General features: G+C 37.9%; 2 protein-coding genes across 10 annotated transcripts; both read left to right on the forward strand.

Annotated features, from left to right (window-relative positions):
* The first annotated feature begins 6,777 nt into the window (after nucleotides 1–6,777).
* Nucleotides 6,778–37,508, forward strand: NAP1L1 (nucleosome assembly protein 1 like 1). Of its 9 annotated transcripts, XM_076007157.1 has the most exons (16): nucleotides 7,060–7,229; nucleotides 11,253–11,341; nucleotides 15,146–15,183; nucleotides 19,982–20,067; nucleotides 21,468–21,570; nucleotides 27,858–27,999; nucleotides 28,257–28,337; nucleotides 29,174–29,302; nucleotides 30,256–30,327; nucleotides 31,151–31,290; nucleotides 31,718–31,863; nucleotides 31,959–31,978; nucleotides 34,207–34,329; nucleotides 34,920–34,949; nucleotides 35,456–35,506; nucleotides 36,582–37,508. In XM_076007157.1, exons 2-16 carry the CDS (start codon nucleotides 11,294–11,296, stop codon nucleotides 36,615–36,617), a joined length of 1,245 nt encoding a protein of 414 aa, XP_075863272.1. In that variant the 5' UTR covers nucleotides 7,060–7,229; nucleotides 11,253–11,293; the 3' UTR covers nucleotides 36,618–37,508. The 9 variants fall into 9 exon arrangements, with proteins under 9 accessions (XP_020143561.1, XP_012605830.1, XP_012605832.1 ...); XM_012750376.3 differs by lacking the exons at nucleotides 7,060–7,229; nucleotides 11,253–11,341 and adding an exon at nucleotides 6,782–6,942; XM_076007158.1 differs by lacking the exon at nucleotides 11,253–11,341.
* A 178-nt stretch (nucleotides 37,509–37,686) lies between these two features.
* Nucleotides 37,687–59,883, forward strand: PHLDA1 (pleckstrin homology like domain family A member 1). The gene is made up of 2 exons (XM_012750370.2): nucleotides 37,687–52,907; nucleotides 53,305–59,883. The coding sequence occupies exon 1, from the start codon at nucleotides 51,718–51,720 to the stop codon at nucleotides 52,879–52,881; it is 1,164 nt and encodes a 387-aa protein (XP_012605824.2). The 5' UTR covers nucleotides 37,687–51,717; the 3' UTR covers nucleotides 52,882–52,907; nucleotides 53,305–59,883.
* The last annotated feature ends 12,206 nt before the right edge of the window (nucleotides 59,884–72,089 follow it).

Raw genomic sequence — 72,089 nt, forward strand, 5'->3', positions numbered from 1 at the left:
TGGCAATTAGGAATAAAGTCACTATAAATATTTACATCCAAAGGTGTGTGTGTGTGTGTTCATACACAAGTTTTCTTTTTTGTTCTTTTGTTCTTTTGTTTTTTGAGACAGAGTCTCGCTCTGTTGCTTAGGCTAGAGTGCCGTGGGGTCAGCCTAGCTCACAGCAGCTTCAAACTCTTGGGCTCAAGCAATCCTTCTGCCTCAGCCCCCTGAGTAGCTGGGACTATAGGCATGTGCCACCATGCCTGGCTAATTATATATATATATATATATATATAAAATTTTTTTTTAGTTGTCCAGCTAATTTCTATTTTTTTTTTAGTAGATACAAGGTCTCGTTCTTGCTCAGGCTGGTCTCTCCTGAGTTCAAATGATCCACCCGCCTCAACTTCTCAGAGTGCTAGCATTACAGGCGTGAGCCACCACATCCAGCCCATGCATAAGTTTTCAATTCATTTGGGTACATACTTAGTAGTAAGATTCCTGCATCATATGGTGAATATATATTAAACTTTCTAAGAAACTGTCAAACTGTCTTCTAAAGTGACTAGACTATTTTGCATTCCCACCAGCAATGAATTAAAGTTCCTGTTGTTTTATGTCTTTATCAGCATTTTGTACCATTATTTTTATTTATTTATTTATTTTGAGATATGGTCTCACTCTGTTGCTCATGCTAGAATGAAGTGATGTCATTAAAGCTCACTGCAATTGCAAACTCCTGGGCTCAAGCAATCTTCTCACCTTGTCCTCCCAAGGTGCTAAGATTGCAAATGTGAGCCACTGTGCCAGTCCTAGATATTTTTAAATTTGAGCAATTCTAACAGGTGTTTAAAGGTATCTCATTGTGGTTTTATTTTGCAAGTACTGCATTTTAAAGAGACATCAATATTGCCATATTACATTCAATGTTCTTCCTCGTAATACTCCATGATGTGCATCCACTACATTTCACTTCAATTCTCTTGATAATGGATACTCTGATTGTCTTCAAATTATACTATGTAACTTGTTTTCTTTATTCATTATTATTTCAAAGATATCTATTAGGTTGGTGCAAAATAATTATGGTTTTAGCATTGTTGAAATTTACCATTAGATATTGGAATGCATTCTTAAATAAATGTGGTTATGCTATACATCATTTTAATGTATATTTATCGCTGATTTTTGCTAATGACTTATTACTTGCTGTTTATTTTATATTTATTTTAGACTATGGAAATGATGTTAGACAAAAAGCAAATTGAAGTGATTTTCTTCTTTGAATTCAAAATGGGTCATAAAGCAGTGGAGACAACTAGCAACATCAATGCATTTGGCCCAGGAACAGCTAATGAACGTACAGTGCAGTGGTGGTTCAAGAAGTTTTTCAAGGAGACGGGAGCCTTGAAGATGAGGAGTGCAGTGGCCAACCATTAGAAGTTAACAGTGGGCAGGGTGCGGTGGCTCACACCTGTAATCCTAGCACTCTGGGAGGCCAAGGCGTGAGGATTGCTCAAGGTCAGGAGTTTGAAACCAGCCTGAGCAAGAGTGAGACCCCGTCTCTATTAAAAAATAGAAAGAATTTGATTGGCCAACTAAAAATATATAGAAAAAATTAGCTGGGCATGGTGGCACTTGCCTGTAGTCCCAGCTACTCGGGAGGCGGAAGCAGGAGGATCTCTTGAGCCAAGGAGTCTGAGGTTGCTGTGAGCCAGGCTGACGCCACAGCACTCTAGCTGATGCAACAGAGTGAGACTGTCTAAAAAAAAAAAAAAAAAATTGTCATTTTGAAGTGTCATTGTCTTTTCTTGTATGCAACAATGAAACATTTCTCAATCAGATTACGATGTGCCACAAAAAGTGGATTTTATACAACAACCTGTGATGACTAACTCAGTGGTTGGATTGAGAAGAAGCTCCAAAGCACATCCCAAAGCCAAACTTGCACCAAAAAAAGGTCTTGGTCACTGTTTGGTGGCCTGCTGCCAGTCTGATCCACTACAGCTTTCTGAATCTCAGCAAAACCATTACATCTGAGAAGTATGCTCAGCAAATCCATTAGATGCACCAAAAAGTGCAACACCTGCAGCCAGCACTGGTCAACAGAAAGGACCCAACTCTTCTCCACGACAATGCCTGACTGCATGTTGCATAGTTAATGCTTTAAAAGTTGAGTGAATTGGGCTACTCAGTTTTGCCTCATCCACCATATTCATCTGACTTATCGCCAACTAACTACCACTTCTTCAAGCATCTGACAACTTTTTGCAGGGAAGAATGTTTCCACAACCAGCAGGATGCAGAAAATGCTTTCCAAGAATTTGTGGACTCCCAAAGCATGCATTTTTATGCAACAGGAATAAACAAATGTATTTTTCATTGGCAAAAATGTGTTGACTGTAATGGTTCCTACTTTGATTAATAAAGATGTGTTTGAGCCTAGTTATAGTGATTTAAAATTCTCGGTCCAAAACCGCAATTACTTTCACACCAACCTAATATCTGTCTATCTATCTATCTATCTATTTTTTCAGACAGGCTCTGACTCTGTCTCAAAGTAACCTCACTGCAACCTTAAACTCCTGGGCTCAGGTGATGAGAGATTCATCAATCTCCTGCCTCAGGCTCCCAAGTAGTTGGGACTATAGGTGTATGCTACCAAACCTGGCTAATTTTTTCTATTTTTACTAGAGTTAGGGTCTCACTCTTGCTCAGGTGAGCTCTTGACCTCTGGCCATACTCCTGCCCTGGCCTCCTAGAGTGCTAGGATTATAGGTGTGAGCCACCATTCTGGCCAGACATATATTTTAGAGCAATAACTTTGACAGATCAGCGCAGAATAAAAGACTGATACTAAGAAGACCAATTGTGAGGCTATTGCAAATGATTCAGGTAAGAAATACTGAAGGTCCACACAAAGGCATGACCTATTTTCTACCTAAGTGGTCTATCTGTGAGAAACAAGAAAGATAAAATAAAATCTGGAAATGCAGAACCATATTTGGTATGTAAAAAACAAAAAAATAACCCCAACTATAATAAAAAGGCAATAAGGGATCCTTGTGGTAATACAACTGTATCTTGACTGTGGTTATAGATATACAAACCCATACATGATAAATTGTATAAAACCAAATACACAAGCACACACAGATGGTTCTAAGTGAAACTGGGGAAATCAAATAAGATTATGGATTTTTGTTGCCAGTTTAATAAACTGGATAAAGTTTACACAGATCTCTTTGTATTATTTCATATAATTCCATGTGACTCTATAATTATTACAAAAAAATTTCAGTTAAATGATAGCAAAATAAAGATATTTTTAAACTAAAAAAAACCCCATTATTCATTTTTGGATGTAAAGGGAGAAATTTAAGACATCTTGTTCTTAATTCTCCATTGGAATCTGATTAATTTTACATTGCATTTATAAATTAATTGGGAAAAATGGGAAAAAACCAATAGATCTAAAACTAAGATGGTTATTTAAATGTATCTTGTGTAGTTTCTAGATAATAATTATTATTGGTTCTCTTAGATGTTTTACCTATAGATTAATTGAGAGGGGAGTAAATAAATATTTATTGTATACGTAAAATGCAAGTCATTGCTCTGGGGCCTTACATACATTTCTCTATTTCCTGATAATAAAGAGACAGGTTTTATTAGAATTACTAATACATTTTTCAAATAGGAAGCCGAAGGGTTGGAATGGGTAAGTACTTTTTCAAGGTCACTGAGTGTTTTGGGGAACAGCTTATATGCCTATCTGATTTTAAAGCCTGTGCTTTTCTCTGTTACTTAGGGACTGAAATACAGACATAAGCACGTTTAAGATACCATCTCTGTCATTGACTTGTTTTGTTGATCTCTACAGTGTCCGTAATGAAGTATTTAGAAATGTTGAATATAATACTTTTCTGGTATCGGTGTGGATTATTTCAGTTCAGAAAAACATGGTTTAAAATTTGTGACTAGATAGCTTTTCATAAAACTGTTTCACAAAACAGTGCCAGGTACTATCAGAATACTTCACAGGAATTCCTTCAACCTTAAATAAAACAAAAACAAAACCAACACCTTAGGAAGAGGTTGATAATGGTTAATTTTATTGAGTGTTTACTATGTGTTGGGCACCACCTTAAGCAATTTACATGTGTTATTTAAAATTTCACAACAACTGTATGAGGAATGTACATTTATTGTGCATTTTACAGATGTGGAAACTGAAACTTGGGGTAGTTAAGTGACTTATCCAAAGTTACATAGTTATTAAGTGTTAGAATAGGGACAAAACTTTAGCTGTATGACTCCAATGCCATATTTTAAGCCTGTAGGCTACAATGGTATAAAAATCTACAAAATAAAAATCTAGTACTAATGGGGGATGAAGAAAAAAGGAGCATCAATTTTGGAATATGTGTTACCCGAGTGAGCACAAAAAAAGGAGCTTCAACGGAAAGTTTGGCATGGGCCAAGAACAGTGACCAGGGCCACCACTTATTATAATTAAATTAGATGAGTTAATTACATTGTGTGATTTTTGGGGGCATAAGAGAGATCAATATGAAAAGCTCAAAGGTATTTTCAGGTCAGTTGCCTTCTACTCATTTTTTTATTTTATTTTCTTTATAGCTTTTCACTTATCCATACTGGAAATTGTTTCCTTACTTGTTTATTACCATTTGTTTCACCTCAATAGAATATAAGTTTAATAAAATCAAGAACCTTGTCTTTCTTGTTCAATGCTATATTTCCAGTATTTCAAGTCATGCCTGAATATAAATATTTGTTGAATGAATGCATAATCATTTATGATTAGCTTTTCCTAGACTTCAATGTCAAAGATTTAGATTTACAAACCGTGGTTCAAAAGACCATATTACAAAGGCATGCATTATTAGCAATTTTTCATTGTTTAGTTTCTCAGATTGGCTAGGATACACTGAAAGGAGAAGAACAAGCTGGAGAAAAGGGGAAAAGAGCATATAAACTAGTAACAAGCCCTTAATTATGGTAGTGGGAGATTGATTGAACCTAAGAAATTCAGAAACTTATGGCCATGAACTGCCTGAAATTGATGAGGCTCTCTAAGTAAGATAAAAACCATTATGAAGGCTATCTCAATTTTATCTCAGTTCTACTACCATAAAGGTTTATGGAAAGGAGGTGATAGTTATTTAGCTTGTTTTTAATATGCTAATTACCTTGCATGGTGCATAGCTTTGATTATAATGCAACACTCTTGAAGAGGCAGTGCCAAGTTTATGTACATATTGAGCACTTGTCTGCCTTGTTTGTGTACAGCAGGTTCTTCCTGAAGAGCATTATTTAATTTATTTATTTTACTATTTATTGTATACACATAGTATATATAAAATAAATATATATGTACAGTATATATAAAATAGATATATATGTATTTTCACTATGTTGCCTGGGCTGGACTTGAACTTCTGGGCTCAAGCGTCCTCCCATCTCTGCCTCCCCAGTAGCTGGAACTACAGGCACAAGCCACCCCTCCACCAGCCATTATTGATGCTATTATAATCCTTGTTAGCATTACATCGTTGTTGAGTAGGGCACATAAAAAGAAAGAAGGTTGAGAAAAACAAAACAATCACATATGAAAAACCAAAATGAATGAGTAACTGAGATGTCTTTAGTGTCTAGTTGGAAAGGCAATTAATTTCAATCAGGTTGGGGAGTGCCTAGGAAAAAACCGGAATCCTCTAAAGTGGAAGAGACAGTTGCTAAACTTGAGGATTACAATAGAGGACTTCAGGCAGTTTGCAGTTTCAAGAAATACAACATTTAGAGAAGAGGTTGTCAAACTTTTTGGTCTCGGGACCCCTGTATTCTCTTAAAAATTGAGGACTCCCAAGAACTTTTATGTGCGTTACAGATACTTATATTTATCATATTCGAAATTAAAACAGAATTTTTGAGTAGTTACTACTTTATTTAAAAACAATAAAGCAGTCAAATGTTTACATAAAATAGCTTCTTAAATGAAAAATAACTAATTCCTTTGTGCCAATCGAGTTTTTGCAAATCTCTTTTAACGTCTGGTTTAATAGCAGATGACTGGATTCTCTTATCTGCTTCTATTTTCAGTCTGTTTCCTTATCACATGTCATGTAGCCTCCGGAAAACTCTGCTGTACACTTGTGAGAGAATGAGAATTCAAAAAGCAAAGTCTTTGTATTATAATATTATGAAAATAGTTTTGACTTTCTCCTTGAAACGGTCTGGGGACCCTGGGACCACATTTTGAGGACGACTGTTTTAAGAGTTAATGTTAGTCAATTCAGCATCAATTGAAAAGTAGCCATGAGTTTTCGCAAGCCTGAAGATTTAACAGGATTTACTTTTTCAGAAAGATGAAACAATGGACACAGCGTGTCCTCATTATAAAGCATCCACAGACTGCAGAAGCATGCTCTTTTCATCAAAAAGCTAAAGCAGAAATGAGGGACTGCACATCAGGTAAAAGGACGGAGGGTAGGGATGAGAAGCATTCCCGAAAGGTGTGGAGACCCGTGACTTAGGAGAAGCAGAACCTGCAGCAGACACTGCGAGGTGGTCACGAGGAAAGCACTGTTGTTCTTAGGCGGGGAGGGAAAATGGTTACCGGGGGAGTTGCCGGAATGAGGCCCCAGCACGGATGGGAACTAAAGAACGCTCGACGCGTAGGACGCGGCGAACCCGGGACCGGGCGACCGGCCCCCGCCCTCGGCTCCGCCCGCGCAACGCCGACGGGGCGAGGCGGGCCTGCAGCGAGGCCCGCGGGTCAGGCCTTTCTCCACAACTGATGGGGTTGAGATTGCCTTTCCAGCGCAGCCGGGAGAAAAGAGATGGCTGCGTGCGTAGTAGGGGGAGGAAGATAGACACTGGCGGGAACCGGAGGAGCCGAGGCGCAGCACCGGGGTAGCCGGGAGGGAGAAGCCCTAGGTAAGGGTTTGGAGGTCGCCTGGGAAGAAGGACGGTTCTGTTGCTACGCAACGCAGCCTGGGCCCGCCTCCCGCTCGCGTTGCTAGGAGACGACGAGGCCAGGGGGAGGGCGGCGGAGCGGGCCCTACGTGCTGACGCTAATTGTATATGAGCGCGAGCGGCGGGCTCTCGGGTCTTTTTTAGCGCCATCTGCTCGCGGCGCCGCCTCCTGCTCCTCCCGCTGCCGCTGCTGCCCTGAGTCACTGCCTGCGCAGCTCCGGCCGCCTGGCTCCCCGTACTATCCGCCGGTAACGGATGGGGGCCTGGAAGGGAAGGGGGAACGAGGAGTTGGCCTGGCTGCCGACGCGAGTCGGAAGGACAGAGGGACGGAGGGATGGAGGGACCGGGAACCCTGAGGCGGGGCCGCTGGTCGCCCGGGGCCTCCTGGGTCGTCCTGTGAGGCCGTCGCCGTCCGCGGAGTCCCGATCTCACGGCCTGAGAGGGGCCCTGGGGTCGGCCAGCGCTTGTTTCCCGACGGCTGAGGCGCCGCGGTGGCCGGCGCGGCCTCAAGGGCCTGAGGTTACCTAAGCCCCACCGTCTTCTCCGGGCGGACGGGAGGGAGCGAGGCCGCGGCGACGCCCGGGTCCTCGGGGAGTCGGTGGCCGCTTATTGAGGGGCCATCAGGCGCCGGGAGCGTAGGCCAGGCCCGAGTGTGGAGCCCGCCACCTCTTCGACGCCCCTGCTTCTCCCTCAAAAATAACCCCCGGAGGGAGGCCGCTGGGGGATGGAAAGAACGGCGGAGGCTGCAAATTCCGACGGGAGGGGAGGGGCTGTGGAGGGACGAGGCTCCGGCGGGGAGGGGGCGGGGGAGGCCGCGAGGCTCCGGGGCTCTCCGCCCACTGGGGGCGGCGGCCACTCTGGGAGGGGAACCCCCTCGGTGGCTTCCCTCGACACGTGGTAATGGGCTTGCGTGGCCGCCGCCTGGGCCTGGCTGGAGGACCCCTTCTTGGGGTCTGTCCTTACTTTCCTGAAAGTTTTAGAGATGCTGGCATGTGGAAAGGACTAGTGAGCTCATAAGCCTGGCCCCTGGGTTCCAAACTTTCCTGCTTCTCTTTGGTCTTAATCTTTTTATTGGTACCAGAGGGCAACATGAATGTTAGCTGGTAGATGATGGGAAAGGCTTCCACTGCTTGGATTTTAAGGAATTAACGCATGTGAAGCGTTTATGTTAGCTGTTATTAGCTAACAGGATTGTTTTATGTATCCCAAATACAGCTAGAACTTAGATAGATGTTTTGACTAGTGTTTTTTATTGGAGGGGGGGGAAATGGATCCTAATTGATCTATAGACTTCTAAATGGTTTTAAGATGAACATAAAAACTTTGGCCTGACTTTAAGGGCTTTGTTCTAGACTTTCCATTGCTTACTTAAAAATTAGTTTCTTTATTGATGTTCCCAGAATAAGATACTTAAGTAGCTGTTTTCATTTTAAGGTGAGTGGGGATGGGATGGAAGAAAGAAGTATGGGGTTGAATGAGGTGTTAATATAAACTTAGCCGAGTTTGTAGCCTGCTGCCTTGTCAATGCTACTTACTCAAAAATCTCTGGAACAGCAGTCAGGGGAGGCTGGGACAGAATTCTGTCTGGGAGGACTAGGCATGCATAGCACAAAAATAATGAACCAGGAACAGGATGTCTTCAAGGTAGACTATCACTGGTCTGATCAGTTCTGAAATGACGACACCTTAAAATCCACAGCTTACACACACTGCGTGCCTGGTCTGGAGAGCTATAAATTAAAAATTACCATTCTTGAAAATAGGTGGATTCAAAACATCCTTTGAAACTGGTATCTGGGTCCTATTGTCAGCTTAAATTCTTTCGTTCTTATTTAGGAAGTAATACACATTCCCTTTGGCTAAGAGAAAAACCATCCATAATGGTGTAGCTTACTTAAAACTGAAGGGAGGTAAATGAGGTTTACAGTGATCTTCAGGGACTCTTGTGCCTCAAGTTTGTGGGAAGTTGCCCGAGTTCAAATAATGGCCCAAACCTAAACTGTGTAGTTTAGTTTTAAGAAGACTGGTCCTTTGGAGAATATATGGAACTAAACATGGCAGGTAGACTTGGACATCTATCATTATAAGACCTTGACTTTCAGAGATGCTCTTTCCAAGCCAATATTGTTTATGTTAATTTAATAAATAGAAACTTAATAGTTTTCACCATAGCATCTTAAAATCTTTGTAAATTTTATCTGCTCAAAGTACCTATTTTTATATTAGGGCCATTAATTGACAGGATTTTTTAGCTAATACTAAATGTGACAAATGACTGCTCTTGTTCTTTAATGAGATTTCTGGAAAAATACCTGTACCAGAACTAACTCCAAAATGCTGTTCCTCATTTTATTGTTCAGCTTGCCTCTATTGGCTCCAGTGACTGATTTGATTCTAAACTCCCCAAAATATGTTCAAAACAGAGGGTTTTTTTTAATAGAAGGGGCTTAAAGAGACAGAATCAGTTTGACTTCAAGGTCTGAAGATGTCAAAATAAAATACAGTACTTTGCTTACTTTGTTAATTTTTTGCTTGGTTACAACTTTGGAATATTATGAAGGGATTAGAGATAATGAAACCTAAGTGAATACTAATGATCAATTTATTCAGAACCTCAAGTTTAATCAAACCTGTAATTGTGTTCTTAGTTTATTCTTTGAGTAAATGTCTTAACACCTATTTATATCGTGCAAAACAGGCACATTGGTTACCTATATGTAAAATGTTATGATGAGTGCTATGAAGAAAAAAGGTACAGGGTAAAGGGAAGGGGGAGCATAATAGTAGGTAAAGAATGTTATAAATTATAACTGGGAGCTGGTTTTAATTATATTAAATTCCATTTCAAACTAGTTTCATTTGAATAAGTTCCTTCCTTGTTGAGCAGAGTAGGGATTAGAAGGTGAGAGCTGATGCTTTGTACCTATCCTTGTAAGTTGTTTAGCATATTGAAAGTGAACCATTAGAGCACATTACTGGGCTTGCCATAGAAAGTGGCTTCTATACTTCGGGTTACCAACTCTGCTTTTTACTGCTACATATTTGGATACATTTTTACTCTTTCAGAATTTTTGTACATTTTGAATTTTATTGAGAGAAGGGGGCTATAATTTTGAAGAGCTTTTGAATTATTTTCTAAAGAGTGTACAAAAGAGCACAACAGCAATACATAAGTCAACAGTTAATGAGTGATTATTCAGGCATTATTTTAAATTCTTCTATGTGTATTATTTAATGCTCTCAGAGGTGGGTAATGTCAACATTTTAACAAGGGAACAGGTATAGTGGTTATCCAGGCTTACATAACTGAGCAGTGATAAACTTATGAGGTAATTTTTGTACTGGTTTCTAAAGGATGTTCTGGTGACTTAAACTGCTACAAGTGAACATGTGTGTTAGTCCATTTTCTGTTGCTTATAACAATACCCGAAACTGGGTAACTTATAAAGGAATTTCTTAAGTTCTGGAGGCTGAAAAGTCCAAGGCCCTTGTTGCTGGGGACTAGGGTGTCACATGAGGAGGCAGAGCCCTTATGATACAATCACCTTAAAGGCCCCACCTGCAAATACTGTCACATTGGGGATTAAATTTCAACATGAGTTTAGGAGGGGACAAATACTCAAACTATAGCAGCATCAAATTCAAAAGCACTGTATCTTGGATTCCACTGTGCTCCAGGGAAAAGCTACAACACTTAACAGTCATGAAGTCTTCCAACATGGAATTTGTTTCCATATACAGTGTGTGGGTTAATGGTTGGGGATATTTTCTGAGACATGGCATCATTAGGCGATTGATTTTGTTGTGCAAACATCACAGACCGAGTGTACTTACACAAACCTAGATAGTTTAGCCTTCTATTTACCTAGGTATGTACCTAGGCTATATGGTGTAGCCTATTGTACCCTGAGGATATAGCACTTTGGGGTCCTGCATAATTTGGGAGTGTTGCTGTAAAGATTCCTCACCTTGGACTGGCCAGGGATTTTGATTTTACTACAAGATGGTTAAAAACAAAGTTTATGTTTGCTGGTAATTGGCAGTTGCCCTCAGGGCAGAACTGCCTGCCTTCTGTTTCCTGTTTTGCCTTTAATTTTGGACTAGTAGTAATTCCTTACTATCTTGTTAGCATTTCAATGCTTTTAAGATTTTAACAAATATTTCACTCTGTACTTTTAATAATTTTCCATTGGTAGAGTTGATAGACATAATCTAGCTTGTCAGTATCAGACAAGGAATCTTTTTAATTTAACTTTTATTTTTAATTTTAGATTTACAGAAAAGTTGTAGAGATTGTTCAGCGAGTTGCCATATGTTCCTTACTCAGTTTCTCCTAATGTTGACATCTTGCATTACAATGGTATGTTTGTCAAAAATAATATTAACCATCATCCAGTTAATTATTTTGCCAGAACCTTGATCCCACATTTAAGGATAATTTAAAATGTACTATACGTAAACATAGCTTATGTTTATTGAGTACTTACTAGGTATCAAACATTGGTTAAGTTTTTTATATGGATTTATTCCTTGAATCTTAAGTGTAATCCAGTGAGGGAAAAATTTTTTTCTACTTCTTATAGATGTTGAAATGGGGTCAGAAGTTTTTTACCTGAGTTAGATTGTTATAAAGCTGATGTCAACCCAAGTAATGTGACTATAAAATTGGGCCTAGTGTACAACCAGGAAGTCCAATTTGGCCAAAATGGGCAGGTTGTAGTAGGCATCACTGGGGATGCTGTACTGATCTCTCTTTGAGTCTCTTTAATAAAGACAAATAATTTCTTTTTAAGAGTTTCAACTACAGGGCTAGGTGCAGTGGCTCAAGCCTGTAATCCCAGCACTTTGGGAGGCTGACGTAGGAGGATCACTTGAGTCCAGGAGTTCAAGACCAGCCTGGGCAATATAGCAAGACCCTGTCTCTGCGAGAAAAAAATTTAGTCAGGCGAGGTGGTGCATTCCTGTATTCTCAGCTACTCCAGAGGCTGAGGCAAGAGGATTGCTTGAGCCCAGGAGTTCAAGTAAGCTATGATTGTGCCACTGCACTCTGGTCTGGGCAACAGCAAAAAAAAAGTTGAGACTCTAAATATAACACTACAGAATGGACATTGAGGATAGCAGTGTAACCATTCTTCTGTGAACATGTTAAAATGTTACAAGAACAAAAATTTGAATTCCAAGGTTTTGTATCTCTGTCACCTAGGCCAGAATGCAGTGGCCTGATCATAGCTCACTGTAACCTTGGACTTTTGGGCTCAAGCCTTAGCCTCTGGAGTAGCTGAGACTATAGATGCCCACTTCCACACCTGGCTAATTTTTAAAATTTTTTTTATAGAAATGGGATCTGTGTTGCCCAGGCTAGTCTTGAGCTCTTGGCCTCCCATTTGCTGGGCTGCCCAGCAAATTCCAAATTTTGGAATTAGCCTGGGCAACACAGATCCCATTTCTATAAAAAAAGTTTTAAAAATTAGCCAGGTATGGAAGTGGGCATCTATAGTCTCAGCTACTCCAATTGTTATGTCTTGCATAACGACATTTTTGGTCAACAGTGGACCATATATAGGATGATGGTTCTATAAGATTATAATGCCACATTTTTACTTTACCTTCTCTATATGTTTAGATACACAAATACTTAACCATTGTGTTATAATTGTCTACCGCATTCTGTAATATGCTGTGTAGGTTTGTAGCCTAGAGCAATAGGCTATACCAAGGTGTAGCCAAGGTGTAGTAGGTTATACTATCTAGGTTTGTGTAAGCACACTCTATAATGTTTGCACAGTGATGAAATTGCGTAATGAAACATTTCTCATAATGTATCCTGATTGGTAACCCATGCATAAATGTAATGCAGAATGAAAAACAAGTTCTCATTTCTCCACAGTCTCTTCTATAGGAAACTACTGTTAGATTTCTGATGTGTCTTTCCAGAAAGAGTATACATATTCAAATGTGTTTTACCATTCATCCTATACCTTGCTTTGGTGTTCTTTCTGTATCAACTTAGAGATCTACTTCATTTTTGACAACAAAGCATTCCATTGTATGCACGTTGCATAATAGTACTAAGTTCATAACACAAGCTTTGTGTACTTCCCTGAAGAAGAAAACAGTGCCATGATTGGTAAAAGCAGGTATAATTCTGTAATCATGGATCTTGTCTGGTCAGTTGAGAGATACAGACCTTAGGTCACACTAATTTTTAATTACAGACTGAGATATGTTATGATAGAAAAAAATAGAGCTTTATAGGAGTGTATATGACCAGGAAATCTTATTTAACTGGAATGTACAGGTTAGAGAAAGCATCTCTGAAGAAGTAAAACTTTGAGCTGAGAGCCAAAAGAGGTGCAAGACTTGTTCACTATGGGAACATGAAAAGCAAAGGCCTTAGATTCTTTACAAAGTTTTTTATGGTAGATTCTCATAAGTAACTAAGGCTGGAGATAGATGTATTTAAGGCTTTTGATATTCCTGGAGATTCCTTTGATATTTCTGGAGAGCCAGATTGCTCTCCAGAAATTTACCAGTTTATAGGAACACTGGCCAGATATAAGAACAATTTTCCCTGTATTAAAAGGACAGCCTTGATGATTTGACAGACAAACTGGAACCCCACTTGCATTTCTTTGATAAGTAAGATTCAATATTTTTCTTATTTTTAAATTAGTATTCATAATTATTTGCTAAGCATTTTGTAAATGCTGGCTAATTACTCAGCATCTCTAGAGAAATTCAGTATTAGTAGGAATTGTTTAAAACAGATAAAATATTACTTACAAATAGACTAGTATATATTAGGAAGAAATACTTTCTTTATAATTTGTCTAAAGAGTAGACATTCGATCAGTGATACTTCCCCCAAATATTAACATTTGACTGATAATATCAATCTTTTCTATTCTTACCTTTTGTTAGGTAATAGGGATATTAAATATGTTGATATGAGAGTAATCACATCTTGTAGGATTTTATGTGTTAAATATGTACTAAGATTGTCATTTTTTAAAAGATAATTTTAATGTGGGATTGTATTTTAACCTGTATTTTTCTCATAATCTGTAGATTATTTACGGCATTCAGCTGTTTTTCTGCCTAAATATTGACATTCACCTTAAGTTTTGCTTTTCTTTTTCTTTTTGAGACAGTCTTGTTATGTCACCTGGGCTAGAGTGCTGTGGTGTGCCATGCCATGCCATGGCATCAGCCTAGCTCATGGCAACCTCAAAACTCCTAACCTTAAACTATCCTCCCACCTCAGCCTCCCAGAGTGCTAGGATTACAGGTGTGAGTCACTGCACCTGGCCTAAGTTTTCTTTTTCTAAAAGCAGTATTCTCTAAGTTAATAACTAATCTTTTTGTGGGAAGGAATTTAGGATATGCTCTGATCAGACATAACAATACATTTATTCTGGTCTTGTAACCAAAAGTTTTGACAATGTGCCAGTTTATCTGGGAGAGGATAGTGGGATGTTGGTGGTTATCAGTGATGTGACAAAGAGGTACAGGTACATTTGAAGAGACAAGGAAGACCTACTTGCTACTGGTTGGGACCCAGAGCTTCCATACTGTCATGAAATAGTTTAAATGGCTGATATTTGATGCAGGGATTATTATTAAACCTTTTTAAAACAAATCTCCAGGGGGCATAATAAGTCCAAGTAGGCAGCAGGTTTGTTTTTTTTTAAACATGAATTTGATAAAAAATGAATATTGTTATGAAGGGGTTTATTCTTATAAACCTAAGTATCCTAAAATTTTAAGCAAAAACTGATCATTCATGATTGTTAAAAGAATTTGAATAAAAATCCTTTTTTGTGCTGTTCCTTTCCTATAATTATAGCAGATATTGGATTCTGTACCAGTGGTGCTATTATGATAGTCCTAATACAATAGATTTGAAAAACCTAGTCGTAACTTGCTTGTTTTAATCAGTAAGTACTCTTTGAAAAAATTATTTTTCATGACTTAAGAAAGTCTTTGTATGTTCTGTGAGTTTTTCTAATTTTTAACACTGATGCTGTTTTAAAGGGAATATACATCTCTACCTGGGATAGTTTTTAACATGGTATTGATTTGAAGGGTTTTGTCTCTAAAATGTTTTTACAGGTTTTAAATAAATAATAATACTTTTTTTTAACAGTGATATTTTTCTCCATAGGTATTTGGAGATCTTAACAACATGGCAGACATTGACAAGTAAGTGGCAGATAGTTGGTTCTTTTTCAGAGATTTGACATCACTTTGTACTATTTATGTAATTAAGTCTTAAACAGCTGTATAGATTTGGTATTATGAAAATGTATGATAATAACTAATACTTAGTACCTATTAATATGTTGGGTACAGTGTATCCAAAGTAAAATATATATAATTATTGTCATAAATATAGTAAATCATTTGTCAGTTTTTATTCTTAGGAAAGTGCTAAGCACAATAGTGAATCATTTTTACCATGTATGTATTTTCCGAAGATTTTACTGCTTACGTTGTAATGAATTATACGTAGTATATGTATAAGATGTGTATAAAATGTGTATGTAGAGTGTAAACAATATTAAGACACTTGTGTACAAGTTAAAAGTAGAACATTACTATCAGAAGCCCTATGTGCCCAATCTTAGTTGCATCTTCCACCTTTCCTCTCTGGAGGTGTAAGCACTATCTTGGCTTTTGTCTTTAGAATTTTACCACCTATAAATTCTCAGTATCTGAATAGCAGTCACAAACTTAAATGTGTAAAGCAGTAGTATGGCTGTTAGTAGAAGGCTGCAAGATAGAATAATAAAAAGGAAAAGAGGCTATCTGGATCATAGTCTGGCTTCAGCTTTCCTAAATCTTTATAAGGACCTATTCTGGAGAAGTCATTGAGCTAGGTCATGCATCCTGGGAAACATACTAATTAAGTCGCCATGTGACGGGGTTATTGTGTGGGTGGATGTTTTGCAGAAATACAGTCAGAATGGGATTAGCTTGCACAATATTTGTTGCTTGTAATTTTACAGTAGCCTGTGTTAAAATAAAATTGGGAGTGAGAAGGATGATATGATTATCCACAGCTGTGGTAGGCATCAGGGCATGAAGGTAGGAGGGCAGGAAACTTCAGCACAAGGTCAACACATACAAGTACTACTGTCTTCTTTAGGTTTCCATTTGTTTCTCCTCTCTTGGGTTTGCTGTTTGCTATATCCTACGTTGTTTATACTCTTGGTTCTTCAGTACCTTCTTGTAAGAGTACAAGTGAAGTAAATTATTTTGAGATGTGGAATGACTGAAAAATGACTCTGCTTGATAGTGTGGGTATAGAATTCAAAGGTGGGAATTATTTTCCTTTGGAATTTTGAAGTCATCACTCTGTTGTCACCTTGCTTCCAGTGTTGCTGTGTTGAAGTTCCAAAGTCATTATAATTCTTTATCATTTCTGTGTGATAATTTCTTTTTAATATACAGTATATCTATTTCTGAAAGCTACTCTGGCTTCAGAGTTCTGAAATTTTCACATTTTGTCTGTCTTATCTCTTATGTTAGACATTCATTGGTAGACCTTTTCAGTCAAGCAATTCAGTGGCTTTCGAAGGGAATATTCTTGACTTAATTTTTTGGATTACTTAGTTTCTGTTTTTCTAGAGCTCCCCCTGTTAGATATTCTATGTTAGATTCATCTTCTAATTTTCTTTTGTCTTATTATTAATCTTTGTTTTTTTTTTTTTTTTTTGCTCTTCTTTCTGCCCTGAGCTGAAGAATCTTATCTTTCAACTCTTCTATTGAGCTTTAAAATTTCTGTTGTTTTAGTTTCTAAGAGCTCCTTTGTTTACTGTTCCTGTTTTTTATTGCATCCTCTTCTTGTTTCTTTGATTGTAATGTCTTTTCTCTGGATATTTCTTCCTCTCATATAGCCTATTTGCTCTTAAATTTTCTTTTCCTTGTTTGTGTTTTAGTCTCTGCAAAAGGCTTTCCTCAAGTATGAGGCAATACTTGGTTGCCTGATCATTAAGATTGGCTTGGGTGGGAGTAAGGGTAGTTGAGGGATGTTTAATAAAAGTCTATTGGAAAATTTGAGCGTTAGAGGGGGAGGCTTATTAATTTGGGATTTTAGTTTAGAGTCATCAGAGTGGGTATTTGTTATAAGAACCCCCAGTGTCAGAATGGTGTTTTTTCCTAGGTTGGTAGATTCTCTAGTGAACAGTATCTGGCTAAAGATGTGGTTTTCAGTATTGTGGAAGCCAGACTGGAAGAAGGTAGCTAGGGAGAGGTCTCTGCATTCAGCATTGGCGTATGTACATAGCCTGTCCTGTATCTTTGATACTCTTAAATGTCTGTGGTCCCCTAGTCAAAGTTCTGAGTTTTACCCTTTCCAGAGAAGAAACTGCCATATTTTTGGTAGGGTTGGGGAAGAGATCTAAAGATTTAACTGCTTATCAGTTTTTACTTAGTCCTTCCTATTTTAGCTACATTCACACCCTAGCCCTAGTTTTATAAGTGTACCTGGTGCTACCAGTTCTTATCCTTTTATTAAAGACTCTGTATTTGGGCTAGTTCTCAACTTTCGCCACTGCTAACATAGATTTTGCTTCTTAATGAAGTTGATTATCACTTGTCTGTTTTCCAGCTTTGACAATTTTGCTGCTCTTATCTCCTTGCCCTTTAGTGTTTGCCTGTTCAAAAACTCCTTTATTATAATTTTAGTGGGGATTTTAGAAAGATTAAGATCAGGTGAGTTTATGTAATCTGCCATCTTAGCCTTGGAATCTTCATTTTGTTTTAAACTTTTTTTAAATAGAAAATCTACTCCATAGACAGTAGAGGCGAATCCTCTCTGCAGAAGAGAACTGGCCTAAACTTTTTTTTTTAAAGAATAAATTGGTTGTGACAGTTTGATTTCCCCCTCCCCTATTATTTAATTTTGGATGCTTGTTAGCCCTGGGAAGGTGGAAGAAAGAGGGGATTCTTGTTTTTTAAACTGGAGTCAGTAAATTCTCTCTCTCTAAATGGCTTGACAGTAAAAATTTTAGGCATTTTGGGTTACATAAAGTTACTGTTGTAACTACAGTCAGCCCCCCACATCTATGGATTCCTCATCCATGAGTTCCACATCTGTGAATTCAGCCAACTGCAGATTGAAAATATTTGAAAAAAGCAATGAAAAATAATATAATAAGTACAAATTAAAAATACAGCATTATAACTATATGGCATTTACATTGTATTAGGTATTGTAAGTAATCTAGAGATGATCTGAAGTATGTGGGAGGATATACACAACTTGAATACAGATACTACACTGAGCATCCAAGGACTTTGGTATCCTCAGGATTTCCTATAACCAGTCCCCCATGGGTATTTGCTCCTGTATGAACATTAGTATTTGTCTGTACATGAAAATTAATTTTTTAAATGCTGTTTAGACACAAGCAACTAAATCTCTAGTCCAATTTTTTTTTTTTTTTTTTTGAGACAGAGTCTCACTTTGTTGCCCAGGCTAGAGTGAGTGCCGTGGCATCAGCCTAGCTCACAGCAACCTCAAACTCATGGGCTCAAGTGATCCTCCTGCCTCAACCTCCCGAGTAGCTTGGACTACAAGCATGTGCCACCATGCCCGGCTAATTTTTTTTTTCTATATATATTAGTTGGCCAATATTAATTACTTTCTATTTATAGTAGAGACGGGGTCTTGCTCTTGCTCAGACTGGTTTCAAACTCTTGACCTTGAGCAATCTGCCTGCCTCGGCCTCCCAGAGTGCTGTTTTTTTTTTTTTTTCAGCAAAATAAACAGTGTATCTAATCCAATTGTTAATGTAAAATAACTAGAGGGAATTGTGTGATGACCCTATATATTGACTTAAGTACCTTTATCTCTCCCCCTCCCCCTTTCCTGTGCAGTGGCATTTTAGCTCACTGTAACTTCAAACTCCTGGGCTCAAGTGATCCTCCTGACTCAGCTTCCTGAGTAGCTGGGATTATAAGCCTGTGCCACCATGCCTGGCTAGTGTTTATATTGTTTATGGAGATGGGGTCTCAAACTCTTGAGCTCAGCGATCCTTGCACCTCAGCCTCCAATAGTGCTAGGATTACAGGCATGAGCCACTGCATCTGACCTATCCCCCTTTTTAATGCTAGATGTAATCTCATGTTTAACAATGAGATTTTTTTTGTAATTCTTTAAGATGAGATGGGAAGGATGCTATCTTACTACTTTTTACCTTCTCTGTCAATGGTACTATCTTTCTGGCTTTCCTCTTAAGTAAGAAGTAGGCTCAGAGGTTTTCTCCTTAACTTTTCTTCCATATCTCCACTGTGAAGTACAGAAAAGTGAGGAAAGTCCAAAGATAGTGCAGCCTGATATTGTTGCTCAACAGCTATCGGGGATCTGGGATCTTTCTGTTTTTCCTAACTCCTTTATCCTTAGCTGGTGACTTCCATTCTCTAGGATGACCTGGTCCATTTTTGTTGCTGGAGCACTAGCTAGCACTATATGGGAGGGAAGGAAAGATTAAGATCAAAATAGCTTCCCAGCTGTCTACCATTTTATAAGGATACTTCCTCAAAGTTCTATATTCTGCTTTTTTATCTTACTGCCAAAGCATAGGATATAGCCGGATCTAGCTAGAAGGTAGACAAGGAAATGTAGACTTTTAGTTTGGTGTATTGCTATCCCATATAAAATGAGGATGCTTTTACTAAGAGGGAAGAATGCAGTCAATGGAAATTAGGTAGAAAGCACATACTTCCTGATGTCACATTCCCCCAAAACTTACCAAACCAAATTTTTAAAGCTTGAAAATAACTTTATATTTGACCAGTTGCTTTTAATGAAGGTTTAAGTACTTGCAATTTGTACTTGTTTACATAGGAGTTAGAAGACTGAGTTACCTTTTGAATTTCCTATTTCATATCTTTGAAAAAGGCATACTAATTTAGAAAGTGAATTTAAGTTTTTCTATAACTTTTTTTGGTTATTGGTACATTTGAACCTTGGTGTGATACTATGATATTGTAGCAAAGAACAGTGTGAACTTGATCAAGATTTGGATGATGTTGAAGAAGTAGAAGAAGAAGAAACTGGTGAAGAAACAAAAATCAAAGGTATTATTTTAAATTACTTCAGGAGCCAGAGGCTGCTGGCATGTGTCTTTTAGAGGGTAGTGATAAGTACCATTTCCCTTTTTTTGGACCCTTGTTCATTGTCCGCTTTATCCACTGGTCCATACCTCCAATTTAGTTCTAGTATGTGTGTGTGTCTCTGTGTGGGAGAGAGAGTCACTACTGGTGAAGTGACATGGTGTAGCTGTGTCAGCCAGCTAGCTACCCATGAGTTTTGTCTGAATTGTTGTCTGAATTTTTGCCTGAAATGTTACAGGTGGTGGTGGGGTTATTTTTGGTGGTGCTTCTAAACAGTATGTTTAGTGTTTAATATATAGAAAAACATGTAGTATGTCTGTCTTTTAAAAAATCCACTCCCTCAATCCACCAACCAAACAAACCAAAAACCCTTTATCTGTTAAATATTGACAAAAATCATTCAAAATTTAGCAGATAATTTTTAAAAGGATAGTGGTGGTGGAGTATTGTACTATTTAGGTTATGCCCTGTAGATCTGGGCCAAGAATATTAAGGTACCAGAAGACTTATTGTTTTTAAGCCAGTTCCATTAATTGTGAAAAGGCTTCTGAACTTGTAGCTTCAGCTTTTATTTTGCAACATTTTATTAATAGATACAGGGCTGTATCCTCAGTGACCAATATTGATATTTCTAAATGCATGTTGGTTATCATAGCTGTATATCATCCTAATTGAATTAATATCAGAAGTAAATTGACCCTTAAAAACATAATTTGGAAAATTAATAGCAATTTTTATAACTGTATTGATGAAGAGAAGATAGTAACATAATTTGTTTTGTATAACTCTAGATTATGTTTAGATTGAGTATACTTTTTAAAGGCCATTAATAACCAAGTTTTGTTTGGCCTCAGTTAACCACCTGTGACCATCTCATCTATTAACATTATTCATATACTCAGAAATTACACTACACAAGCATTAAACACAAACATTCAGGTCACTGATTTCATCTTTCTCCCAGGCTTAAACTTATCATTATATTTACAGTTTTCTGGTATGTATTATGTATTATCTGCCTTCAAAAGACTGTGAAGAGTCATAGATAGGCATCTGGATGAAGCTTTGAGCTTCCCAAAATGCAAGGTGGGTGAACACGAGATACTAGGAAGAGAAAGGATATTGTTCATAGTGATTGTGATAGTGACCTTGAGAAATGCAGTACTTTTACAAGATCATTAGGAATCTGAACTATTCCTCGACATTGGGTTTTCCAAGAGTGTATTTTCTTTAGTTTGCCCATCTCTACTCATATATACCAGCAATTTATAGGCCAGTTAGGAACATGAGATTGGATTGTCCTATTAAAAAAGCATAATACATTTTCATAAAATCCTTCTTTTGATGCCCTTTTTTTTTTAAAGCGCGTCAGCTGACTGTTCAGATGATGCAAAATCCTCAGATTCTTGCAGCCCTTCAAGAAAGACTTGATGGTCTGGTAGAAACACCAACAGGATACATTGAAAGGTACAAGTTCTTCTTTTCCATAGCCCTTATTTATCTTTCTATAATCAACATTGCAGGTGTATCTATTTTTAAGACCATCTAGGATTTATATACATAGTAGTGGAAACCTGATGTCTGTTAGCATCTAAAATAGGATTATTGGAAGTTTAAAATTTTCTTAATAGCACCTGTTTACATTGGTCTTTTAAAGTTTATTTTAGTTCAAGTCATAGGAAGTGTACTGATCTTAACCATTTCTGTGATTTGTTTAGAGGTTTGTTAGAAATGCACAAAATCAGAAGAAATACAGATTTCTTATTTAATTCATGGGTGATGTAAATCATTAATAGCCTTATTCAGCTTACACAATTTTTTAAACTTAGTTTCATGATTTTAAGATCCATTTGGGTTGCCGTCTATATGTATCTAGTTAGTAGCTTCTAAATGTTGCCTACTTCTCTGTAGTGTGTTTTCACTGTGTTCTATTATCTGCCTTTCCTTTGATGGACTCTTATCTTTGTTAATGTAAATTCTGTAGTGATGGATATCCTTGTATGTCCTCTTAAGGAATGTATAAGAATTTCTTTGGGGAATGTACTTAGCAGTGGGATTACTATTTATAGGATGTGCAAGCAATAAGCACTCTTAGTGTGATTTCCAGAAATACTGTATCCAGTGCATGAAGGTTGCTTTATCTTTGTGTCTCTGCCAACAATTGGCATCACCCAGCTTTGTAGGTTTTTTTTTTTTTTCATTTTTAAACCAATCTAAGACATATGGGCTCATTTTGTTTTATTTGTATTTTTTAAATTTCTAATGAGTTTTGAGGTTCTGTTTATAATGTTTGTGAGCCTTTTAGGTTGCCCATTTGTACCATTCTTACTGATGTTATCTTTTTAAAAAATATTTTGCAGAAGTCCTTAGGTATTCTAGATGGCAATTCCCTTACCAATTTTAGACATTGTAAATAATATATTGTGTCATTTCCTATTTTGTCCATTGAGTCCTTTGGTAAACAGAAAGTCTTAATTTTTATTTTAGTAAAATATTTTGTCCTGTGGCTGTGCTTTTGAAGCTTAAGAAGTTCTTCCTAGTTCTTTCTATATTTCCTATTGCCTAGTTTTATCTTTCATATTTAGGTCTTTAAACCCTCTAGAGTCTACATTTGTATTTGGTGTAGGTAACCATCCAGTTCTCTTTTCTCTCCCTCTTCATTTCTTAGCTAGTTTTTACAACACTCTTCACTAAACAATTCATTCTTTTCCCATTTATTTGTGTGCCACTTTATTGCATTATCAAGTTCTTAGAAACACCTGTGTTTGTCTTTGAGCTGTACTCTTTTGTTTCATTGATCTTTTTGTCTCTTCTTTTGTCATTGTCACACTTAATTACTATGACTTTATAGTATGTCTGTATTTGGCAAGGCAAGTTGCTTCTGTTCATGCCTCCCCAATGCCCTCAAACTATGATCTTAAGGTTGACCTAACCATAGGTAGACCTTTATCCCACATATTTGAGAGTTAAGTTTATCAGGTTTTCAACAAACAAAAGAACAAAAAAAAAAAACCCTAAATTTTGATAAGAATTATACTGAATTTTTAGATTAACAGAGAATTATACCTTTAATATTGTTTCATCCATATACTTGTATTTATTCAGATCACATTCTGTGTCTTTTATTATAGTTTCATCATTTTCTTCATTTGTTAATCTATTAGTTAATTTCTTTATATTTTAGTTGTGTTGCTATTATGAATAGTATCTTCTTTTTTATTGTGTTTTCTGGTTCCCTGATGTGTAGAGGAGTACTTTTGACCTTTTTTAAAAGTTGATCTTGAATCCAGTAACCTTGCTAAATTTATTGTAGTAATTTGACTCCTCCCCCCAAGATCTTCTCAGCAAATAATGGCAATTTTAGCTCTAATCTTCCACATTACACCATATACTTATTTTTCTTTATAACATTGGCCAGGACTTGCACTTGTTACATTATGGTACTGTGTTAAACATTAGCATTAAAAATGAACATCTCTGTCTTATTTCCATTAGTATTGGGAATGAATATATAACCTTTCTGTTAAATTCTGTGCCTTTTTTTTTTTTTTTGAGACAGTCTTGCTCTGTCCTCTGCTAGAGTGCTGTGGTGTCAGCTTAGCTCACAGCAACCTCAAACTCCTGGACTCAGGCAGTCCTCCTGCCTCAGCCTCCCAAGTAGCTGGGACTACAGGCACATGCCACCATTCCAGGCTGATTTTTCCTATTTTTTAGTGGAGACAAGGTCTCGCTCTTACGCTGGTCTGGAACTCCTGCGCTCAAGCCAGCCTCCCACCTTGACCTCTGAGAGTGCTAGGATTATAGGCGTGAGCCACTGCAACTGGCCAAGTTCTGTGCCTATTTACTATTTTTAAATCTGACTTTTTTTTCTGTATTGATTAAGATGCTCTTTTGTACTTTTTTCCTATTAAGCAAATATTAAGTAAATGTTTTGGAAATACGTATTTTGGATATCAAACTAGCCTTGCATTCCTGGAATAAACTTAATCAGGATATGTTATTGTTACACAATTGAGTTCAGTAGTTAATATTTTAGGTCTTTATTCATTAGTGAAATGAGCTTGTGTGTGCATATGTATGTGTGCAGGTATGTATATATGTATGTACATAAATATACTTTCAAGGTATGGTATACTTAACTAGTTTTGGAGTTAAGGTTTTAACTGCTGTATGAAATGAATTGGGCTGCTTTTACTTTTTCCCTCTTTTTTCTGCAGCACGTTGTATAAGGTAGGAATTAACTGTTTCTTGAATGGTTGGTAGAACTCTGCTAAAAGTTTACTTGGTTCTTTGGAGTTTTGGAACTAGAGGTCCTGGGGAGTTTTGAGCTATAGATTTTGTTTGTTTGTTTAAGCATACTTATTGGTCTATTCAAGTTGTGTCAGTTTTGCAGTTTTATATGTTTTATGTTCTAAACTTGCATGCATTTTAAGTCTTAGATTGATCATAGTTCATGATTTTTTTAAAAATCTGATTTTTTTCTTTTATATTGTTTTTTATATCCTAAGTTTTACTAGTTGTCTTGGATCTTATTAATGTTTCTTGATTTTGCTTTTGATTTTGTTTCTCCACATTCTTTGTTGTTGCTCACTGATTTCTGGCTTATCATTTCCTCTTTACTTAGGTTTATTCCATTTCTTTTTCCAATTAAAATAGAATGTTTAGTTCATTTGATTTTTATTTTTTAATCTGTGTCCTTAATACTCTTGTTATTATAAATGTTGTGTATGTATTGTGTGTGAAGATCTAGATACTGAAATTAATAGCTTAAGCTTACTAATTGTATTAATTCAGGCTCTTTTTATTTCTGCTAATTGATTGATTGTCTGCTTGATTGCTTGCTTGTCTGGGAAAGGAATCTTAAAAATCTCCGATTAGGTTCTCCCTATATTTCTATCAGTTGTGGATTGATAGATTTTGAAGCCATATCATTAGGTATATGATGTTTGTGACGTATGTACCTTGTTCTCGTTCCATTTTACTGATAGGTATGTAATGTCTTATTTTGTATTTTATCCGGTTTTTTGGGCATAAATTCTATTTGCCTGATACTATAATACACATCCCAGCTTTTTTTTTTTTTTTTAAACTGGTATGTCTTTTTCCATCTTTGTATCATTCGTTAATATGAATGTTGGCTTCTTTATTAATAAATTCAGCTTCTTTACATTTCTTGAATGTTGTATTGTTTTTGGACTTACTGCTGCCATCTTTCTCTGTTTTTAAATTTATTTTACTTTGGCTCTTTTTTTAGTCCTTTTCTGCTTTGCATTGGATAGATCAAGTTGCCTTCTTGTTCCAAAGTTAATGCATTATGTTTGTTGTTATTGTGGTAGTGGCATATAACCTAATACCTAAGTTTATTTACTTCTATTGATTTCTTTAATTTGCTAATATCTAATCTGTATTGTTTATAAATGTACTTACTCTTGTCCTCTCTATTTCCTTCAAGGCAACAGTGAAATTTACAAAGATATTTGATCACACCTATACTTTTTAATTCTATAATCTCCTAGATTTGTGGGGTTTTTTTTCTTTTTCAAAAGTTGGTTTTAATAATTTAATGAGTATCTTTGGCATACCTCCTGAATCCTGATATGCCTGCTAAAATTTTTATCTTGGTTTCATATCTAAATAATGTAACTGGCTATGAAATGATAAAGTGAAAGTTCTTAAATAACTTAAAAATAATGATTTATTTTTTCTTGTTTTTAGTGTTTCTTTTGAAGCCTGGTGTTAGTCTGGTTCCTTTTCCTTTGTAGGTTCTTTGCTCTTTTTCACTGAACTCCTTAAGAATTTTCTTTTGTCTTTGATATTCATCAATCTCATTAATATGTTTGGGATAGAGTAAAGATTCTCATATTGCTTTAAATCTTAGAAATTTATCATTTTCATTTCTTAAGATAATCTCCCCCTTCTCTGCCAGCTTTTGCTACTTTTGTCATCCATATCTCAGATTTTCTATTTTCTGTCTTTCATGCTACCTTCTGGGAGAACTTTTCAACCTCATGGACTTTTTTCTTCAGTTGAATTTATCCTGTTTATCCTATTTATTGGTTATTTTAGTTACTGTATTTTCCATACTTAACATTCCCACTGTTTTAGATTTTTTTGGTCTTGTTTCCTATTATCTTTCCTCATCTCTAAATATATTTATATTCTTGTTTAAATTCTTAGTCTGTCTAAATGCTGCTTCAGCTAATAATTATTTTACTCTTTCATAGAAATTATACTCTTGAAGTCTAGTTATTTTGGCCTTTGAGCTCAGGAGCACTGGGCAGTATACAGTTAATAATGGCTATTTAGGTGAGAAATCAAGGTCAGACTGTGGTATGTGACAGTTCCATGGAGTTTAAGAAGGGGGCAAGATGAGCCTAAGCAGAGGTCTCAATGCCAGGCAGTTTTCCTGGTGTGCTTTGGGAGGAGATAAGCCTCTTTGGTTGTTTAATTCATTTTACCAGAATAGATAATGTGGAGGAATGAATGCTTGAGGGCTCTGAGCTAGTCAAGGTTTCATCAGCTCTTCATGTTATTCTAGGAACCTTGACATTGGGGTCTTGTGAAGGGGACAGACATTGATTGTTGCAAGGCTAGACCCGAACTTAAAAAGTTTGTTTGCAACGATGCCTTGTTTTAACTTGTCCTCACTGCTGCCTACTGTGGTTATCCCTTCCATTCATTCTCCAGGTTGTAGCTCACCCTATACCAAGGACAGCTTTAAATCTTATTTTGCTTATGGGTGTGTGTGTGTGTCTGAAATAGTTGTTTCCTTCTTGGTTCTACAGTTTCTGGGGTTGGTTTTAGGGGTTGGGGGGTTGGGCAGGGGAAGCCAAAAGCTCTTACTAGTTCCCCCACCTTAATAGAACATTGTTTTTTATTTTTAATTGTGAGAAAAGAAGTTGAGATCTTTAGGTGTTTTGTTTTTTGTTTCTAATAATCATAATAATTATTTGGTTTATAAAAATTTTATCTGTGGCAGCATATTTTAACCTGGACTTTGTATGTGATACATCGATTCCCTAAAGTTAGGTGAATTTTGAGTGTGAACATTTTTGGGTGGTAGAAGGGTTTATAAGTTTAATCATTCTTCAAGGGACTTAAAACTTACTGTATATAACCTTTTAAAAAATCAGTGCCCCGTAATGAGTTATATGATGTATGTATGGATTATATTTCAACAAAGCTGTTGTGTAAAAAAACCCTCTTCCTAATATATTACATTCTTATGTAATTTCAAATTCCAAATTAAATATGAAAACTAAAATAGAAAATAATGGTGTAGGATATCGTCTTTTCCTCTAATATACATATTCTCTCCTCCTCCTTTTTCATAATAACTGATACAGGTGAGATATATGTCAAAAAAAAACAAAAAAAAAGAAAGAAAAATCCAAGCAACCATCGTTAGAGTTAAATGGTCAGTCCATGACTTATAATTTGATAAGCTGTTTGTATTTTACTTTTGAGATACCAGCAATGACAAGTCCAACACTGAACTTGATTACACTTTGAGGGTTGACAATGTGATTTACATTTAATGTGATTTACATTTTCTTGTTAGTATACTTTGGTTAAATTTCTACTTTTTAAATATTCTATGGTCAAGGGGTCAATATATTTATGTCTATTTTGGATTTTAATTACTTTGAATATACCTGTCATTCACTAACTGTTGTGCTTCAGTTTCAATATGACAAAGGAAGTGTGACTTCTGTTTTCCTGTGATGCTGTGTAACCGGTTTCTAACCTTTCAGCTTGCCTAGGGTAGTTAAAAGACGAGTGAATGCTCTCAAAAACCTTCAAGTTAAATGTGCACAGATAGAAGCCAAATTCTATGAGGAAGTTCATGATCTTGAAAGGAAGTATGCTGCTCTCTATCAGCCTCTATTTGACAAGGTAAATGTTTTCTACTGCTTTGTTTAATTTATCTAACATTCTAGAAAACCAGCGCTGGAAATATAAACAAACTTGCAAGTGGTTAGTCTTTAGACCTCTCACTGAAATGGTTATTAGAGGTACTTGGGAAGCTATCAATAGCACATAAGGTTGTGATATACGTTAATTAAATCTATAGGAGTCCTTAATAAGAAACTACTAGTTTTGAGCTTGGATGCCAGTGTTTTCATGCAAGCCCTTTTTTTTAATCATTTTAGCGATTTGAGATTATTAATGCAATTTATGAACCTACGGAAGAAGAATGTGAATGGAAACCAGATGAAGAAGACGAAATTTCTGTAAGTATCAACTTTTAATGTGCTTTTAGGTGATAAAAATCTTAAGAGTTTTGTCAAAAGTGTTAGCATTTGGTGATAGGCTATAACAGTATATAATCAGTGGTGTTATTATACCTAAGAAATGTTTTCTTTTTTTTTGTAAGATTAATAGTATAGATAAGCCAGTGCTTAACCTAGTACCATCTACCCAATATCATTTTTTTATCTTTTTTACAGTATTTAAGTATTAATAATATTTAAGGTTTATAAATTCATAAAACTTTTCCTTTGAACTTCATGATGACAGGCATAGGATTTTTCCCATTTTTCAAGTGAAGAAATAAAGGCTTTTAAGTGACTCAACCACAAAGAATAATGGCAGAACTGTGACACAGCTTCAGTGCTGTGTTACATGGCCCGGTTCTGTAGCATTGTTATTTAATGTCGGTTGATTAAGAGAATATAATATTTTGATTAAGAACACCATAGGATGAGGCATTGGACAAAGTTAAGTTAATCTTCCTTTTGCTTTTCCTGTTTATTTAAGTCTTCCTTTTTCATAAAGGTTTTCATTTTTTTTTTTTTTCTCTATAATGGTTTTTCTTATAGTTCTTGGTCCTAGTGATTCTTTTTGGTGGGGTGTGATAGCAGTAATTCTGATGAAAATAAGGTTTGGTATGGGTAACAGCAGTGTTTACACAATGAGATACAAACTTCTTTGGCTGAAAATTATAATTGGTGATCTGTGGGTTTCTGGGTTTCTATATTTTTTGCCACTGCATGTAAGTTAAGATTTACAAGATTTTATCAAGAAGTCTAATCCATGCATTCAATAATGTTTGCTGTCATTTATCAAGGAGGAGCTAAAAGAAAAGGCCAAGATTGAAGAGGAGAAAAAGGATGAAGAAAAAGAAGATCCCAAAGGAATTCCTGAATTTTGGTTGACTGTTTTTAAGAATGTTGACTTGCTCAGTGATATGGTTCAGGTAATTTTATTCATTAAAACACCCATTTACCTCAATGGGAAACTTTTGAAATTTAAATAGCTGTGATGACTGTTCTCTTCAGTGTTGCCCTTTCTAAAATGATTGCTTACTTTTGAAACAGCTAGTATCTGTAGGAGGATGATTACAGCTTTGATTAATATAATCAAATAAATTATAGTTATTTTCAAAAATTAGATAATAAAATGGTTCCATTGATAATTATTCATTATTAACTGATGTTTTCTCATAGCCCTGTGCCTTTTGTCTTTACATGCTTAGGATAGGGAAGACAATCTTAGTTTTCAATTGCTCGGCTCCCAAAAAGAGCTTTTCAATCTGAAACCAAACTATTCCACGAGAAATTTACATTTTAAAAGAATACTATAAAGACGTTTAACTCACAGTTGTCATATTTCTTTGTGAAACCATCACAGATGTCACTTTCTTTGGGAAACTGCCTCTCCAGTATTTCTTGAGCCACTACCATCTGCATTGTAGTACCTGTTGCCCTATCTTGTAATTATTAGAAGTTACATTGAGATAAATAAATGATCTCAACACAATTACTGCTTATTGCATTTCTACTTTAGCAAAGTAGAAAAGAATCAGGCAGGAGGAAAGGAACAAGCAGCTGGAAAATGCAGCAATTACAATCAGGAAACATTTTTAAAGCAAATATAAAAACCAGCAAAGACTTGGCTTTATGTTTGTTAGCCCATTCAGCCTAATAATGATATAGTTCTACTTGGTCACTTTTTTTCTACTAGTGACAGTAGACCCATAGTAAAAACTAACTTCAGTATAAGCCATAATCTGGAAACTAAGTCTGAAAGTTATCATTATTATATAAAACTTTACTAAAAATATATTGTCTCAGCTACTGTCTGTAGTAACAGAATACAAACCCTAAATGCCATGTTAGATACTAATTTTTATTATTTTTTAATTTCAAGGAACATGATGAACCTATTCTGAAGCACTTGAAAGATATTAAAGTGAAGTTTTCAGATGCCGGCCAGCCAATGGTAAAAGAACTTTGAAATATTTATGATTTTATAACAGGTGCTTACAGGTAGATAAATAATCCTTTTTAAAAAGAGTGACCATTCAGTGGTTAGGGATAGAGATGATAGGAAATTGATACTTGGTACTGTTTTCATTGTAGTAAATAAGTATTTATATGTTACTAATTATGGCACAATATTTATTCATTTTCCTCTCTCTGAACATAAACTATTTTTGAAATACAATCCTTGATCCTGGGTTAAAGTGGATAAAAATAATGGCAAGGGAATAAGAAAAAGTAAATACTTATTCTGTATTAAAGGGCATGTGCCTGGAAATCACATAAAACAGATAATGTTAGAGGGCTTCTACTTCCCGATGAGTAGGGGGAGTAGATCAGCTAACAACCTATTCCCCAAACCACCAGTATTTTATATCAGCTGTGGGCAAAGCTACTATAGGTAAAGGCTGTAGATTTTTAAGGTTGGGCTTTTTCTTTGTCAGGCTCAGGTTCTAGTCTACTATTAAGCCCTCTTCATGGGGTAAGTAGGGAGGGAGACTTGGTCAGTTACAATGTGCCCATCCTATTGTGTACACATGTTACACATCACTTTACAAATTACTATTACTTTAGTTGTAAATGGAAATTAAACTTTATTAGTTAATTTCTACTTCTTTTTGCTTTTAACATAATTTGGGGTTAGAGTAGGAAAAACATGATAATGTTTTTCTGAATCTTATATATGCTTTTAAAAAACCACAGATTAAGCTTTATTTACCAAAGCATTGGCAAAATTTATTTTGTAGGTATTTAACTAATTTTTCTTTTCTTTTCTTTTAAAGAGTTTTGTCTTAGAATTTCACTTTGAACCCAATGAATATTTCACAAATGAAGTGTTGACAAAGACATATAGGATGAGGTCAGAACCAGATGATTCTGATCCCTTTTCTTTTGATGGACCAGAAATTATGGGTTGTACAGGGTGAGTTTAATTTTACTACTTAGACAGAATGTTGTATCAGTTTTTGTTGTACTTACATTTGTGCACACTTGTTATTTTCAGTTACATATATGCACAGTCTGTCTCCAGAGATTTTGGTAAAATGTTCTCTGAGAAGTGCTTAATCATTTTCCTACACTTCTCCTCAGACCCATGACTATAACATATATTATTGCAAAGGAGTGCCTCTTTAAATTTATTATACTGTGTGTTTGTGCTAATTGTAAATATGTTTATTTAAAAAATTTGTTTAGAAATAAAATTTTCCCCTTTACACTGCTACAGAAAACATATGAGCCAATTTCCCCCTCTAAAATTTTGAAAGCTAAATATAACATTTACTTCTAAAAATTTAGCAATTAAAAATGTGCTAAATGTGATGGAAGGTTTTTCTCCTTTGTTTTGCAAGGTGCCAGATAGACTGGAAAAAAGGAAAGAATGTCACTTTGAAAACCATTAAGAAGAAGCAGAAACATAAGGGACGTGGGACAGTTCGTACTGTGACTAAAACAGTTTCCAATGACTCTTTCTTTAATTTTTTTGCGCCTCCTGAGGGTAAGTACTATTTTAGTTTGGTTATTAATGGTGGTTTTATAATAAGCTTTATTTAATTTCTTATTCATTTGAATTTCTCTTCTCTGTTTTTATAGTTCCTGAGAGTGGAGATCTGGTAAGTTGAGTTGTTATTTATTGTTTACTGTGTTAAAGCACTAGTCAGTCCTCAAAAGTGGAGAGGGGATGGTCATTGCTAGTATTGTGTTCTGAGGCCTGCATGCACTGGATAGGCCTTTATGGATCTGAAAAATTGTTCCATTCAAAGTGATGTTACTGCCTCTATTGAGAGACAGTGAAATAAAAAGTTAGATTTTCTTTTGATACTTGTAAATGTTTCTCTGAAGGATTTAACTTTTCAAAACTATTTTTATCCTTAATGAAACCAAAATGTATTCAATTTATACTATTTACTCAATTCCTAGCCATATTATGATTAGGTTTGTGGCATATACCTTTCCTGTGTCTTATTACAATAGAAATATGGTTGTATATTGTAGCCATATATGTTTAGGTTATATGTGGCATATAACAAAAAATTATAAAATGTACCTACCATGTAGCCTGGACTGACGAACCGCCTCAAAAATGGTCTGTACAGGCAGGGTGGGCCAGGTGTGTTTTGAATTTGTTTTTCTCTTGGTCAGATTTTTGGATTTAAATTAACTGAAAGAGTTTAACTAGTTTTATACATATATAGAATTAGAAATTATATTAATTTGAATACTTCTGTATTGGAATCATCTTGGCTAAGGCTTAGATCAGATCTGCAAAAGGCAAATATTTCAGTCTGAAAAGATTAATAACTGGCTTAGTTCAAAATACCTTTTACAGGATAAAAAATGAGAGTATAAAGCAGTGTGTAAATTTTAGGTAAGAATTATTTTGAGTATTAAGATAGAGCTTCATATTTTTTCATGTCAGTGGATGGGTTAAAGCTTATGTTCAAGTTCTTTTTTTTTTCTTTTTGAGACAGAGTCTCACTTTGTTGCCCAGGCTAGAGTGAGTGGCATGGCATCAGCCTGGCTCACAGCAACCTCAATCTCCGGGGCTCAGCGATCCTACTGCCTCAGCCTCCCGAGTAGCTGGGACTACAGGCATGCGCCACCATGCCCGGCTAATTTTTTTGTATATATATTTTTAGTTGGTCAATTAATTTATTTCTATTTTTGGTAGAGACGAGGTCTCGCTCAGGCTGGTTTCGAACTCCTGACCTTGAGCAATCCGCCCGCCTCGGCCTCCCAAAGTGCTAGGATTACAGGCGTGAGCCACCACGCCCGGCCAAGTTCTTTTTCTTAGTTTGTTACTAAATATCGATGGTGACAAAACAGTCTTGAAAACCTCTACCTCGTGATGTGAATTTCTTCCTTTAAAATTCACTTCTCTCCCCTTTTTGTACTTTTTAATTTTTTAGATTATGTTGGATGACACAGTAAAGGTTCATGGAATTCACAGATGGTGTACTCATTGTTTAGTATTCAGAACCATTTCTGTGTTGTGCTTTGCCATTAAATGGAAATTGTAGATTGAGTTTATTGTTATTATCATTTGGCATTAAGTAGACTTAAAACTGTACAGCAACTTGAAAGTGTAGTTTAGGAAATATGAAGTGATCCTCTGTGGTCTTTTATGTTCTTCTATTTGCCAAATACTTGATGTTGTTATTAATGAAAGCCTGGGATTCTTTTTTGGGTTTTTTTTTTTTTTTTTTTGAGACAGGGTATCTCTGTTGGCCTAGACTATAGTACAGTGGCATTATCATAACTAACTGCAACCTCAAACTCCTGGGCTTAAGCCATCTTCTTGCCTCAGCCTCCTGAGTAGCTGGGACTACAGGCATGTGCCACCAGGCCTGGCTAATTTTTTTGTTTTTTTGTAGATGGGAGATTTGCTAACTCTTGGGCTCAAGTGATCCTCCCATCTCGGCCTCCCAAGTGCTGGGATTATAGGCGTGAGCCATTGTGCCTGGCCCTGAGATTCTAAGTATTGCTCCATTTGGTGTTTTCAATAATAATTTAAAAGGAAAATTGCAGTCATGTAACAAATTTGCTTTTATATTGTATTGTATAAGTCATAAAAAACTAACCAGTTCTAGTTTTTATTTCTCCACATGTATGTAGTATGTACACTGGCCTGCTGACTTGCTTTTTATAAAAAACTTGTAAAACTAGGGTACATAGATGACTTCTTGATCACATGCATATAGGCTAATTTAAAAATGACAAAGTAAAAAGGTTGGGTTTCTTCTCTTCATCATATGATTTAAACCAAAAAGTCTCACATATGCCAAGTTAAATAACAGAATTATTCATAAGTTTTGTGCTTTTATCTTCCTTTTAAAAACAGGATGATGACGCTGAAGCTATCCTTGCTGCGGACTTTGAAATCGGTCACTTTTTACGTGAACGTATAATCCCAAGATCAGTGTTATACTTCACTGGAGAAGCTATTGAAGATGATGACGATGATGTGAGTGAGTTTGAATTCTGAAAAGAAATAATTTGCTGAGGGTACAGTAATCAGAGTTATAAGAGGTTAGAATTAATTTTTAAAAAGCAGGACATAGAATAATTCAAAATTAGGCTAATCACTGACTATATATATATATATATATATATATATCTTTACTGAGTTTGAAGTAGGTCTTCTTAGAATCTTTGGATTCATTTATCTTAGTTTTAAATTTTCTGCTAATAGGAAGATTATTCTGAGTTAGTGTAACTTTTGTTTGGTTAATGTTGTAGGTCTATTATGCTCTCACCTTTGACCATACAGAACTAGGACATTTTTTTAGTGCTTTAACATTTATTAGGAGGCATAGAATTTTTTTTATCCAAGGGAATATTAAGTAATGATTAAAGAAACCTTAGGTTGTCCTTTAAAATGTTTTAGATATCCTTATTGCTAAATGGTAATTGTTAGAATAGGTTTTTTGTAATCAGTTACTTTATGGGAAAGTATTATTTCTCTTTTTAGATATTAGTTTATAAAGTGGTGCATGTTACTAATGCCATTCTCAAATGCATATTCACTCACACTTACACTGTTTTTCTTTTCAGTATGATGAAGAAGGTGAAGAAGCGGATGAGGTAATGTTTACCAAATGAGCAAATAATTCTCTGTGTTTAACACATTGAGAAGTGAATTGATTGATTTATGTATTCCTTTGCTATAATCATTATTCTGTGATTTGGGATAAAAACATTTTGGAAAATATGATTTTAGAATTCTTCAGCCAATCAATGTATGTATAAGGTTTCAATAAATAAATTGCAAAACTCAGCAACTTTTTTTATTTCAAATAATTTTGTTCTGCTGCAGGGTTATCAGCTCTTTGAAGAAGTCAAAAGCTGCAGTAAACTTTTTCAACGTTGGCTGCAGTAAACATTTTCAATAAAAGCTGTTTGGAATGTCTCAAGTTGTGTTGGGAAATTTTTCATATTAGAAGCTTTCAGATTAAATTGTTATCACCGAAGTCTGTAATATGAAAATCTGTTGATCCCTAGAGTAATTTGTATTAAATTTTCCGTACATTATAAGCCAATTTATCCTACTATGTACCTACTTCATGGATGCATTTTGAACTTTAATATAGGAAGGGGAAGAAGAAGGAGATGAGGAAAATGATCCAGACTATGACCCGAAGGTGAGCAAAATTAGTGCTGCTTTCTATTAAATATAAGGCAGGCTAAAGTAAGAGTTGGTATTTCTGAATATAGTTTAGTTTTTTCCATTAAAAGTCTTCAATACAGCCCATTGACTGGATAATATTTTTTTTCTTTTTCCAATCCCGTTGGCATATTGAACAGTACACATAATATCAATGGACCTTTCCTAAGAAACATTGTTTTGGATCTGACTGTATTTTTTATAGTTTCAGGCTAAGTAAATGCTAGGATTCTATTTTATTGGCACATTGTCTTGGGCATTTTTTTCTTTTTAACAGTTTTTAAGCATTAAAGAAAGTTGATTGGTTGGGTTCTTAGTCTGTTTTTCCTCCAAAGGAAAGCTTATAAACAAATGTCAGTTTTTAAAAGATCTGAATGCAGGAAGAGTTTGGGAACTAGGCTAGGGAGCAGTGCTGTTAAATTCTTTCAGCCACCTCTATTCCTCAGTCCTTTAGAGTCCCAGTCTATTATTCCTGGGAATTTGTCATATCAGAGTTAGTTGAGGTCTTCATCTTCCACAAAGTATGTAGTATATCATCATGATTCATTTAAAACATCAGTTTTCTCTTTAGTGCATTCATTCATTCGCTTAATACAATAAAATATTCAGATGATGATTTAACTTGGCAAGTAGGAAAGGGTAATTTATTAATAAAAACAAATTAAATATTCTAGCAGGTGTGAATTACTCTTACTAGCTAAATATGAATGGAATTATTATCTTTGAATAATTGATCTATAAAAAGGCAAAACTTATTGATAATATGACTAACATAAATTGCTTGGTAATTTTATTTTTTAAAGATTTTGGAATAGTGTGTCATTTTATGGAGTTAATTTAACAATGTAAAATTTGGACTTTAGGATTTCAGTGACTTGCTAATATGTGAATAAATAATTTGCCATCCTTGTCTATGTCCTATACCATTTCTTTAATTTGGTGAAATCTTTAACAAAACAGATACTATGATAATTAAGGTAGTTAACTACTATTGAAAAATTCACTGAAGCAGGTAGAAGAAGATAGATTGACTTGTTGTTTTCCTTTAACAGAAGGATCAAAACCCAGCAGAGTGCAAGCAGCAGTGAAGCAGGATGTATGTGGCCTTGAGGATTATCTGCACTGTAATAGCCTAAACACAACTATTATTTACTTACAGCCTTATGTTTTTGTATTTTCTTGGTAGACTCAGTAATTTTTTTTTAAAGAACAGGAACTGATATTTAAAGACCAATTTGTTCTACCTAGCATTTTAACTATGGTTTTTCTGCCAGGTATGTTGAAGGCACAAATTATTTCACGCATGTTCATTCATTGCTACATAGTTTGGTTCTTCTGGAATATTTTCATCATGTAGCTATTGGGGTACAGCTATTAAAATTAATAACTGTTAAATGAAACATGTTTTTTCCCCTAATTTTTTCCTCGAAGAACCAAAGTATTTCTTTAGCTGTTAGTTGAATGAGGTTAAGTCCGCTTGCATTGGCCATGCCTTTCATTACTTTGTTATAGAAATGCAGTGACATAAACTTAAGACAATTCATCATTAAAAAATAATTTTGGCGAATCAACTATATGGTTAAGAATTTCCAGTAAGACCATACCCGATAACTGTTAGGTTGTTACTGGATTTTTATATTTTAGGTGGCATAGTTAACTATAAAGAAACTTAACTCATAATACAGTTATGAGTTTTATTCACCTCACCACAGGGAGGTGAATAAAAAGTTTTATTCACCTCACCACAGGGAGGTGAATAAAACCTAGGCTTTCCAAAAGTTAGCCTGATATTATTTAACTGTACTTTTAAATTTAACCTCCATTAACTAAGTATCTTTTTTTTGTGGTAGGGTCTGCCTTCTGCTTCCCTGGAAAGGATGAATTTACATCTTTTGTCAAGCCTATTTCAAGTTTTTTGTTGTTGGTTGGTTGTTTGCTTGTTTTTGTTTTTGCAGCCTAAAATAAAATTGTCAAATACACTTTTAGTTCTTAAAAGATAATGTCTTAATTTTGTACTAATTCAGGTAGAAGCAGAGGCCTAGTTTGAATTAAGGGTTGTACCCATTTTACCAAATTACTGAAGAAAAGGGTACCAACTTTAGAAGAGGTACTACATCTATTAAGAAGCAAGTGTTAAAAATATAAAGGACAAAATCTTAAATGACGTGATGGTTTTTTAAAAAGAAAAATTTAAAAAGTTAAATTTAATTTTCTTTCAGTTTAGAACTAGAGAGAAGGCCCCAAGCCTCTATGGTATATACTAATTCTTACTGCTTAAAGTATGTCATTTACCCATGTTTCTGTTTACTATGTGTTAAAATGGGTAGTACTGTTTACCTAACTACCTCACAGATGTGTTAAGGCTTATTAAGTTAAATCTCATGAAATGTTTCTCAGTCTCATTAAAAGTTCAAGATTTTGGGCCTTTTTGTAATACAAGTGTTATATTCAGCATCTTATTCATACCATGCTTTGATAATTAAACTGGAAAACAAAGGTTAAGTATAAGTACCTCTATTCTGGATCTGGGCAGGCAACACTCTTGCAGATCTTTGTGTGGCTCTGGGTGGATGAACTATTTCAAAAGGTCCAAGGATTTTTTTTCAGATATTTTTGATGATCATACTGTAGTAAATACTGTAGGGATCATGGGAATAAAGTGGAAATATGACCATTTTTGGAAAAAAATGCCATTAAATTTGAGACTGGAGAGCCACATTTAAAATACCTCAGGCTAATTACTGTTAATTTTTTGGGATGGACTTTTTTTTGATAGTGAGGGTGGACTAAGTGGATTATAATTAGAGTAAGGTCTAGAGTTCTTGCTCTTAATAAAATAACATTGAATTCATGTTTAGAGGTGATAGAGCTTCCTTTTTGAAAAGGTAGCATAAAGGTTTTAGAATGTGAACACATATTGTTATTTGTGTAGTGTTATCCATTCCTCTACTGAGATTTTTAACTTACTACTGGAAATCCTTAACCAATTATAATAGTTTTTTTCCTCTTTATTTTCAAAATGATTTTGGTTGCTTTGATTAGATGTTCTGTGCTGGTTTTTATTTTATTTTTTGTAACCATAGCTCATCTAAACACACCTTTTTCTGAACTTGAAAATTTTTTTATCTAAAGATAGAATCCCATTTTTAATGAACTTAAAGTAGCAAAGTCACTATTTTTTTCATTCCTTTAGGAAATAGCTCTTGCCAAAGTGAAGGGGTAGATAATATTGAGTCTTGTTATATAATGGGGATGTGGTTTGCAGCAGGATTTCATTATGGTTGGAGTTTCAAGGGATGTCAGTGTTTATGCGATTTCTCCAGTTCCAAAATAGTTCTATTCCATTCTAGAAGTCTGAAGTATGTAATTTGAAATCCTTAATAAAATTTGGATTTAATTTTATAAAATGTACTGGTGATATTTTGGGTTTTTTTGTAAAAAAGTGAATATACATTTTTTGAAGAGTGGAACATAGAGATGTGTAGAGTAGGCTATTTTGTGCTTTGGCCACTATGACCTATAAAAAAAATCTGTGTAATTTTAAGAACAGCCTTCTAAGCCCTGCAAAAGTGGGGTTTGTTATTTGATGGCTAGAAAGAAATTCCATAGTTTCTGGCAGGATGTTTTTGAGACACTTCAAAAATTTGCCTTTATATATCCTCAGTTTATAGTTTTCACCAGCCCATGCACTTAGTACCAGGAATCTGTCTCATTTTTTTCCCTTTTGAAATGGTGAAATCTCATATAGTCACCAATAATGACAAACTTTGAAAAAACAAATTTCAGTACTGTCACTTTATGATCCTACATGTATGGTAAATGAGCCGAGAACAACGCTTCCACAAATTGAGTTAATAGTTTGATATAGATGTCTGAAAGTCACATCTATACAATTTCTTGGAATTCTTTTATCTAGTTTAGTGAAATAGTATTAGCATCACTATTTTAGACCCTGAAAATATGTTAATTGTGTCGAATTTGCTTACAGAGTGGTGCTTAAGAAAAATGGGATTCTACCTCTATTTCCTTTTTAGCTCATTTAACAACAAACATGAAAAGGATATATTAGCATTCATAGAAATATTTTTATTGTGTGAATAGGTTAATGATAGTGATTGGCATCTGGTAAGGCCATAAGATAACTGAATTAACAGTTTATATTACTGTTGCTTGTAAGACAGTATGAATTTGTGGGTTTAAGTTGTAGGCCATTCCCATTATTAAAAATTAAGACAAAACTTTGAGTTACTGTTAGTGAAAACCTTATCATGCCATGCAGAAATACTAAACTAATATTCAATTATTCTTTGGATGCTTTGGTTTCAGGGCTTGGTTTAAAATTTGAGTCCATTTTTATGGGTTAGTCTTAAAAAATTTTAGCCTTTATATTTTTAACTATTTTAAATCAAGCCAAATGTCATTTTAAATGTACAGAATAAGATGGTTTAGAAGCGCATAAGTTCTTTGTAGGAACTTTAGAAAAGAAATATATATATGCAATTTCAGTTTAAGCTTCTACACTGTGTATATACTTGGTAATTGTGAGCTCGATTTTGTTTTGAAAATGTGTTCATAATTTAGGTAATTTGCTTCTTAAAGCACGAAGTCTCTGATAGCTGAAAAGCAAATGTAAATGATAATGGTGAAATCATACTGAAATCAACTTATAGATGTATAATGGTGATTTTTGTATACTGGTTTAAAAATCCAGATATTAAAATATAACCTGGTTATAAAAAGCCAAATTCTTGGACTGATTAGAGATCACTTATGTGACTTTAGAAATGAAAACATCCTTGTTGGTGTATGAAACTAATTAAGGATAAGTTGCTATCCATAAGAAATTTTAATTGATGTATTCGGTTAATTATATTTTCAAAAAATCACTATATTTTGTACCTTGTGTTTCTTCCCATTGACATACTGCACTTTTAGGTTTTTCAGTTTACAAAAAAGTTATTGACTAAAATTGTCAAGTACAGACAGTGCTTGACTTCGGTGACTGACTTTAGATTTTTTTCAACTTTATGATGAGTTTTTTGGGGCATTAAATGCATTTAATTATGATATTTATGACTTATGATGGGTTTGGGAATGTGACCTCATTATAAGTTGGAGCATCCGTATAAAAGAAATGGGGCTTATTAATTTAGAAATAATGGATTGCCAGCAGGAAATAAGTCAGTCATTAGTTTCCATATTGGAATTTGAGCATTTATAGCCTTTGTGGATTTCTTAATTATTTGTTTTGAGTTTTATTATTTTAAAACCCAGGAAAAAAATGTTCCTTAAAATAAAAGCAGTTTTTAGTTTCTTGTATATTTTAAACTTACAATTGAAAAGGAACTGATCAAACTTTTAAGTGCCAGAAGTTGACAGAGTTAATGATATTATTCATAATTTTACCATTCAAAATGTAGTTAGGCAGTTGGGGCTCTGATAGACTTCATGAGGTTGTAAATAGTTTCTGTTAGAATGCTCAACACTTGGATGAGAGCTTTTAGCTGAGATTTCAAGAGTGAGCAGGAATTTGTGAAGAAGTGAAGGGAGGAACCTCTGAATAGTGAACAGTTTAGATGGAAGAACAGGAAATACAGGTGAAGTTCCCAGAACAGAACAATCCAGGGTACATCCAAAGAAGTGAAACAACTGATGGTAATACAAGAGGCCTATCCAGAGAAGGCTTAGCTATGGAAGTCTTTTAAAAAGGTTTTAAACACTGAAAACTACCTCTTCAGAATATTTCAAGTAAGGATGACCTTTCCATGAAGATAATTTTTAAACCTAAGACATGATGATTGATAGTTGAAGTCAGCCATTTATTTGAAGATACAAACGTTTGAGGTAGGCAGGCCCCAGGACTAGTTAGAGGCCAGTAGAGGCCCCATAGGTTAAGTGACTGGTGTAAGGGGTAGAAAAGTGGTAAACAAGATGGTGTTAAAGAGCTAAGAGGATTTTCTTTTACTTAACCAAGAACAAAAACAATTATTTGTTGTTGTTTATTTCAGCATATTATGGGGATATAAATGTTTTGGTTATGTGTGTTGCCTTACCCCCCCCCCAGCAATTTTTTTTTTTTTTTTTTTTTTTTTTTTTGAGACAGAGTCTCGCTTTGTTGACCAGGCTAGAGTGAGTGCCGTGGCGTCAGCCTAGCTCACAGCAACCTCAAACTCCTGGGCTCGAGTGATCCTTCTGCCTCAGCCTCCTGAGTAGCTGGGACTACAGGCATGCGCCACCATGCCCGGCTAATTTTTTTATATATATATCAGTTGGCCAATTAATTTCTTTCTATTTATAGTAGAGACGGGGTCTCGCTCTTGCTCAGGCTGGTTTTGAACTCCTGACCTTGAGCAATCCGCCCGGCTCAGCCTCCCAAGAGCTAGGATTACAGGCGTGAGCCACAGCGCCTGGCTAATTTTTGTTTTTTAAAAATAATAGATTCAGGTTTATCTGCAGTAAATCCCCTTAGTGTATTTCAGGTTGGTATTTTTGGGTGGCCATTGTCAATATTGCAATTTTCCTTTAATTCTGAAATTTAAAATAACTAAAAGAATTCCTTTTTCTTTATTTTGATCAACATACTTCTTGGCTCCAATTTTCTAGGATCATCATAGGCCTTTCCCAAAGATCCTGGTTCCTTATAATGGGAAATATTATTTAGAAACAAAATCTGGATGCTGTGTGTGCTTGTTCCTTGGCCTTTCATGTGTATGTGTATAGAAAATACACAATGAATACTCCAGTCTACATTTAAAAATCTTTTTCTTTAATATATTTTATCCCTGTGATTACCTGAAGAACCAATTCTAGTCCATATCTGTAACTATCTTCAAATAAATGGATTCAGCTAGGAATTGTAGGTGAGGTTCTATAGGAATAAGAAAATATGGATACATATGGAAAATATGTAAAACTGCAGGCTCTATACAAATGTCTCTACCATCAAATTGTAATGAATATGTATGAGAATAAAGTAGTTTATTAAATGGACATTTAGTAAATGTGCTTCCTAAACATAAGAAAACCTAGAATTTGTGGTTGGGATCACTTTTAAAATTGATTTTGGCAGTTAATTTCAGAACTAGTTGGGGCTTTTTGTTGGTTCAAGGCAAAATTCCTCCTAGGTATGAGGTATGTTATTCAGTGTGCATAAGAAGACTGGATAATATAAACCTTCTGCCCCATTTTGAAAAGTTTTTCACATTGTAAAAAATACATATATTCATAGAAAAGATTTGCCCTTGACCTGAAGTCAGCTAGATTTAGAAAATCTCCTCTCATTCCTTTTTTTAAAAAAATACATGTATTTTCATGTGCTAGTTTATTTTCTTTGGCCTTTGGCAGAATCCAGAAATGATCTAGGGTAAAGCTAAATGAAGTCTAACTAGGTTTCTCATGCTTCAGAACACCCAAGTCATTACTCTGCCTGTCCTCTCCATCCTTAACATTTACTTGGAGCTTGGGATGTTGGGGATATTTTCTAGGCTGGGCAGTGAAATAGGTGTCTACCTTGAGATCACATGTGATTTTAGACTTAAATTAGGCCAGTCATACAAGTTTTAAAACTAGACACTCTACCCATTGTCTTTGCTGTTCCAGTTGGCTTGGTGAGTGGATCTGGAGATCAACGACCCAGGCTGTCTAACCTGGATTTGTACTGTTTTAGCTTCCTTTCACTTTCTGTCCCTGGGCTTTTGTGCATATGTCCTATTGGTTAAACATAAATTTTTTTCATCGAATTAATACCTACTACTTTTGGTTCTTCAGTTCTGAATTGGCTCTACTAGTTCAGGAAGTACTCTAGGGATGCTTGGTAAGTAATGGACTTTGCAGCTTCTAGCACTAGGCTTGGAATGTGGTAGTTGTACAGTAAATTTTTATGTATGTAGATGAATTAGGATTTATCTGAACTCAGTGCAATATATCAGCTATAATCCCATATGGGAGTAGGTAGCAAGTTGAATGATTCTCTTAGGTCAGTCTTCTATAAATTAACCAAGGCACTCCAAGGTTCTTTGCAGTTGTCATATTTCCTACATGTTGAGAAAACTGATAAAAACAACAAAGCTGGATTGTGTATACAATTGACCCTTGAAACAGCACAGGGGGCTAGAAGCCCCTACCTCTCATGCAGTTGAAAATCTGCATACAACTTGACTTCCCCAAAACTAATGTTGACCAGAAGCCTTACTGATAACATTTTATATATTACTTGTATTATATCACTGTATTCTTAAAGTAAGCAATAGAAAATAGAAAATCATAAAGAAGAGAAAATATATTTACTATTAAGTGGATCATCATAAAGGTCTTCATCTTCATTTTCACATTGAGTAGGTTGAGGAGGGAGAGGAGGGATTGAGCTTGCTGTCTTGGGTGGCAGAGAAGAAAATCTGTTTAAGTAGACTCCTATAGTTTGTTTAAGCCCACGTTACTCAAGAGTTCTGTTCCTGTTCTGTATGTTTATGAGAAAAAAAAAAAAAAGAAAAAAAAAAGAGTTCTGGAAAGTCAGTAGAGCTCTGAGTATGTGTAGGGCATATCAATAGTTGTAACTAGTACTGTGTAACAAAACCACCTCCAAACTTCATGGTTTAAAACATCAGCAAGATTTGTTTTGTTGCCTGGGTTTAAATGTTTTTGAAGGAAGGGAACTGGAATCATCTGAAGGTTCGTAATGCATAGGCAGTAATGCACAGGTGGTGGTTAAAGCTGTCTCAGACAGCTGGGATGTGGCCAGAACTCTGCCTGCACATGATCTCATGGCTTGGTGGCTGGGTTCCAAGAGCTAGCTGTCCAGAAGTTTTACTGTTTTTATGGCTTACTTACCCTGGGAAGTCTCTTCTGTACTCTACAAGCCCACCTAGGTTTAATGGTAGATGACTTCTTGCTGGAGAAGGGGTAAGATTTTGGTAAGGTGCAAGGAACTGGAATCTTGTAGTGGCCACAAATTGTCTTTTTCTGAAAAATATAATTTGTTACAATATATACAGTACAGATACAAAAGCAAAAGCTACAGTAGTTTTCCAAAATGACCAGAAATATCAAGAAAGGTTAAATTATATATTGTATGCCTATTTTAAGGAGGAAAATGTTTATTCTTCTCCATGATACTGGAATCTTATTTAAATTATATGAGATTCTCAGATGTATACATAATGAGCTCATTCTGAGAAAAAAAGGTCAAACTTGATTGCTAAAGTAACCTTAAATGTAAGTGTGAGGTGACCATTAAGGCTGGGTGCAATGGCTAATGCTAGTAATCCTAGCATTCTGGAGACCAAGGCTGGAGGGTTGCTTGAGCTCAGGAGTTCCAGACCAGCCTGAGCAAGAGTGAGACTCCATCTCTACTAAAAATAGAAAAATTAGCTAGGCATCTAGTAACACATGCCTGTAGTCCCCAGTTCCTAGGGAAGCTGATGGAGGAGGATCGCTTGAGCCCAGGAGTTTGAGGTTTCAGTGAGCTACGATGACCCCATTGCACTCAACCAGAGCTACAGACTGAGACTCTTTCTCAAAAAAAAAAAAAAAAGGAAATTGAACTACCTTCCTCCCTCCATATTAAAAGAAAAAAAAAAATGACCATTGAGTATAGATTTGTTTTCAAAGATAGGCCATAACTACAGTGAGGGGTTCAGAGAAAAGCTTCCCTGCAATTCCATGAGTATTTTCAAACTAGCAAGACTTAGCTGTATAGCATTATAATTCTTAGTTACCAATTTTGAGAGCTAAATGCTTTCTAATTTAACAAGATAATACAAATACAAGTTGTATTGGAGCCAGCACTTGTATACTCCTACCTTGTCTGAGAGACACTTGGTGCACTGCCTTGTAGATATTCCTACCACAACTAGTGGTTAAATATGCACTTTATTTAGGTTAACACTTTCAGAATCTGAAATATTTTTGAGACCAGAGTTAATCCAGAGCAGATTCAATTTTTAACAACATTCAGATATTCTTTTCCTCTCCCTTCTCCAGAGTTTCTACATAGACACTGGTTGTATAACAATCCAAATACAAGATGGCTTAGTTTTCTCCTAGGCTTAGATACAGGCTCTGGGAGTTTCATGGTTCTCAAAGATAGGCTTTCATTTTTTTGCTTACTGATCGTGGCAAGTTGCTTTATGGTCCAAAGTGGGTCCTGGGGTCTGTCCATCATGTCCAGCTTCTAGGCACGGCCCATTTTGGGCCAGTGTATTTATTCTTGAGTGGTTTTAGTTTTGTGACCCCATATTTGTTCTTTTCAGCCTTTCTCTCTTCTTAAATTTCTCATGTTTTAATTACCTGATAAACCACCAGATCCTCCAGTTACTTGTTTAAGATTTTCAATAAAATATCCATTTAGCCTGTCTTCTGGTTTTGTTCAGTGTCCCCCTCTATTTTTGTGGAGTCAGTCTTGCTCTGTCTCCCTGGGTACAGTGCAGTGGTGCCATTGTAGCTTATTGCAGCCTCCAACTCCAGGCTCAAACATCCTCCTGCCTCAACCTCTGTTTTACTCAGGCTGGTCTTCAACTCCTGAGCTCAGGCATGATCTCCCGCCTCAGCACTCTCAGAGTGAAGGGATTACAGGTGTGTAATCTTCTGTGCCCAACCTGCCTGCTTGGTTTTGGATGATACTGATATGTTTCCAGTATTGGTCACTTCCCCTCACTTTAAGTGCTATATTGATTGTCTATAGGATCCACCGTGCTACTAGGTACAACAATAAGAACACTTATCCAAGATCTTAGTTATCTAATGAAGTAGGCATACATTAAAATCTGGTACTAATGATCAGAGGTTGAAATGATCAGGAAAGAATTAACTGTCAGAGGAGATGTAAGAGGGGGGATTTGAATTGGACTTTGAGAAACAAAAAATGATTTGGAAGAGCATAATTAGATATATAACTGGAGCTCACATAAGGTTGAATAAGGAGTCAAAATTGTAAAGGTGAGTAGGACCTATTCTATGGAGTGCTTTCTGTGCCAGGGTAAAGAATCATAGTGTTACATATGAGGGGAAGCAAATGGAAGTTTTCTGTCGTATTTTAGGAATAGACTTGATAGCCATGTATGTGATAGTATGGATCAGGTTGGTTGGGCCCCTTGAGAGCCTAGATGAAATGAGAATCTGAATTAGGCTGATGGCAGAATAGAAAGGATGGTGACAGCTGATTGACGTGCTTGATCCACAGTGTATTTAACAGCACCAAGTGCCCTTTTTCTGACTTGCTTTAGGCTGTGTTACACAAATCGATCACTAGGAGGCATAGTTCATCAACTAGTAAGGCAAAAAGGAAGGCAGCTAGACTAGGCTGCCGAGAAAGCTTGGGTAGTATAGTATTGTGTTGAAAAAAATTAACATTTAACTTTTCAACTCAAGGCATTTTGAAAATTGGAATCTTTATAAGGTTTTTCTTCTAAGTATTTCAAAGATGAAAAAAATAGCACAATCTAAATTGCACTGTGTGGAAATATTTGGTTATCCTTTATACACTGATGAGAGTGACATGACATTTTCATAGATTGGCTTTTAGCTATTTCTTGAAAGATACCACCTTTGCTCTGTCCAAATCTTTCTCATGAGTATGTATTGCAAATTAGTTTATATAATCAAGATTTTGTATTTTTGTGATCAAGTTGTAAATTCAACACTTTCTGAGTTTAAGCTAGTAATGATTAATGGACTTTTTAAAGCAAGTGTTTGGCTATTTAACTGCTAAGTAAGAGAATCCAGTTCATTTCCACTTCTGTTTCTCATTCCTTTAATTACTCTTCCTAGAAACAATAGGATGCTAATTTATATAAATACCTCTCACAATATTAAATTGCATGTTGCTCAGAAAAAGGTTTGTGAGATTTATTTCAGATGGCATCTATGGACTATAATTACTGTTAGAATTCACAGAAGCCCAGCATGTATAGTAGTTATCCATTTAAAATGTACCAAATATGTATTGGTATCACAGCTTTTGCAAGTGTTTTTATAGTCTTGTTACAATTTAAAACGTTTTAAAAGTAGAATGCATTTTGACAAATCTGTCAAATATTTGAAGAAATTGATTTTTTTTTTACGATAGATGTGGTTCCATTTAAAATTTCTACACATCTTGAGCACCTACTCTGTGCTAGGAATTGTATGTGATTAGAACACATCAGAAACAATGATCCTTTGCCCTCTTGAATAGCTTACACTCTAGTAAGAAGGGGAACAGAAATAAGCAACAGGCATAATAAATTATCCAGTAGACTGTTAGAAGATAATATATGCTATGGGAAAAATCTGAGGAATTAGGTGGTTGCAATTTTAGAGTGATCAGGATAGGCCTGCTGAGAGGTGACATTTGAGCAAAGATAGTGGGATGACCCTGGTGGCTGTGTTGAAAATAGATTATAGGACAGTAAGGTAGACTCAGGGAGACAAATTAGGAGGCCATTGCAGTAATCTAGGAAGAGATCATGGTTATTTGGATTATAGTGGTAATGATGGAAGTAGACAGAATCCAGATGTAGTTTGAAGACATCAATGGGATTTTCTGACTTAATGTGTAGATTGGGCATTGAGAGAAAAAAAGAATTACTGTAAGGCAGGCATGCTTCTATGTATTTGCAGTTTTGGAGCAAAAGTACAATGGAGGTACCATATGTTTAAATATTTAAAAGTTTTGTTAAATGAAAATGTGTCCAGTGCATCTATCTTGACAAATATACCTTCTGGAAAGCCAGGTTTGAATTTATGCCAGGACATAACTTGAGATCAGAGCTGATCCTCGGCCTATGTCCCACCTTTATGTCTTTTCACCCCTGGCTCTGAACTGTATGGCAAAGGGCCTTCTGCACATATACGTGGATACCACAAGTGTAAGGGGCCACTCCCCCTTACACATTAGTGCACACAGTGGTGATATAATGTATTCTCTGAAACAGTCTGGAAATCATTTAGGCAGGGTATTACGAATACTGAGTACCTGGAGTGTAGTGTAGAATGAGTATGCACTCCAAATGAACACAGCATTTTTACTCCTTAAAAGTATACAATCCCTCTAAAGCTCAGGGCTCTGGATAAGGGCCTCTTTTGGCCTGGTGTAAGGGCAGTACTGATCCAAAGTTTTTGGCCTAAGCATCTGTACAGATGGATTGCCATCAACTGAGACAGGGGCTGCAGGTAAGAACAGGGTGAAGAAATCAATTTGGCAGCTCATTTATATATTTGAGTTCTCTATTGTAGAGCTGTGTAAAAGGAAAATTTTCCTCTTACAGCACTGGCCTGGGACATATCAAAACTGAATGCTATTTTTCACCATAGCCATTCTAATCCAAAGTTATTAAAAAACTATGAACTCTAAGTGATCCTGGCACTCCAGGCCGTCATTGAACCAGTTTTATCCAGGAATTTGTAAAATTCACTATAAACCTATGGTCTTCTATCCTATTCAGGCTGCTTATTTTTTTTTTTTTTTTAAATTTGCAAAATCTATATGAACCCTGCTTCCTATGACCTAAAAATCTCCTCAGACTTTTTCTCTCTAGTGAGCTATTCAGTGAATGGCCTTACTAGTAAGTATTTCCTTGCCTGGCATGTTTTTTATTTTTAACTGTAGTAGTTTATTCTTTGGCAATAAGCAGTTGGATATAAGTTGGGGGTATAAATTTGGGAGTCTTTGGCATATAGATGTTATTAAAAGTGGTGAAACTGGATGACATGAACAAGGGAGTGAGTATAGATAAAGAAGAGAACCAATGACTCAGAATTGGGGCACTCCAACATTAAAAGACTGGGGAGCAGAGGAGGAACCCAAAACAAAGTGATGTACTTGAAGCCAAGTGAAGAACTTTATCCAAAAGAAGGAAAATGAACTACTGTCCTATACTGCTGATAGACAACTTAATATTGCCAGTTATAAAATGCAATTTTAACTAGCCATTTCAAATTTGTTTGCCAGAGCAATGATTTTTGTCAGCTAGTTTTCTAAGCTTTAGTAACTTTTAAGTGATATTTGTAAGTTTTCATTATATCGTCTAAGTTTTTTTGAACAGTTAATTCCTGTAATGCATTTCTTGTGAATTTTTATTTCATTGTCTTAAAGGGCAAATATGGCCATTTTGGTGAGTAGGTGGTGACAAATTAAGAGCAAAGTTGTCCTCAATCTATGAGATTCTTATAATACTAAAATTTCCAATAATGTACTGTGGTCAGTAAGGGCACATTGTAGACTTCTGAGCTGCTCACAAAATTATTAAATTGTCTTGAAATACCCAACTGGAAATTCTGAGTTTTAAAGTCCCTAGCTTTAATTAAATGGGTGCTTTAGAAAATTCTGCTGGCTGTATGTTCAGGTATTTTCAAATAAGTTAGAATAGAACACTTTTGTTGCATCCTGATTAAAAGCAGAGGACTAGGTAACAACAGACATTTTTTTTCTCCTACAAAAATGACTTGTGCTTCTAGATTATATCTCATTTTTTACCTATCAAGTTTGTGTTTTTCCATATGAAATATCTTTCCCAACTACACCTGCCCTCAAAAACTCTGAATTTAATAGACTTGAAGGAATTATACCTTCCAGATGAGCTAAAGAATGCCATTCTGTTAAAAGGATGAACAGCTGGTCATGTAGAAATTCTCTGGAATGCTCACTTGTCCTACAAAGGCAGGGAAAGAAACAAACAGATGTTTGGTGTAGTGTTTGTCATTGGTATACAGAGTTGTAAATATTTTTTTCAAGCATAATTTTACTAAAAATCTATAAAATTTTAATAATTGCCTTTCTCTTGAAATGACTGCTAATACATTAGCAATGTGAAGGCTCTGAGATTTGGTCAAGTGCAGTTTAGTAGGAGTCAAGATTGCTGGAATTGTCCAATTTAATCAAATAGTGTTGCCTTAGATTAAGAATGTGGACCCTCCTGTGTTTAAATTATCTTTTGTTCTGATTGCTTTGGGATTAAGGTTGCATTTCTTAACATGACACAAAAAGGATTTGACTCTTGCTCTGTTCTCCAAGCTCATCTCTCACTTTCTCTTCCCTTCTTGAATTCTTTGCACTAACCATACAATTCTCCTTCCTTACACTTTGGTCACAGCAGCAGCCTTTCCTCTTACCTTGGCTAACTCTGACTTGCCCACCCCTCATTTATTTCTTGATTTGATTCTTCTCTGTATCCTCCTCAGGGTTGGGCTCCCCGTTTACTTAATGGGTGAATTTCCCTACCAGGAGGGTAGGTCTCAGTTTGTGCTCTTTATTCTGCCTTCCATAAAGCAGCTTGTATAGAGATTGTCTAAATGTAGTAGTAGGAGGGATCTGGGGGCGAGTAGAAATTACCTTCCCCAGGTCACAGATAAATGAGATTCCAAAACAGAAATCCGGCTAGGTATTTGCAAAGGAACCAGTGGAGGCTGACCAGCTGTTTGGAGCCTGTCTTGAAGTGTGGGATCTCTTAGTACTGGATATTCCCCCAGTTTGTAGTTGAGTTACTGTTTTAGAAGATGTTGCAGGCTGTACAGACGGGTCAAGAAGGAAGCCAGAGAGCTGTTGTGGGTGGAGAAAATAGGCTAGTACCTGCAGTTGGGGTCAAGAAAGGAAGGTGAGATGCCACCTGTAGTGGGTCCACCTTTCTTCACTCCTTCCAAACTGACAGTAGCGCTATTGCTTTAACAATCGCTTTCTTCACTCCAAGAAGAGCTATTTAAGACACGGATGTCCTCTCAACCTTTGTGCACTGAGATGTTTACCTAGGCGTCCAGGAGAGGCACAGTTCCGCAGCTCGTGAGCCTCTTTCCCAGCCTCCCTGCTCGCCCAGGCCAGGACACTGGCTCTGCGGGGTCTCGGAGCCCAGCGCGAATCTCTAGGGCTAGTTCCCGGGGGCAGAGAGACAGCTTTGCGTTCCAGGCACTGCCTGCCTGCCTGGTAGTTGTACCCGCCTTCGTAGCCCGTGCTCACTTTCCGAGACTGTTAGCTGAGAGCCGGGCAGACGGGGAGAGGCGGGACGGTGGGGATGGCCTCTCAGCGCCCTCTGGGCGTCGGCATTCGTCGCCGGGCAGCAGGGGCTTCCTTGGCGATCGCCCTGGGTGGAGGAGAGGAGTTTCTGGGGCTCGCGTTCCAGCCGCCTTGCCGGGGAAGGAGCACGGAAGCAAGTGGGCGGCGAGAGGCGGAGCAAGGGACGCGGGGGGCGTGGACGCAGCCGGCTTTGGAAAGGCCCCAAGTTAATGAGGCGTGCGCCGGCGGCCGAGAGCCTTTCGGAGCTGGGCTTTCCCCCGCGGTTCGGGCGCCAGGAGCCGCCTTTTCCGCTGGGTGTCACTCGGGGGTGGGGAAGATGGCCCATTCAAAAGCGCCGCGAGGGGGCCCGGCCAGTGCCCTTCAGTGAGCGCTCGCAAGAGGACGGCAGAGGCCCAGCGGCTCGCAGCTCCGGGACCTTGTGGCGGCGCATCAGGACGCGGCTGCCCCTCTGCCGGGACCCAGAGCCGCCGCCGCCGCTCTGCCTCCTGCGGGTTAGCCTCCTCTGCGCGCTCCGGGCAGGCGGCCGTGGGAACCGCTGGGGCGAGGACGGCGCGCGGCTGTTGCTGCTGCCCCCGGCCCGAGCGGCTGGAAGCGTTGAGGCCGAGGCGAGCGGCGGTCCCCTCTATGCTGGGAGGATGTTGGAGAGCAGCGGCTGCAAAGCGCTGAAGGAGGGTGTGCTGGAAAAGCGCAGCGACGGGTTGCTGCAGCTCTGGAAGAAAAAGTGCTGCATCCTCACCGAGGAGGGGCTGCTGCTCATCCCGCCCAAGCAGCTGCAACACCAGCAGCAGCAGCAGCCTGGGCAGGGACCGGTCGAGCCGTCCCAACCCGTCGGCCCCACCGTCGCCGGCCTTGAGCCACCGGTCAAGCTCAAGGAATTGCACTTTTCCAACATGAAGACCGTGGACTGCGTGGAGCGCAAGGGCAAGTACATGTACTTCACTGTGGTGATGGCTGAGGGCAAAGAGATCGACTTTCGGTGCCCACAGGACCAGGGCTGGAACGCCGAGATCACGCTGCAGATGGTGCAGTACAAGAATCGTCAGGCCATCCTGGCGGTCAAGTCCACGCGGCAGAAGCAGCAGCACCTGGTCCAGCAGCAGCCCCCGCAGCCGCAGCCGCAGCCGCAGCCGCAGCCACAGCCGCAGCTCCAGCCCCCGTCCCAGCCCCAGCCGCAACCTCAGCCCCAACCTCAGCCCCAGCCCCAACCCAAGCCTCAGCCCCAGCAGCTCCACCCGTATCCGCATCCACATCCGCACACTCACCCGCACCCCCACCCGCATCCGCACGCTCTCCAACTACCGCACCCGCACCAACAACCGCACACTCAGCCGCACGGCCACCGGCTTCTCCGCAGCACCTCCAACTCCGCCTGAAGGGGGCAGCATGCGGGCCGGACGAGGTAAGGTCCCAGCAACTCCGGCTCCGGGGTCGCGAGAGTGTCGGGAACGGGAAGAGTAGGAAGCTTTTTCATGGGTTCGGCACTTAGGAGTGAGATATCATTCCAAGTTTCTGGGAAAGTGGAAAGAAGAGAAGCAAACCGGAGCCAGGAGAGCCCGGGCAGAGAGGGGAGGATGGGGAAACTCGGGCCAAGCAGAGGGGCCTCTGGATCGCCTCCGCGCGCACCCTGACCGCCCCTGTCCAGTGGTGCGCACCCCAGCGCCGCTTGCCTCCTATCTGGGCACTTGAGGGAGCGATCCTGGCTGCTTTCTGGGCGCGCTTTGTCCGCGGATTGTCCGGAAGAGAGCTAGCTGGTGGATTCTGAGCCACCTACTTCATTTGGTGTCATTTCTTTACAGGTTTTGAGGACTTGAGGAAGTGGGACGAGCATATTTCTATTTGTCTTTACTTGGATCAAAAGCAAAACAGTCTCCCCACCCCGCACCAGATCGTGTAGTTTGGACATCACCCTGCTGAAAACTTGTGATTCTTCTTAGTTTTCTGCTTACTCTTCATCACGATGCAGGAAACGACTTCAAGTCAAGAAGACTTTATTTATGAACCTTTGAAAGGATCTTCTAGTATGGTGGACCTTCTAGGAGCGATGATGTACTGTAATTTTATTTTAATGTATTTTGATTTATGGTTATTTATTAGTTTTTTTTTAAATGCTTGTTCTAAGACATTTCTGAATGTAGGCCATTTTCCAAAAAGGAAACTTTATTTTCAAAAACCTATTCCCTAGTAAGTCCTAATCTTGGAAAAGAAAAAAGAGAAAGGGTGGTGGAGGGGAAAACATTAAGAATCCATTCATTTTTCCTAGGGCATTTTCAGAAGGTCTGACACTTTTCATTGTTATACCAGATGGTTGAAATTAAACTCTGACATTACATTTTTTTTAAAGTTTTTTCCCCCTTAGACATATAGTTTGTATAGAGTAGAAGTTTAAAAAAGCTAAAAGTTCAGAATTGTGTAATTACGAAAATCTAATGCTCAAGATATTGCTTTTTTAAAAGGAAATCAGTAGTAATGATATCTGATTTCAAAATATTTGAAGCATAACCCAACTGATGATAGAATGATCATATCTTGAATATGTGGTAGGTCTGGGTCTACGTAGGAAAAACCTTGCTTATATATATCATCTGTGTGTGAAAAGTTTAATAAGAAGAGACCTTTTGATTGATTTATCAATATGAATGCATTAGATGTTTTATTTCAAAAATGTCATGGGGAAAAAAGAGAATCATTCGACTTGTTTGATAAAGTATTTGTGCCCCTGTCCAGACTAGAGTACCCTTCTAAAGTACCCTTCTAGAGCTTTGCCCACTTGACTTGAACCACAGTTTCTGATCCTTTTATTTTGTTCTAGAAGCACACTGAAGAATCTCATTGTTGAAAGTACAGTTTGTAAATATCTCATAGTTAGGAGTCATAACTTTTTGTTTTCATACTGCAATGATGTTGATCAGAGAAACAAACTGTTTTACTTTTTATTGCTCTGTGAGATATGAGGGCTATATATTTTGTTGTTAGGTTAGCTAAACTCAGAAGTCGAAAAGGAAAGGACTGGATAAACACTGGATTTTCAGTAAGAAAACAACCCCAGTCTTGTTTTGGCAGCCACTTGTTCAGGAGTCTGTGAGGGAAAAAAAGAGGATGCTCTTTTAAAGGTAGAACAAACCCTCTTCTGTGTTAAATCAAAAGGATGGTCAAAATCCACAGGGCAGATGCTACTTAAGTTTAAAAAGAGCCATAGATGATACCACATCCTCTTGGGGCTGAAAATCACTTCCTATCTGTGTGGCTTTACTAACTGGTCTCTGTTTTCCATTATCTTTTTTCACAAAGTCTTGGTCAGTATTTTTCCAGCATTTAAATCAGAATGGTCAGTATTAGACCACTGCTAAGTTATATAGTCAAGAAATGAAAATAGAATTGCATGCTAGAGCTGTCTTTACTCTCCCATTTAGAGAGAAGTTTCAAGGTCAAATTACTTTTTAGTGCAATATTTAAATGATGAGATTTTGAGATCATAACTTTTTTTTATCCAAAAAGCTGCAGGGAAAGTTAAAACTTGAGCAAATGGCAAACAAAAACTTAAGTGGACTCCTACTTCCAGTGGCTGTTTAGGTTGCAGTTGTAAAAATATGCTGCCAAGGTTTAAAAACTCTTTACACACACACACACACATATGACAGGTCAGATCAGAGAGCCAGATCTAAAGATTTCTTAAATCAAGTTTGGTTCAGCTTCCTTAGAACTACTGCTGTACATTTTAGGGAATGTCCCATAGTATTATAGTTTTAATATATGTAGATCCTAATAATCCCAATTAAACTACAACTTTTTCCAAATGGAGGATTTTTCTTTTAAATTCTTATGATATATATAAAAAAATCCATACTAAATACTTCAAAAGTTAAGATTTGTGTAGGTTGTCAAAAGGCATTTGTATGGTGTTAGCTTACATAGAGGGCTAGTAATTTCATTGCTACCAAGGCCCAGGCTCCCTCTTGGTTGCTGGATTTTTTTTCCCCCTTCAGTAGCTGTGGTTCTTAATGGGGCCACTATAATCATATTTTCTTGTCTTTCTGTAGCCCTTGTTCCTTGGTCTGCTGTGATAGTTACGTTGATTTGACCCTCTTTATGGTTTTCTAGTCTGAACCCCTCTTAGCATTTAACTGTGAAATCTCAGAAATTGGAAAGGAGAGAAGTAGGGTTTTTAAAATTGTTTTGACACTTTGAAATTATTATGGTTTAATATTTCCAGAGCAAAAAACAAGCATGCTCAACAAGACTAAACAAGACAAAATACAAATGCACATCATTTAGTGTCTCAGTGGCTCTAATCTACCTGTAAAAAAGTGATACACACCACCTAAAGTATTTTGAGGCCTGACAAATCAGCTTCAGGGAAAAAGGTAAAAATACTAATTTTAACCCAAGAAAAAGAAGAAGGAAAGGGCAAAGCCAATAGAAAACTCACCCCTTGATTAAATATAAAATGTAAAAAGTTGAAAAATTAAGAGGAATGTTCCACCTGAAAATTGAACTTTTGTCCTTGAACATGTGTTGGTACCAAGCCTTATACACAGCCAGCTCAGTGACTATTTGTTGGGACAAGTGAATGAAAGAAGGACAAAGCGTGTAACTCCCCAGCATCTAGAAAGTGGTTGCTGTTGCCTCACCAAGTGTTTTCTTCACTTGTTCTCATGTCATTCCTGAGAACAACTAATTATGGGATAGGCCAAGTAAGCATCATGACAAAGGTCTTTAAACTTTCTTAGTGGAAATTCATTTAAATCTGTGTATACTCTACAGGGGGTGCTGAGATTAGAGAGTAAATGTCTATAAGGAGCCTTTTGTAAATGAACATTTTCCTCATTGAGCAGGCTAGCTTCTCTAATCCTGTAGAAATTAAGCTAACTTTATAATTTCACTTCATGTATTTTTTTCCAATGGTTGTTTAAAAAAACCAAAACCCTACACATTGCCGAAAGGTGTTTCCCGAACATGTAAAAACTGTCAGGTCTGGCTTAAGTTGAAAGGCCTGTTTTAACTCTTTTTTTTTTTTTTCTTTTTGATTCACTCTCTATTTCTCTTAAAGAGCCCTATTTTAAATCTGACACTAAATAAGTTTGCTGCAAGTGTATGAGTTCGAGCACATCATCTGTTTTCTGTCTCTAGGAAAAGTCGTGTGGTTTAGCTTGGCTCTGAGTGCTAACGATATTATATTCAGTAGTAGGCTTAGAAGAGGGGTCTAAGACTTGACCCAGAGCAATGCTTTAGAAGAGAGCTTTGTGGGATGAGGATAGGCCTGTGAACATTCATTTTTTTCTTTTTTTGTGTCAAACTAATTGGTTTTTGCTTTAATAAAATATCCTCAGCAGAATATATTTTAAATTTGGAAATTATAGTTTGTGGTATTGAATCCATCAGTGATTCAAGAGGAATATACCTATTTATCTAAAGCAACCTAAGGTGTATTAATTGTGGAAGTGTGTTAGATAGGCTTTTAAGAACTATTATTTCCTAAATTCTTGACACAGTTTTGAAGGGTAGCTTTTTGACCTTCGACGTTGAAGAGCCAATCTAGATTTACATAAGATTGGGTGACGGAGTGATCTGTGACTGTTGGCAGGGCATTTGCCAAGTGGAATACAGGATCCAACAGAGTTTTCTTAGAAAGGGCATTATTGTCCAAAGAAGGAAGCAGAAGGACTCTGTCCTTAGAAGCATCTGCATAAAAGCTGGTGAGACTTACTCCCCACTGCTGTGCCCCTGACCTGCTGGTGATAGAGTGGGGAGTGAGGAAGCAGATTTAACAATAGGTAGTCCTTCCAGACCATTGTATTTTGAGAAGAAACATAAAACTATTGTCTGTTACATTCCAAGATCTGCCTTCTGCTTAAAGCATATGCAAACACCATCTTCTGTAAAGCAAGCATCACCATGTACCAAATGCTTTACAAATCATCACCTTGGTGAACTTAGTAGTGTGGTCAAAATTTGTGTAAATATGTCTCTTAAATGATTTTGGAGAAATGTGATTTATTTTTCATATTTTCAAAATGCATTCCATTTCAAATAAAGTATCTATCGAGACAACCAACCTATGGAACTTTTGAAGGCCTTGTTCAATGGACATGCATACTGTGTGTTCCTGTGGAACAAAGATTCTAAAGGGTTTGGCCATTCTGGAAAGAAAAAGACCATTTTTGTGGTTGGAGATTCATTTTTAAAAAATTACCTGGGAATTTTGAATATAGAAATTCACTCAGATCTATTGGTGAAAGAATTAGCTTCCAGAATGCTAATGTATTTGAGTTGAATTTTCCATAGTTCCCCAGATGACCAGAAATGGTCCCCAGAGAATTAGCTCAAAGGCAATTCCCTCTTGAGTCCTAGAGAGAGGTTAGTTCTCTTAGGCCTCTTGGGAGGAAACAACTTTGACCCTGTGAGACTCATCCTTCAAACAGGTATTTATAAAGCTTCCTGTTTTGTGTTAAAAGCAGAAGAGGGACTTGATTCTTTAAAGAAAAATAGCATAATTTTATTTTTACAATCTCCGTTGGCATTAAAAGCCTTTAAATATCAAAAGAGTTCAAAACAAGAAATTTGAAGACAATTCTTTTTATCCCTTAGCATAGTCTTGCATTGACAGCTTTATTAGTCTACTTTTTTTTTTTTTTTAAGAAATGAAATCTGAGAAGACAGATTACTGCCACTGTGAGAAGACTTCAGGGATACTATGTGAAATAAATGTGTATAGTAGGTGGTAACAGTGTTAGTCAGAGCCAGAACTTGAGTCATTGTACATGGGTTCAAGTTCCTAGTTATACCACTTATTAGCTGTACAGATCTTGAATTACTTAAACTCTTGGAAACCAATTTCCTCTCTGTAAAATGGAGTTAATAAAGGTACTTAGAGTTATTGAGGAGATTTAATAAATTAGTATACATAAAAGTGCTTAGAACAGAACAATGCCTGTTATTGCTATGAAAGGAAGCTCCCTACATTTTAGGACAGATAGATAGGCTTGGGAATCATTATAGTCATATGAATATATAACATATATTTCAAAGCTATAAATTGCGTTTTCAGAGGTCTCAGTGTTCCTTTTTAAATGCTAAGAACAATATGTTGACCACTTCCTTGTATTCAACTTTGAAAAAATAGAAAAATACATTATAGTACTACCATTTTAATGGCCATTTTCATTTGCTTATTACTTTCCAGTCTTGGGCCACATGTTAATGTATTTTAAGTTATTTACAAATTACACAGTGAAAATACTCACATATGTAGCTGTGGTGCTCACTCTACCCATATTGGCGCCTCAGGACAATCCCCAGGTGTGGGAATGTCGGTGGCTCTCATGCTTTCAGCTAGTCCTTTCCCTGGGGAATCTTCTTGCCCAAAACACATCCCTAGCTTGGAGGGAGCCCACATCCATCCAATGATGGGTCTATGGGGAGTGCATGAAGGCCAGGCCCTGTTGTCTCGAGTCAGGACAACTGTAAAGGGCCATCCCCGCTCTGGAGCTCCCTATGGAATTGGCTGAGGCTTCTGTCAACAATGAGCTGGCTTTGTAGTTTGACTCTCTCTCTGCCCAGTCCTATTTCCCTTGCTTTCTCATAGGTGAGGTTTCCAAAAACAGTGCTGGGGGAGAGGGGACACTCTCCACCAACCTCCTGCAGTCAACTCTCAAAGTGTCAGAACCTCTATCTCAGGGAATCTTGTCTATGACCATTTTATATATATAAATTTCACCACCAAGTTTCTGTAAGAAGGTTCATGGTGTTGGGAGGGGAGTATATAGATAGCATAATGGTTAAGCCTAATTTTTAGGATAGTGGCTCTCAATCTTGAGCAATTTTGTCACCCAGGAGACATTTAGCAATATTTGTAGACATTTTTGGTTTTTGCAACTGGTGAGTAGAGGCCAGGGATGCTGCTAAATATCCTACAATGCACAGGAGAGCCCCCCACAACAAAGAATTATCCAGCCCAAAATGCCAACCATGCCAAGGTTGAGAAAGCCTGCTTTAGAGTCAGTCTTGCTCTTATTAACAGAGTTGCTTTGGGCAAGTGGTTTAACTTATTTTAGCCTCAGTTTTCATGTGTAAAGTGCAGACAATGATAGTACCTGGCTCATGGAGCCGTGAAACCAAAATCAGATAGTTCACATAAAGGACTGTTGCTGTTCCTATCACAAAGTAAGCATTCAATAAATGGTAGCTATCATCATTATTATTATTATTCAAGGTCATATGTTAATGACAGCATAATATTACCATTGAGTTGTTATGTTATTTCATTCATTTGCCTATTGCTGTCTAGTGATTTTCTGTTTTTATGCTGTTGTCAATACTGCTGCAATTAACATCCTCATGTATACACCATGTTGATAAAAGCGTGGACTAGTTTTCTAGTTCTGACTCTCCTTCATTTTGTGACATCAGGTAGCTCAGTTAATCTCTCTGAGTGTTAATCTGCTTATTTGTAGGTGGGAATAATAGCTATTATGACATTCTGTGAAGTGGCAGTGAAATCTACATAAATTCAAGTCCCAGAGCCACCACTTAACCACTTTATTTCCAGTAAAGCATTGTCTAAATGAAAACATTATCTGAATACCATTTTAAGAGGAATTAGATATTACATATTCATATACATCTGTGTATTCTAATCCAATAATTTGGTTTTAAGAAATAGAATGTTATTGCAACTGAAAAAAATAGCATCAAGTAATTCCTAGTTTTTTTTTGTGAAATTTGAGCCAAATTTATATTTTTGTTAAAGTGAAAGGAATCATATCACCACACCATTGCAATTATATAGGAATTAATTATCGATAGAGAAAAACCCGAATAATGAACCCATGTGAATCTATTCAGCAAAATACTCTTACTTGCTTTTTTTCTCAAAGACCTGGTAGGAACCTCTCACCAACTAACTACATAGAAAGGCCATAATCAAATAAATGTCATGGTGTGACATGTACAAGTACTCTAGCCTTACTTGCCTACAGAGTGGGTCTTGTTATCAAAGACGGTGTCAGTGGGGGCCAGAAGACTTTGGAAATTTAGATTGTTTGGGATGGACTGTTGCCATAGGTAAGTCTCATTGGTTTGAAAGTTGTTCAGAATCTGATTTTATCATGAAGAGATTGTCAGAGCCTGAGGACAGAGGTCCACTTTGTTATCCCTTGATACATCATCAGAATTGACTGCTTCTGAGATAGAATAGATGTGAGAATAGCTTGCTTCCTGCCAGGGCATTCACCTGACGCATTTAATGTTTAGTTAAACTCCAGAAAGGAAAAGTTGGAAAAATCGTCAATGTGGTCATGTTGTATACTCTCAAGCCCTGCCAAAGTCATTTATAATAGAGTGAGCAAATACTGTACTACCGTCCTCAAAGACCAGACATCCTGTGCTTCCAAAGCAACTGATAAATAAGTTTTCAACTATAGGACAGAAAGAAACAGGAAATGACTCTTGGGAGTTTCAAAGTTTTAATTATTCACCATCCTTCACTGGCTTTCTCCTGAAGCTGCTAGCTCATACAGTTCAGTACCTACTAAAGCCAACACTTCAGTAATTTTGCAAGTATTTTGAACTTTGCTGTAGTAGACTCTAGCCAGTAGTGTGGCTTACCCTGCAGTCCCCAACTCCGTCCCACAGCCTATTAGAGACCAGGACGCAGAGCTCCCCTCCCCGTCCCCATCCCATCAGTGGAAAAATTGTCTTCCAAGAAACTTGGTGTGTGATGTGTGGGGTTGCGCACAGCAGGAGGTGGGCAGCGAGAGAGTGAGTGTTGGAGGGCGAGTGAAGCTTCTTCTGTATTTACAGCCGCTCCCCATCACTGGCATCACCGCCTGAGCACACCCCCCACCACCTGTCCCTGGAAAAACTGCCTTTCATGAAACTGGTGCCTGGAGCTTAAAAAGGTTGGGGACTTCTGGTACCCTGTCATGGCTGACTCATCACCTTGAAACTGTAGACCAGCTTTGTGACTAATCACAGCCAAGGAAGCCAAACTTGTAACAGTTTTACGCACATTGTCTTTTTTTGGTTTCTGGATGCTCAAGAAATACTAATTTCTACAAAGCTTGGCTGCAGTTGGCAAACTGCCTTTCATGATCTTTCCAAGTAACCCCAAATACATATAATTTTGTGTGTGGGTATGTGTATGTATGTGTGTATGTGTATACATATGTGCATATATACATACACAAACACACACATATTTTTTTTTTACTCTTGCTAGTAGCTTTCATGGCCCATGAAAACAGCTGGTCAGTTTTTTGGTGTGGAACCTGACCTCTAAGCATTTGAAACAGCACTGGGCAGAATTAGCTTCCTCGGAGCTTTGCTCACCCTACTTTGTGGGTTGGGTTCGTCCTACCCTGCCTGAACACCTGTTACAAAGCAGTGGTCTGTGGTGATGCCAGGTCCCTGTGTAATTTCCTGTAACCACGTTTCAACATCACCGCTGGAGGGAATGGCTCTAGTTCAGTGGGAGAACAATTCAGTGACTTACTGTTAGTTTCTGACAGAAAAGGAGACTCTAAGGTGGATATTAGTACATGGGTTGAGTTTGCAGGTGTGAGACAGAATTTGATCTTTGCCAAAGTGGACTGGCTCACGAGGGAATAATTATCATTATTGCCAGAGGTTCAGATGAAATCCCTGATGCCTGTAAATAAATACTACCAGGTAGCTACTGAAAGACCTGAGCTTCGTGGCTTTCTCAGCAGCTAGTGGACCCTCATTTGTATTTGCTATCTATAAAATAATACTTCTCCCACCTGCATAAATAGTTTGAAATCAAAGTTGATAATGGTATTTTAGGAATTTAGACAAAGTATCATTCATCCTGCCCCATTTTACAGAGGAAGAAAATGAAGCTAGGAGATGTCATTTACCTACCCAAGGTCACACAGGCATTTAAAGTCAAAGACATGATTATTAGGGCCCCAAATCCATCTCTCTTGATTCTTTTTTTTTTTTTTTTTTTTAATCTCCCCACATCCTGATTTTAAATTACAGAGCTTTTTGTTTTTGTTTTGAGACAGAATCTCCCTTTGTTGCCCTGGCTTGAGTGCAGTGGGGTCATCATAGCTCCCAGCAACCTCAAACTACTCCTGGGCTCAAGCAATACTCCTGCCTCAGTCTCCTGAGTAGCTGGGGCTATAGGCAGAGCACCACCACAACCACCATGCCTGGCTAATTTTTCTATTTTTTGTAGAGATGGGGTCTTGCTCTTGTTCAGGCTGGTCTTAAATGCCTAGCCTCAAGCAATTCTGACTTGGCCTCCCAAAGTGCTAGGATTATAGGTATGAACCACCATGCCAACCTCCTTGATTCTTAATTAATACTCTTTCCACAGTACCGCTATTTTTAAGTCTTGGAGGACAATTTACATAAATTTGAGGTGTTGTTATTCTTGCAAATAATCACTTGAAGCACTCAGACATCATTCATAATTTTTTCAGCATTCAGATAAAAAGATTCATCACATCTTTCCCCACCAAAAGTATAAATTATTATTTTAATTACATAAAGTCTTCTTACAGAGATTGAAAATAAATTGTTTAAAAATTCTATGGTTTTTAAAAATGAATTGTGATTTAGCATTTTCAAATATAATCTACATGAATTAACAAAAACCTCAAGCAAGAGGCAAATTCATAAAAGAAACTGGAAATATATTTTGAAATGATCTTACTTTAAAATGTGACTGTTAGAATGTATTTCTTTTAAAACTATTTATTGAAAATAATTTTTTTTTAGAAACTGGGTTAAAAAGCTATTTGGAATTTATTTTATCTTATGACTCCTAAAATATTCATGGAATGTTTCCAGTGTTGCTAGTCACCCCAAGGTCTTGAAATTATCTGTGGAGCTGAAAAATGTTGAAGTGATTTGAATGTTTATACAGTTACTTGAGAAGGTTGCTGACTGGCTTTCATAGCCTGTGTAGGTGTCAGGAGAAATATTCCCTGAAAAAGGTTTGTTGAAGGTAGTGGATCTGTGGGCATATGTGATTTCCTAATAGGTGGGGTGATCAAACTTGTTGGTGCCCTTCTAAGAACTAGCTGAACGCAATTCACATAGCCCCAGATTAAATCCTAAATTACAGGTTTTTGACCTACCTAAGACATTAAAAATCCTCAAACAGACAGTGTTTTCTTATTTGCTCCTTTGAATTAAGAGTTCAACTTGGAGAAGATTTCAGAATTTGCAATATGTTTTAATGAGAGGATAGGAAGAAAAAAGGAGAGTGGTCCCTGGTCAGTACATGTACTCTGGCATCCAGTAACCAGGTTTTTTAGTCAAAATTATGTATGCACTCCCAGTGACGCCAGTATTTCCTCTTCCATAAAATGACCTTTTACAGCATTTCATTCATAGTACTTGGCTCGCTCCCGGAGTCACAGTGCTTGTCACAAGGCCGTGGGTTGCCTGCTTGTTCTTGTGCAAGTGATGACTGGGAAGGCTTGATAGGGGGCAATGCTGACAGCCTCTCTCCCTGACAGCAGATTGTCAGCATTCTTGACCCGGGCACTCCAAGGGCCTGGGAAAACACTTTGATTTCAATGTGGCTTCAAAAAACAATACCCAGTTGAACCAAAAGACTGTGTAAAATAGGTCCACAGGGCAGCTTTTGTGGCATTAGCTGGTTCTGCATGCCCTAAACAAATTCATGACTCTGTCAGTGTCATACTCAGGGTACTCTCTCATTTGTATGCATTTAACTTGATGTGTAAAATCAATATTTCTCAAACTTATTGCATAGAAATGAATACAATAGAACTGAAAGACAAAGCATGTTTGTGAATCAAACATATGGAAAGGATCAGGTATGTAGTGGAGGGGCGTGAGTTCTAAGGGTCAGAGAGTTGGATTCCATCCTCCTGATAGGCAAAGCAAGGTGAGGGGTCTCCCAGCAGGCCTGGGAAGTGATGAGATCTTGCAAGAAAATGGAGGGGGAAAGGAAGGCATTTTTCCAAAGACTTTCTCAATTTATACTTCCCCCCAATAAAAATTCCCCTTTTGTGGGGAAAAAAAACCTTTACTCAGATGTAAACTTTTTATGGACCTTTAAGACTTCAGTTTGTTTCTAATAAGTGATTAAGACAACCATTTTTTAGAAATGAAGATTATTTTAGAGGAAGAGGGAGGCAAAACTCTTCTTCCAAAATCATCAGATTCTATACATTACATATGTATAATTTTTTTGTACCTCCATTATACTTCAATAAAGCTGTTTAAAAAATTAAGGCTTCTTCTCTCTTTTGAAGACATTGTTTCTTTCCTAAATGAGTCTCTGAAAAAGGAAATAAACACAGAATACAGCAAAACTTCTGTGAGTTTTCTATAGGCTTAAATCCCTTAAGAAATATTTTCTGTAATTTGGCTGGAGTTTGAAAAGCTGACATTCATTAGACTACAGTATTTCCTCCTAAATTCTAGCCCTACAATAAGGAATGGAGGTAATCATACCTCTCCCATAGGATTGATGTTAGGGATTCATTCAGAGAAAACACATAAAATGCTTAGCCCGGTACTGAGCTCATAGTGTTCAGTAAAGGACAGCTGAAGTCATACAAAGACTGTTAGAATGTATGATGGCACATCCCAGGTTGTTTTTGGGTCAAGGTAGCAGACTTTTATGGTGTTTTGCACATTCATTTTTCTGCTAAAAAAAAAAAGATAATTCTTTAATAAAACACACTTTAACAAAACTAGTTTCTAATCTACATGTAAATAAAACAACTATAAAACAAGAATTAGGAAATATAGAGCCCTGTGTAAAAATTGGAACCGTTTCTCCAGGTTTTATTATCAATGATTGATAAGCTTGATCCCATTTAGCAGATTTTATTCAAAGATAAACTTAAGAAGATGCTTTATTTTAAAATTATATGCAGGGCACAGTGGCAGGCCTACAGGGGACACAAATAGGAGTGAGATATAAGGTTTGCTCTCAAGGAACTTACATCTGAAGCATGAGGAAGATAAGACATAATAATAATGGTGGTATAGTACTACTCATAGTAGTAGAGTGTTAGTGATAGCAGTAGCAGCAACTAATGTTTATTGGGTTCTTACTAAATGCCAGGCACTATAACAGGTGTTTTGTATGAATTATTATTTTTTTTTATTATGATGATCTTTGATGTAGGTACTTCAATCAGCATTGGGATTGACTGTTACTACAGGTAACTCCAAATAAGTGTGTTAAGATAAAGAAGTGCTTATCTTTTATGTAAAAGGAGTCCTGATGTGGGTGATCCAGGGCTGATAAGCTGACTTATCATGGATCCAGGTTCCTTCTATCTTTCTATTCCACCACCCTTGGCTACAGGACTTCTAGCCTCATGATACAAGATGGCTGCTGGAGTTCCAGCCACCATATCTGAGTTCTAGACAGGAAGAAAGAGGAATTGGGGAAAGAGCAAAATGGAACACTTTTCAGATAAGTGATCTTTTTAAGGGAAATTTTGGGACCCCCATATGGTGACTTGCACTTACACCTCATTTACTATCCAGAGTTGCAAGGGTGGGCCAGAAATAAATTCTTTCAACTGGCCATATAAATAAAATAAAATCAGGGCTCTAATAGCAAAGAAGGAGAGGAGAATCATTATTGGAAAGGAAACTAGCAGTCTCTACCATAATTCTTACTACCCTCCACTTAATAGGTGAGAAATCAAGGATTAGAGAGTACAAGAAACTTGCCAGCAAATGGCAGGGCAAGGACTGTCATCCAGGCATCTCACTCCACTGCCTTTGTGCTTACCCACAATGCACACTGTGCCCATGAGCTAGCACCAAAATATAAGACAGATCTCTTGCAGAGACAGAAATGCACTTAGAGACATTAACTTAGAGGCTTGTAAGGCTTCTCACAATTCTTACTGAGATCTACACTTTTCTTTCAAATATGGTACTGTTGTAATGATTTTCAATTGGTCCTTTTTAAAATATGAACAATTTAAATGGAACAAAACTAAAATTTAAAACAGAAATCTGCAGTTGCTTTCCATGCGTTCCTGCTAGACTCATACTGACGTAGGAGAGACATAAGAAAGATCGAAGGGTCTCAGAGGAAACTGGAGCACTAAAACCAGAGTCTCTGTGGGTGGTGCGTGGAACTGTTACAAAAGCCAGACCTCTTAGATACCTCATGCCCAGCACCCATCCTAAGATCCCACTCAAAGGCTTCTTTCCCTGCTGGGAAGCCTGTCCCTATTTGGGGACATTCATCTAGGAAGTGCTTGTCTCCACTGTCTGCCAAAGAGCAGACCCATTCCATGACCTTTTTATTTTAGTCTCTCGGAGCCACATATGGCAAAAATATCCATCAATTTACAAAACCATCTGGTTTTACTCCGTTCTTTTCCCCTTCCTTCCTCCCTTTAGGAAAAAGAAGGAAATTACAACAAGGCCTGCTACTTTACAGGGTTTTGCTTTGGTTTTGGTTGTTTTGACAGCCCATTATGCCTTGTACCTACCTGTACAATGAGAACTACTGTTCAGCACGATGAAAGATGCTAAATGATCAAAGCACCCAGTTACCCGCTAGGATTGGAATGTATTCTAACACGAGCGAAAATTATTTTCTACACACCACGGCCTGAAGTGAAAATGGCTGCTTCTAACAGACTTGATTTAGGCAAAAATTTATTTGCCTAAATTTAGGCAAAAAATTATTTATTCTGTTCTGTTACTTGAACACGCTAATGAGCAGTGTTTTACTTCAATTATGTAAGTGGGCACAATAACAATTGAGGAAATAATAAAACTTGAACAATAATAGCTACCACTTTTCAGGCATTTACGACAGTTCCTTTATCATAACAGTGCTTCAAGGTAGGTATTGTTATCTCCCTTTCACTGATAAGAAAACAGAAGCTTACAGAGGTTGAGTAAGTTCCCAAGATCAGAGGGCAATTATTCGCAAAGCTGTGATTTGAAGCCGGTCTGGGAGACTCCAGAGGCCCTGCTTTTTCCAAGACAGGACAGGACTGCCAGCAGGAACTGGGGGAGACCTAGGGCAGTGGGCTCACCTTTCTGCATGAGAAGAGAGTGGCCTGGGAGGGGACAGCCGTGTGGCTGTGACTTTCCAGCAGAGTCCCGAGCCACAGGCCAACCTCACAGTCTGCAGCCTCTTCCCAGACCACCCTGCAAAACAGTCTGTGTGCTTTGAAGGCATCATGCTATTTATGGAATGATGGGGCTATGAATTGAGAAGAAAAAACATAATGACTAGTTTGATTTAGCATTTCTTCAAGAAAAACATATGCCTTTTTAAGGAGTGCAATGGAAGTCATGTCTCCCCACTGCAATGACAAGCACGGCTTCCTGGGGGATGAATGGGGACATCTCGTCATCCCAGAGGCCCCCCACCATGCTGAGGCCGCAGCCGGGGCCTTGCAGAGGAAAACACAGGAGTCACCTTGAATAGGAAGGCTCGGTGGAGGACTTCCCAGCAGTGGGGTGAGGGCAAGCTTCGGGCGGGGAGCACAGCAGAAAGGAGCTAGAATCTCGTTGGGGGCACCCAAGAGCTAGACCACTCACCACTCAGCCTTCACACAGCTCTCGCCATCCCTTGCTTTTGTAAGACTTTTTGTAATTTACCAAAGCCCCTCTGGCCCTCTTTAAAGATTTTTATGTCATCGCAGAGGTGGTGCTGTCCTGACACCCACTGGCAGCCCCTCCTTCCCTGGCGCTCTCACCTGACAACTTTCCGCTCAGGGTGGTGCTCTGGCTGCAATGATATCACTACGCGACCCCTTAAGTCAGTTTCCTCCAGATCCTTCGTGGCTCCTTAGGGATTACTGGGTGCGGGTCTGATCCTCAGGGCCTCGGGATGGGAAGGCAGGGCTACCCCTCAGGCAGGAGAGGTGCTGAGGCTCAGCTGGATCTTGGAGGGAGCTGAGGCTGGGCTGAGACCCTTCTCCCAGTTTGGGGTGTCGTGTGCAGAGCCCTGGAGTGGAGCTGCCCCCCTCAGTCTGCAGAATGAAGGCTTAAGAAAGTCTGTGGACTCCAGGGTGCTCTTCAGGTGTGAGAGGCACCCCTTTGTCGTAAGGGACCCCTCTCCCCTGCCACCCGGGGCACTCCAAGGGCACCAAGTGTTTAGTCTGTACAAAGAGATTAAAGGCCAACAGTCTAAAAGGGACTCAGGGAGCTCTCACGCTTTTACTTGGTTGTATCCGTGCCTCCCAGAGGAGGTGATGGTGTTGCCCAGCAGTGACATCTTTCTAAGAGCTGTGTTTCTGTACCCGCCCCCCCCCCCCCGGTCTGTCTGCAACCTTATCTCTTCGGGGCCCTTGCACTGGACATCGGGACAATCTGCCTGCTATGTGGATGGGACCTTCATCTTTGATTCCTGCCCAGGGTGCCTCCCTCTGCCCATGCCTCTTCACACAATCAGCCCTCACTGCACGTCTGAACACGCAACAGGAGGTGCTCACAGGGCCGTCTAGAAGGAGGCTTCTCGCATGGAATACCTGGGGCTTGAGAGCGCCAGGACTCCAGGAATGGGGCAGCCCCAATTTCCTCGGTAGCGTGTACAGCGGAGTGTGTGACGCACATCACTAGCGAAGGAAAGAACTTGGAGATGGAAACGGAGTTCAGTGGAGAGTGAGACTCACAGCCGAGAAGAGAGGGAGGCCTTCTGGGGAACTCAGTGGGAGCAAGTACAGCTGGCAGGGAGGGGACAGGAGCGAACCTGGTCCTCGATAATATAGCTACTGTTATAAATCTGAATGTTCCAGTCCCCCACCCCCAGTAGAGAGCACTGGGCAACAGTGGCGGTAGTATTTCATTTGACACCCTCCCCCCAACTCCTTTCCCAGAGAGTATAGGCAGCTCGTTGGATACTTGGTGCTAACCCTTTAATCAAAGCTATTGTCACATGGCTGCTGCTGTGTCCTCCATCATAGGTGAGTCTGGTCTTTTCAGTTTAGTCTTGTCCCAGGAAGAATTTAGAAAGGCTTCTGTGGGCCTGGACCAAATGCCACCTGAGACCCTATCACGTGGAATGTTTATTCCAAAGTGTCCATCAGTGTGGGTCCCCATGCAGACCCTGCCCTCAGCTGCCTTCCCTGCAGGGTGGTCCTTCATGGTCAGCTGTCTTCTTTCTCACCTTCTCCTCTGCTCTTGAAGGAAATCAGGGCAGCTGTTGCTCCCCCCCCCCCCAACCTTTTTGCTCAGGAGCACAAAGCCTAGTCTCCCAGTGTCCAGCTGTCAAGACCAAAGTCCCCTTGCTGTTTCTACTCAGAGGCTCAGGGGTTCCTCACACAGATAGGGGAATCCTAGGAGCCTGCCCTGTTTCTCAGAGTTTCCAAAATAAACACACAGATTAGTACCTGACAGTGATACATAATTTAAAAAGTAAGTAGCAAAGTAATTCTTCATGAGTGACTTGTAGAGACCAGGTCAGACTTGTACATTTAAACAAAAACAGGGACTATTTGAATAAGTTTTTAGTAAGCCCGGAGCTATTTTTGAGGTTGAGTGCTGAGAATACTTTTGAGCACAAAGGCAGAGTCCCTTTGGGCACATTGGACCACCCCCAGAGTTACAAAGTGGATTGTAGAGACATTCCAAAGAGAGGCTGGGGAAAACCTGACAGGAAGTATTCCCAGAACACTCTACTCCCAGAGTCCCTGTTGGCTAATGACTAGGGCATGACTGTAAATAAAGCAGATCAACTTCAAAGAATAGTGATCTATATATCTGAGCATCAGCCACTTAGCAAACAGGAAAATGCCCTCCTAGCTTTTGGCAACTCGCACACCCCTTATGCCAGGGCATTCTGACTCTAACAAGAAAACGCACGTGTTCTGTTACCCAGGGCCATGTCTAAACCCCACTTCCAGCCCCACAACCGCTCACCTGCAGTGTTCTCCATTTCTTAGCCAGATTTTCCCAGGAGTGGAAAGAAGGAAGACGTTGGGGACATGAGGGAAGGGGATCCCGAGGCTAAGATGGCCAGGTTACTGGGGCTCCTCTGATGTCCCACAGGGCGCGTCTCTGGTGGTCATAGTCCTGAGACAACCTTGCTAATGTCCCGGTTAACCCTGCTTGGCACAGCCTGCTGTTGGAGAGCAAGGCAGGCATGAGCTTTGGCATTAGTCCTAGACTCCAAAACTCATCTCTACCATTCAGTAAACTTGATGCCTTATTGAGCCTGTTCTCATCTGTAAAATGGTAATGACAACTTTTGATCCATGTATAGGGCCTATTTTGAAATTATAAATGTATGTAAATGAATATATTTAGTGCCTGGCACACGGGAGATGGATACTTCTGCCACTTCTAGTACATCTGCAAGTATTGTTAGCTAGCTACTGGTGAGTGCTTACCATATGCTGGATGTGGGGTTAGATACTGTGCATACATACATTTTGTGGTCACAATTTATTATAAAATTATTTCTTAAAAACTATCATTCTTAATACAGTGGAGTGTTGCATATATCAATTTAGTTAATAAGAATCTCAGCCAAGGAAGGGAAGTTTGAATAGACTGACATTTCTGTTCACATTTGCGTACCTGAAATTCACTCAATATATTTCACAAGCAGTCTATTCTGGAGCCAAGAAACAATATCATATTTCAGCAGGTGTTAATCCTGACTGTGTCTAAACTTCTAAATGGATATTAAGAATTGGGATGCTTGGCTCTATAGGTTAGATTAAAAACTTGCTTTTCAGTAAACACAGAAGTAATTGAAACCTAAGTATAGGTATCAGATGTTTTAATTATTCTACTATCAGATGTAATCATTCTTGACTCTGCCTCTATGTAGATACAACTTTTTTTTTTTTTTTTGAGACAGAGTCTCGCTTTGTTGTCCAGGCTAGAGTGAGTGCCGTGGCGTCAGCCTAGCTCACAGCAACCTCAAACTCCTGGGCTCGAGTGATCCTTCTGCCTCAGCCTCCCGGGTAGCTGGGACTACAGGCATGCGCCACCATGCCCGGCTAATTTTATATATATATATCAGTTGGCCAATTAATTTCTTTCTATTTATAGTAGAGACGGGGTCTCGCTCTTGCTCAGGCTGGTTTTGAACTCCTGACCTTGAGCAATCCGCCCGCCTCGGCCTCCCAAGAGCTAGGATTACAGGCGTGAGCCACAGCGCCCGGCCCTAGATACAACTTTTTATGCCACTTTATATTTACCCAAAATTTCTGTGCTCTTAATAAGCAGAAGTGAAACATTTGCTGTTCTAGACCATATCTGTAAATAGTCAAAAATCATCATCTTTCAATGTATCATGTTCCAGTAGTTGGCATATGATATATTGGGGGAATTAGTAGCTTTGATGATTCTCTCATGAAGAGTGAATGCCTCAAATCCATGTGAGAAGAGGAAGAGTGATCAGCTGAATAAAATCCTCTATCTGAGGTGTCCGTAGCAAGCAGGGAGGGATATGTCTGTGCGGGACTAACACTCTATCTCCATCCCTGCTTTTCTGTGTCTGGCAAAGACTGTCTGCCCTATGTTTCCCCGGGATAGAAATATTTGTTCTTGTTTAAGACAGTTCAATCTGGCCAACAGGTTGAAGAGATCTGCTTTTCTTGGGACACACAGAGAAAATTTAACACATTTTTCT

Source organism: Microcebus murinus, chromosome 10 (genome assembly GCF_040939455.1).
Source record: "Microcebus murinus isolate Inina chromosome 10, M.murinus_Inina_mat1.0, whole genome shotgun sequence".
In the NCBI taxonomy this organism is placed as follows: Eukaryota; Metazoa; Chordata; class Mammalia; order Primates; family Cheirogaleidae; genus Microcebus; species Microcebus murinus.

Coding starts and splice junctions, on each gene's coding strand:
- NAP1L1 (XM_076007157.1), top strand. CDS start 11,294: ATGTTCCTTACTCAGTTTCTCCTAATGTTGACATCTTGCATTACAATG. Junction 30,328..31,150: donor CAGATGCCGGCCAGCCAATG/GTAAAAGAACTT, acceptor TTTCTTTTAAAG/AGTTTTGTCTTAGAATTTCA. Junction 31,291..31,717: donor GAAATTATGGGTTGTACAGG/GTGAGTTTAATT, acceptor TTGTTTTGCAAG/GTGCCAGATAGACTGGAAAA.
- PHLDA1 (XM_012750370.2), top strand. CDS start 51,718: ATGAGGCGTGCGCCGGCGGCCGAGAGCCTTTCGGAGCTGGGCTTTCCC.